The 72,089-nt window shown below is 40.0% G+C and overlaps 3 long non-coding RNA genes across 3 annotated transcripts; 1 reads left to right on the top strand and 2 right to left on the bottom strand.

Moving 5' to 3' along the window:
* Positions 1-141: 141 nt before the first annotated feature.
* LOC131572974 (uncharacterized) lies at positions 142-4,760 on the bottom strand. The gene is made up of 5 exons (XR_009276099.1): positions 4,649-4,760; positions 3,515-3,714; positions 3,216-3,362; positions 2,786-2,835; positions 142-340 (listed from the first exon to the last, which is right to left on the bottom strand). It is a non-coding gene; the product is annotated as an uncharacterized LOC131572974 (long non-coding RNA).
* Positions 4,761-20,841: 16,081 nt separating this feature from the next.
* Positions 20,842-67,945, bottom strand: LOC131572976 (uncharacterized). The gene is made up of 3 exons (XR_009276101.1): positions 67,902-67,945; positions 23,906-24,046; positions 20,842-20,921 (listed from the first exon to the last, which is right to left on the bottom strand). It is a non-coding gene; the product is annotated as an uncharacterized LOC131572976 (long non-coding RNA).
* On the top strand, positions 41,380-51,807 carry LOC131572975 (uncharacterized). Its single transcript, XR_009276100.1, has 3 exons — positions 41,380-41,422; positions 47,182-47,269; positions 50,801-51,807. It is a non-coding gene; the product is annotated as an uncharacterized LOC131572975 (long non-coding RNA).
* Positions 67,946-72,089: the final 4,144 nt, after the last annotated feature.

The raw sequence follows: 72,089 nt of genomic DNA, 5'->3' as shown, positions 1-72,089 counted from the left end.
TGTGGTGATTGCCTCTGCAGAAATAAAAAATAACAGTTTCATGTAGTACTGGCAAAGAGGACAATGACAAGAACGGATTCTATTTTTTTTATTGAATCCTATTGTCACTGAAATTAATTTTAAACCAAGTCCTCCCTTTCCATCATAAATTTGCTAATGCTAATCTTCCTTTGAAGATGAGGTCACGCATATAGTAATGAATACGTCACTCCCAAGCCTTGTTAGGTTTGGGTAGCTCCACATTGCAAGGCACTCTTTGCAACACTCTGGTGGTACAATAGAGTAGCATGATGGCACAACCCTCTGAAAGGTAATGCTGGGTTGTCTTATAGTCTTCTTCCTGTGAGGAGAAATGATGTTGCCAAAGCCTGCATACAAAACATTTACAACAAGCCGAAATTGATGTTGTTGTATTTGAATCACAACAGGTGTTTAATTTATAGGCAAGTACAAAGTTTTGTTGTTTTTGTTTGTTTGGGTTTTTTTTCTGATGAGACTGATCAAAATTATCACATAAAAGACCCACATTTCTTTACCCTTTCCTTGGAGTCTGAATAACAGGTACAAGCATAACTTGTGTGCTTCTTACTGCAGACTTGTAATAATCATCTGTACATACTGTACTCAGAAAACTAGCAGCAATTCCAAATTGGTGTGTGTGACAGACCTCTGGCACCAGCTTAGAGATTATCAGTATCTGCAATGCTAGTATACAGACAATGCCCTTGCACCCAAACAACAATCACACGTTTCCTAAATACACTTGTATCCTGGGTTTTACCAATTCAATTGAAACTCTGCTTCACTCATCCCTGGGCTAAGCCTTTGCCTAAATGTTTTTCTCTCTGGTTTTGCTTAGCCTTTCTTTTGACCTAATCCTGCCTACCCCTTTTTGCCTTTCACCACTTTTGTCCTGTCATAGGTTGCCTCCTTGGCAGCCAGCACCAGCTACTTAAGCAAAATCATTCATCTCCCTTACTCATGCCTCTGTTTTCTTCAAGAGGTCAGGGTGGGATGAAAGGAGATGCAGCCTCCACATGCCAGGGCAACCCTGACCCACATTAAGAGGTCAGCAGATCTAAGGGGTGGAGAGAAAATCCCTGTCAGTACTTCTCTTCCCAAATACACTTGAGCAATATCTTGTCCTGAACAGGGCCTACCCTCAACTCTCCTGTAAGCATTAGTATTTGTTACCGTCCTTTTGTTATCTGAATCCCTTTTTATTTCACCTTGTCAAATGCAGAGTACACTTCCCAGAGTATTGGGAGTAGAAAAAGGGTCTCTCTAAGTGCCTGTCTAACTCAGTTCCTGATAAGAAGACCTCAGGGATTTTGGTTATATTATTCATTATGTAAGAGTGCTTAAAGTCTTGGCCACATAAATTTCATGCAACTCAATTCCAAGCAAACAACTTTAAGGAAATATATTACTACTAAAATAAGAAGTGCTTTGGGGAAGAAAAAAAAAAGAAAAAAGGGGGGTGGGTAGTTTGGGTTTGTTTTTTTTCAATTCAAAAAGATGGTATTTTAGTCTAAACCAAGGATCATTTCTTGGTTTTGAAGGTCAAAAAAATGTTTCTAGAAAATGAAACAACTCACTTGAAACATAGACAGGGTTCTTTTCATTAAGCAGCAGAATACACTGACTGAAAGAAGGATATTCTATTAAAAAAATCTCATCTTCAGTCAAAAAGTTTAAATCTCCTGAATCTCCTGAATAAATGCCCAGCACATATTGGATGCCAAATGGAATCATCTTCATTATATATATAGAGATATATATGAACATAACCACTGAAAAGCAATGTATTCCATATAAAAACAGAGCATTATCAATTCCATATGTGAGGCATTATGTAACTTAAATTATTTTTTCTTTCACCATTATGCTTCAGCTTTCACCAGGAACTTCAAAGACAAATAAAACATTAGTCATTTTACTGGTGATATATAATACTCCCATTTGTCATCTCTGGCAAGGTTCTGCTTTTAAACTTAAGTTAAAGCAATTAATTTGTGTCCTAAGAGACATAAGAACCTAAACTTCATTGCAGCAGATCTCTGATTATGCTGAACATACAGCAAGGTCAGAGTTTGGGAAGGAAAACTGAGTGCAGTGCTGAATGACTGCTATGATTATTTTTTTCTGTAACTCCTGAAATCTTGTATACTGCTCTTCTGACACTTCCTTGGAAATAGCTGCATCATTTTAGCTAAAACATTTCCTGCCTTCTCCCCTCAGCTACCCACAAGAAACACTCAGAGGCCTTTATTAACATTGAAAACATCTGAACAACATATTCACATTTCTGAAAGTATGGTAGAATTGAAAACAGTATAATTTAGTGGAAAAAGCTGGGCCGTTTTTTCCTACCAGCTCTTACCCATGCCCTGCATAATGGATATGTTGCTATTTTTTTTTTAATCTGTAACTCACTGCCTTTTCATGCCACCACTCTCTATAATGGTTAATATATAACTCACCAATGTGTCAGTTTTTCCCTAAAGTGTTACTTCAGGCAGTGCAGGGGAATTCCCTTTGATAGCTGTGCCAGAGCAAAGGTACACTGGCAGCTGCAGTTATACAAAAGGGGGACTTCAGCTGCAAGGACAGCTTGGGAAGGTCTGTCTCCCTTCCCTGCCTTGCCTCTGGCTGCTTCTTCACACTCATGCTTCTCTGCTACTGTTTCTGGGTTTGTGCTCTAAATCGGGTCACTGAGCTGATCCAAATTACAAATAGGCTTTTTATTTACAGAGTTGTTCTTAATACAGGTTGCTTTTCTTACCAGAACGATGCCAGAAATTGCAGTGCTGGTGCAACTGAGGAGCCAGAGTCCTGGAACAGAGAGGAGAGAAAAGCAGTTGGGATAGAGGGCATTGGGGAGGAAGCCCGAGATCATGGAACTGCTGGCTCAGATGGTGTCTCTTCCATTAATAAGGGTAGGATGCAGTCAGGAGGTTGCTGTCATAAACCATTAACAAACAGCAAGTTCACACAAAAGGATCATGCACTTGCTCTAAAGAAAAGACTAAACAGTAAAACAGCTCTCTATGTGACTTTTGCAGGAAAAGTAGTTTTATACGTAGATGTTAGAGAACATGTGTGGGCTATGTACACACACATACACATGCATACACACACAAATGTATATTCACACACATGTACACACACAAAAACCATCTCTAAATTTAAAAGAAAGACAAAACACATCTCACTTCAGCATTTTTGACAGTCTTCAAAAGCATGCAGCTCTGATCTCCTGGATAGCTGGTTTGTGAAAGCAACAACCAGGGAAGCCTATAGAGGGAGCAGGCCGCCTTCTTTTCCTTAGCAAGAGGAGTTTACAACCTTAAGTGATGACCCTGAGAGAAAGGAATGAGAAAGGTAGAGGAGGAAAATGTCATAGGGAGCAGAGCCCTACGCAAGGGCCAGAGCAGTTGCCCTGCAAACAAGGAGAGCAGCACCAGACCTGCCTCTCAGGGGATAGACAAGAGAGCTGCAGATTCACACCTACCGTCCTCCTCTTCATCCCTCTTCTTTGTGCTCACACTTGGTGCCATACAGGAAGTCGGGAATTTCTTAGTGTTTCCCCAGGTCTATCTGTCCCAGCATTTTAGCAGCTTATCTGCACATTGTAGGATGGGGATTTGTTTGCCCGGAAGATGAGCAGAATTTCATCTTCCAACACCTACAGCCAAAGTAATAGAGCAGTGCCTAGAAGAAAAGGAAAGATGCACTCAGAAAAGCCTGGCATTTCCTGTTGAACAAAAAAACTAAAGAAAGGCTAACCATGTCACAGACAACATAAGAGAAGCAGTATTAAGCAGAGCCTATTCAGAAGACAGAATATACAGAAATGTCATAGTTAGTTATTGTCACTAGAGGCTAAGTGACTGAACAGAACATCACATGTATTTGAATTCACATGTGCATACACAAAAATTTTTAAGTCTTTAAGCCATGTATACCTGTAGTGAAGGTCCAGAAAGCTGGTAGTTATTTGTATGGCTGTAAAGCCCAGAAGGCCCATCCTAGACAGATTTGTGTTTGCTGAGCATGACAGAAATCTGTACCAAAAGCCTCTGCATTGCTGTGTTTATTATAGTCCAATAAAACAGAGGATGAGATTTTTTCTTTTTCTAACAGATAGGGAGCTGTGTTATTAAACCAGCCCTGTTTCAGTCTTAGAGACCAAAGGAATAGCAGCTAAAAAACATCTGTTTGACCGAGCGGTATGCACATTCTTGAATTAAAAACAACAATCAGAAATAAAATACAGAGCACAATATGTGGCAAGCACACATGCATTATTTACCATGTTGCACCTGTGAGTTCTTCTCGCAGAAAGACTGGCCACCAGAGTGTGCATCAGATAACTTATATTTTGGTAAAAGTCTAAGGGTGAATATAAAGTATGCAATATTTATACATAAAAAATTATACTAAGAGCTTTTCCTCCCATGCACTTAGATCTAATAATACTTTAGTGTGTTTCTCCAGGGGAGCAAGAGCAGGTCTTAGCACTGCAGCATAAATTGTTAAGCACAAGCCATGCAGCAGTAAAACAGAAAAGGAGTACTCTATGCCCTTCAATTCCAAGACAATGCAGCAAGAGAAATAATAAAATAAAATAAAAGGATACTATTACTTTTCCTCATAATATGGTTCTTCATTTGACTTTTAATGCAGGTTTGTTGCTGCTTTCTTTTTTGCTTATTTTTTTTTCCATTGTTAGAGAAAGGCCATTTGAGGAATGTACTCTGCACAGTGATGTGATTCAGCAACTTTCTGGAAAACAAAAACACAACTCTCTTTTTGGTGCACTAATGAAACACAACTGGCACTAATTTTCATTGAATTGAGCCTAACTGAAAGCAGGCAATGTACCATGTTAGCTAAAGCACAGTGGTCTTGGATCACAATATTATTTTTCAAGGGTTTTTATACATTATGTGCTGAACAAAACCTGCTGCTAAATTAGGCCAATGATAACAAATATATTTTGTTATCAAACAGTACAAGCTGTTGTCTTAACAAGAATGGCTCAGCAAATACATTTGCCTTTTTATCCAAATTCTAGGTAGCTTCTGTCCATATCAACATGTAAGACCATTGTTTCTGAGTATTTCCCAAGGTCATGTCCACAGAGAGGTCGTCCAGCACTTCCACAAAGGCAGAGTGCCCTCTTATGAGCTTGCCATGTCAACGTTTTTTCCATGAGGACCCTGAATGCTGCTCAGACACACAATATAATTTTACTTATTTGGTATTCTTTATCAGGAGTGCTCCAAGTCTGGGAAATTAAATCAGGATCAAAAGGAGGTAGAAAATCTCCCACAGTCATACATGGAGTAGTGAAAAGAATTTAGGAAGCGATATGCTTCATTGGTGTGTTTCCATTAAAAAAATCTTAGTAAAGACATCGTTGTCTATGTAGGCTGATAGAGATGTCCTGCCTCCAGGGAGGCATGATGTGGTAACCAGCCATGGCAAAAAGTGAGTGCCTGAGCTGGGGTGTGCTGCATGTCCTGGTTTAGGGCACATGCTGCTTTTTCTCCAAGCAACATGTGGAGTGACAGGCGACATGTGTCCCACCAGGATCATTCCTGCATCAAGCCACAGAAGAGCTGCCACTGGAGCTCAGCAGCCAAGAGTGAGTGCAGCTGGTGAGAAGCAGGTCCCACACCCTCTGTGAACCCACCTGAAGATAAAAAGTGCTGCATGAGCACCCACCCTTATTGCTCCTGGCAGAGCTGCACGGGGACATTGGCACCCAGGACCCGTGGGCTTGGCTAACCACCAACCAGCACAGAGACTCTACTCTTAGAAGCACCAAGCAATATTCCCCAAACATATTGTCATTTGCAAAAGAAAGAGTAATTTTGACAACAAAGTCATCCAGTGACTAAGCGTTGCTGGTATTAAAGACGCGGCAGAACTTCTACCACAAATATTTCTATCAGGCCATTGTGTATCAGCTGTGAAAACTTGCTCTGGGCCAATATTTGGAAAACAAGACTCAGAAAGAGTCTTTTTTTAACACATTATCATATTTCAGTAATCTACAGGTATGTAAATCAAGAAATCTGCAAGTGTAGGCCCCACTGGCACCTTTGCTGATGCTATGGTCATTAGGGAAAGTGAGCACTGGCCATTTCAAAGTTCTTGATCTGGGACTTTCCTTTTACCTCCAGATGCCCTCAATGGTTCAGATAAAAATGGGGAGACGTAGGGTAAAGCAGACAAGCTGCTGTCAACAAGGAAACATGGAGAAGAGCTCCCCCAGAAGAAAAATCTGTCTCCTGAGAAGGCACATATAGCAAAATATGGATCACCTTTGCACAGAGGTGAGGAAGAGTCACTGTTGGAAAGTTCCTGAATCCTGCCTAGCCATACATGCCTCCTTCCAGATCTGAAGTAAGCCAACTTTTCCAGGTAAGTGAAAGAAAAATTGCACTTATTTCTACCTCAAAGGAAATTTCTGCTGTTGCTTCCAAATTAAACTAGCTTATTGGTCATAATGCCATAACACTGCACTGGTCACACAGCCCTCTTTTTTCAAAAGGTTCCCTATGGATTCTGGCACATCTGACATACACTTTGGTGGAAAACATGTCAACTGGCCCTTCTGAATGGAGATTTCCAGATGTCCACAGAATATGCCCAGGAGAAATAAGTGGCTACATGCACCAGGAATGGAAAACTCAGTACCCAACAAACAATAGCAATTTTCATGTATTAATGATAAAGTATTCAGGATTTATAGTTAGAAATACTCTTTTCATTGATTTCATTATTGGAGGTCTGTTATATCTAAGCATTTTTCTAAATGCTAAATCTCATTTCCAAATACCCTTAGGGAACAACAGCCACAACAACAAAACTAGAAACACTTTACTGAAGACAAAATTATAATAACTAAGCTCAACACTGTACAGGGAAAATGCAGTGTTAAAATGTATGAAATAAAATTGTTTTCTAACTATCCCAATGTTAAACATCATTTTGTCCTTAGAATGAGCAAGGGCAGAAATTTGTGACATGCTCTGACAGTATTATACACAACTGTGGTTTATGCAAGTTATGTGTTAGATCAGTATATTTTCTCAGTACAGTTAAGGCCAAAGAGGTCTATTAAGATATTTTTAATTAATTTTTAATTGATAAGTTCTTTTCTAAAAAAAGCTTTTAACCCTCCCGTCCTTTGAGACCATGATTCCATGAAGTCCTGAGAAAATAGATAGTTTATTTTTCAGCACTTCTTACACGGGAAACCCAGAGGGATACCTCAAGTGAAAGAGATTCTTCAGCAAGCATAAAAAAGTCACTGCTATCACACCTATCACATTGGTGGCAAAAGGAAGAGAAGGTGACAGATAACCACCAATTTGTACTGGGGCAACCCCTCAGATACCTTGTAGTAGAGTTTTCTGAGGTTGGTAGGACAAGTGTTTCAGAGCACACATACTACCATGGCCTGGGCTAGAGATAGGCTTCCCTTATCACTCCTGAACAAATCTTCATGAAACAGACGTTCTCACATCACCTGTGTATAGTGCATGCAAATGTTGTGCAGGCTGGGAAATGACAGTTTCTTCTCACAATGTTGTTGAAAAATATATTCCCTTTCTTTTTTTTTCAGGAGCAAAAATAGAAACCATGTATTTCCAAAACCAGAACCGTGTCATAATAGCCAACACAGGACAAGAGGGAAAGGGGGTTGTTGTGGTCTGCAATATCTTCTCACATTAGTAAACCTCCCTTCCTCCCTCCCTTCCAGCCTCAAACACGTGGCTGTCATAAACTCTTAAAGGCAACATTGTCAAATACATTCACCAAATATTCTGATGAAAAAGAATCATTAAAAAAAAAAACAAATATGGTGATGAAAACACTCTGTTTAGAGCATTGCTTCATACTGGTGAATAGCTCATTTGCTATTCCCGGGTATTAGAGTCGAGCTCAGTGCTTTTGTTATAGATATTTTTAAATAAAGGGTAAAGAACGTGTTTGTCCTATGTTACATACTTGAAATGTCTGTGGAAATAAGCAAGCACACACTTCTTAGGGCACTGCCTATGGTAGTATCTGTAGGTCTTGAAACAAGCAGACAGGCCAAAGGCACGTGGGTTTCACAAATCGCTCCCCAGCAAAAATCTGCATTTATGAGCTGACTCCTTATCTCCACTTCAATCAAATGAGCTTATTGTTAAAGTTTTACAAAGCAACCCAGCAGCAAGGTGAAAGATGAAGAGATTATTGAATAATAGATAAGAATATTTTTAGTCAGCTCAGATGTATTCATGTATCTGAGAAAGCACCAGGAAAAACCCCTCAGAAAGGTGCTGGCTGAATTCCAGCAAAAGCAACCTGACTGTGAGGGCCTTGCAAGGGCTGGGGTCTTCCTATGAGAGGTGGCAAAACAGAAATGCTGGGGAGGTACCAGGAAACCCAAGAGAGTCCTGGGCAGAGGCACTGGGTAACTCTGTGGGGATGGGGACATAGGCCTGTGGTGGTCCCAGCCTGGGGAACTCACAGCTGAGCAGGGCTGGAGAGGGGCTGAAGAGGGCAGCTGGAGAGGGGCTGAAGAATCACTGGGCAGGGACCAACATCCCCAGGGGGCTGATGTGGGATCCTGGGCTGTAGGCAGTGTGGGGGGAGCCCCAGAGGGCTGGGCAAGAGGAGTCAGAAAAGGGGGATGCCCTCAGGGTTCTGGTATAGTTATGCAGAGGTGCAACATTAGCACTAAAACAGCTGTCCGTATTTCTGGTCCTGCAATTGATTAATTTTTACTACTTTTTCAGTCATAGCTTTATAAGCCAACAATCCTGCCCTTATATTTGGAGCAGCTGAAACTGTAAACCTACTCCCAAGGTCATTCTTCCCATCAGGTTTCCTACAATGTAGTTGAACGTGGGGGAAACAAAGCATTTGTAATGATCTGGAAAGCACTTTCCCCATGCACAAAAGAAGAAAACTACCAAATTGTCTAATTTCAGCACTGTTCTGCTTCTTACCCTACATCCATTACCCAGTGAGAGTCATTTTTCCATTATGATGGTCTGAAGAGACAAAGAGTTTTAAAATATCTTTTCACTGCATGAGCCAGCCCTCTCCCTGTTGTCTTTCCCTTTTAATGAAGATCACAGTGCAGTTGACATCTTTGATCCTGGGAGCCTCTGAAGAAGTGAAGGTATAATGATATTATTCACTTAAAAGCTAGGGAGATACTGACTGAACATCTACTGAAATAAAGTAGCAGTGAATAATGAAGTGTCACTTGGATATTCAGAACTTCATTCATTAAAAAACATTTCTGAAAGGAACTGGTTCATGTGTCCCTGGAAACACTAATACAAGACATGCCAGGCTAAATCAGACTTGGCATTTAGTCTAGAATCAAAGTACTTGAACATAGTCCATCCTCCTACAACACTGACTACAGAGCAGAAAGCTCTATTCTTACCTTGTGTACAACTATGAGACTATATGCAATAGTGTCTAGAGAATCTCTTAAAAGGCAGATGTGAACAGGGAATACTTTTCTCAGCAGTATTCAAGAAGCATAGTCCCTCACAATGTAAAGGTATGACAGCCCCCAAAATACTGTACCATGTGAAAAGAACCAAACTTCTCTCTTTTGCACCAGGGACAGTCATAAACCTGCAGCACTATGGAGCTCATTGCTGCCTAATCTACCTTGATTTTTTGACAGGACATTTTTTATTAACTCCTTGCTCCCTTAACTAGACTGCTGTAGGCAACTGAGTTAACATGTTCAAAATTAGCTTGGATTTGTCCTTGGGTCCTGTAGAGAAAGAACAGCTACAAACTGGGAGTTGAAACTGCAGCACTGACACAGTCCAGCACTTTGAACCTCTGTCCAGAAACGCATTTCATAGCACATGTAGCTGTAAGGCTCTGAATAGACTTGGCAACTGCTTTAGCTTAGTAATGGTGAAGCATGTTTTGAACTCCCTTCTGGATTGGAAATTGTCTCTGAGGGGTTTTAAAAAATGTAGTAGAGCCTCAGGAAGCAGGAAACAGCATTCATTCAATTTTTCTCCTCTCAACCTGAATGCACTGGAATTAGGATACTTTGGCATAAAACTCAGACATATTTAAGGAAATGTCAGAGGCCATCAAAGGCCCGGCAAAGTCAGTTTTGGTGGGTATGGGCAGGTACAGAGACAGCCCCTTCCCAAAGCCATGCAAACCCAAGTGCCAAGTGCCAGCAGTGAGGATGAACACCAGCAATATGGAACAAGGAGCCGCGTCATCTTTCTGTGAGGACTTGGAAAGGCTATTGTGCCATTGCAACGTGCAGGGCCCAGAAGAACACTTCAAGTAGCATAGCTTCATAAGAAAATAGCAGTAAATACATCTGTGTGCAATTATCTCCTTCTGGTGACAGAACCCGTTCAAAAGAAACCCACAACAAGTACCTTCAGGAGAAGAATATGCAAGAACCCATCTGTACAAACACACAGAGACACCAGCATATTTATCCAAAACACGCTCACATAGCATCTCACTTCAGATCTTGTGAATCACATGGAGGCACAGGGTCATCTACAGGCAGATCATTGCTTTTCCTGTTTGGATCCACCATCTGCATCTTCTGCTTCCCAGCTTCCTCAAAAGTGAAGTTTCAGACAGATCAAAATACTGAAAAGTCTCTCCGCCTGCAGATTACAACATTTGGAAATGGCTGTGTCAGCTGATATTCATCCCTTGTAACAGCACCATTTGATATTTGAAGCTGTATTTTCATTTCTGGAGGATAATGCATATGCCCTAACTCCCTTCTCAGATGTGTCATTCTACTGCTATTCCTTCCTTCTTTAAGCTACAGTTTGGTATTCTTTTAAGTGAACATGATTACCAATAAAGCAGTCCCCACTTTCTCTCACTCCCACAACTTCTCCCAGATCATCTGTTGTACTGTGCCATCATAAATATTTGTGTGGCTGCATGGTTAACCAGATTAAGGAACTGATCCAGATGAAAAACAGCCCCTGGGAAAAAATATGCAATTTTTGCAATATAGTTCCCCACAAAGTCATACAAATGCTTATGCTGCAATTGTTAAGAAGGTTTCCATAAGAATTGAGATGACTGACTGAGAAAAGGGAAAGGGAACAATCTGGTTTTCTAAGTAGTTTTTCTGGCTTTAATTTAGGTGCCATGGTTTTTCATTTGCTTTCACCAGCATTTGTCCACAGAAAGCACACAGAAACCCCCGCTTCGGGGAGTAAATGTGCAGAGCTACTGAAAATTCCTTCTGAATGTCCAGGGAAAAGTTTTTCGCACAGCAGTATCTAAATCTTGCCAGCATTGGAGCCCATATCCATAAAGCCCAAAATAGTGTTCTTACACTTGAAGAAGAGCATGCTCCTATCAATGAGAAGCTTTGTCATGATCCTTTGGAGTCAACTGCTAGCACTTCAGAGGCAAACAGCCTATTTTTCTTTCTCTTGCTTTCTCTGGATTTAAGGACTGGTGAGACAGAATACTACCTCATTACCTATTCCATGGCCCTGTGGTGTAAATGGGAGAGAAAAGTATGGAAGCATTGGATTGCAATTTATCAAAAAATCTTTTGAAAACAGCTCACTTCCCTATTTAACAGTTTCTAACAAACTAAACCTAAAGCTAGAGACAGAAAGTCCTGTCACCAGTTCCCTCAGTTTCACTTCATCTTGTTTTCTTTCTTCACAATAAAGTGGAAGTTCCGCTGCTGATATTTCTCAGGATATCTGTGATAATCTTTTGGGAGACATTTGAAAATTGCAGTTAAATGCAAACTTGCTGGTGAATAAAGCTGCACAGAAGGCAAAAATGTTGCCTCCTCCACTTAAAAAAAGAGTCAAGTATTACTGTTTTCTCCCCACTGGTTTGTGGTGTGAGATAGCAAGGATACAAAACTAGCTGATACCATGAGTGGGAGGACTAACTACAAAGAGAGCTCTTATTGTTTCCAGTAACTGCACAATTAACTTAAATTGTGGCTATCTTTTCACCAGTGGGCTTAACATATTCAGACTAAGGATAGTGGCTAAGTGAACATTACAATTTCCTGAAGAGATTGCAAACCAGTGATCCTCCCTGAAATTGTACACCATTGCTTACCCTTCACTAACCCAAAACATGAGGTCTGTGTGTTACCATAGGCTAGGGGACTTCCTCCACGCAGTGTCTGTGCCATGGCAAGCCTAGGGACAGAGCTCTGACACAACAGTGGGCATATTTAGCATGAGGCAGGGGAAAATGTGCAGAAAGGTAACAGAAAAAGACTGATCCTCATCATATCTACTATTTGGGTAGCTCTGCTAATTTTGATGAAAGCCAAGAGGGACTCAGCTTTAAAACTGAGAGGTGAGCATTTTTAGACAGTAAAGGTGTTTGATCTCTATGGAGCCCAGAGAATGTAACATCTACTGCTGGGCAGAGACTGTTTAAGGAAGTTAGAGACCTTAGGAAAGCTGGCAAGAAGAATTGCCTTTGAATTTTTCCACCAACTGCCAGTTCCCCGCACATTCTGTCTTTTCTTCTGGTTGTATTCGTGTGGCTTTTGGAGCTGTGATGGCCTGAGAACATGACCAAGGCAGTATCTGTAAGGGCAGGTCTTATTTTTATTAAATTATAGGGATAGGAACCAAGTAGATTTTCAGGCACATAAACTCATCTCCATGCCACTGAAAGTCAGCGTGTTTGGAAGCGTGTCAGAGCTTTTTCTAGCTATACCTGTTGGGCAATATATGACAGTCCCCTTCAACACCCCTCTACTTGATCTGATGCTCAGCTCTCTCCCTCCCCAGTAAAGCCTACTCTAACCCTATCTCCATTCTGACAGCATCCCCAGCCTTGTCTACATGCACTGAGTTATCCTACCCTCTTTTCCACCTATCTTCCCATTCTTCTCACCCTGCCCCACCACCTCTTCAAGGCCTTGCTGAGCCAATCCTCTGGATCCCCCCCTCTTATTACACTGAAGCTCCTTTGACAGGCCCCTGTCAGGCGTGAGCAGCTCCACAAAACTTAGTCTTCTGCAGGGCAAAGACAACAGAGAGGTTCCTATCCAGCCAGAGCCACTTTTTCTGCCAGGCACTGCCTGATAACTGGATGATGGTGCTGTGCTGCTGACTACACTGCTGCAGCCATCAGGAGTATAAATAACCCTCAGAAATTTCCTTCAGTTTTAATCATTTCTGCAATAGGTTTCAATCCATTTCCTGGCACGCAGTTGCAGGGACACAGCCAGCAGGATGGAGCAGGGATGGGAATGAAAGGCTGAGTATAGGGTGAAGGAGGAAAGTCCTGAGGTTAGGTAAACAAATGCTTAGGGTGCATCTGCCCTGTAGAGAGCACCAGGGGCTCAGAAAGGAGCATTCACAGCAGCAAGGAAGCAGCCTGTGTACAGTAGACATTATTTGTCCCTGAAGCTCATAATAACACAGTATTTTGTGAGCTTTGTCCACAACTGCTGTGCAGAAAATACAGGAGCATTTTGCAATGCTTTTAATGTCGTTGTGTCATAATGTTCTTCAGCTCTGCATGAAGTTAAAAGGGACAAGAACAGATTAGGATCCAGTTGAGTGAGCAGAAAAGCAGAAGAAACAAAATTGCCAAATACTTGCCTCAATGGGCCATCAAGAACTGAAGGGGCAGCCCCCTGCAGACACGAACAGGTTGGCAGCACAGCGAGGACCCATCTGACATGAGGGGGAGGCGAGGTGGGGGCAGGAGAAGGAAGAACTTCTAGCAACTCACTGCAGAACACTGAATCTTCCCATAATCAAGCTTGGCTAATGGCAAAGAGTGGTGAAGAGTAGGAATACCTCAGAAAGGAAGAAAGGAGAAAAATAATGTCCCAGAAAAATAATGTAGCACAGACTGTATAGACATTTGAGCTGCTGATGAATCAACATGAATCAGGCCTATTATACTCCAGACCACAGCCATGATGTAAATAGAGGTGATGCAGCAGCTGACTCAGAGGCACCTTGCACATCCTGGGTGAGGTACAGAGTGGGGACAGCAAGCTGTCAGATAAACTCAAATAAACTCATAAAGCCTGGGCAACAGGCCTAAGGTATTTTGCCCTCTCTAGTTCAAATAACCAGTATATATCATGCCAACATGTAATGTGCAATGGCTCTCTGCCTTCCTTTAAAAGGGCAGCTTCTCCTTCAGGATTACTTTGTCTCACCACAGACATCACTGACAAGTAGAGGTGCTGTGACTACAGCCTGGCTCACCCCACTCACAGGACACAGTGACTGGTCAGTACATATGATCTTCTCTCACCATGGACATCTGGCAGCAGACCCACATGAGGCAGCAAACCACACAGCAAAATACTACAGAACACATTATATTTACACTTTAGCATTAGGTGTCCTGTTTTTACTTTCATGCATAAAAAGAATTTTACGGATTTTTTTTAACTGATAATGTGCAGGCTGCTGAAAAAGCATGGTATATCACTTTGAGCCCTGGACAAAGTGCTCCTTTTTTGGCCTTGGATCTCTTTGTGCAATATGTTGTGGTCTTTTTTAATATCATCTCACTGGAAAATAGTAGGGGCTGACAGAGTTGGAATACCGGGGGGACATGCCAGATGGATGGGAACCATGGACTTCAGCACTTTCTTTGATATCTGCATTACAGCAGCTACAGTGGGGCTGCCTTCTCTTTTGCTCCCTCTGCATTTTGCACGAGTCCAGGCACCTGGAACGGAAAAGGGCTCTCAGCAGCAGCTTCATGACAAGGAAGAAGGAAACAGGTATATGTTCAACATCACTATACATACAGCCTACTACCTACTACTGTGGCCCTGATCCTGAGAGATGATACCAGAGCTTTCAAGGATAGTTTCATACCACAGAAGGCACTGCCTGCTTTGTCATTGGCTATGTAAGAACAGGCATGAGTACCACAGAAAATTTGGCATGTGTTTGTACCTAGACATCACCCTTTCATATTTCATAACATTTACGACTAACAAATTTTAACAAGTTGAAATACAGCAGACTACCTAGTGCTGTGTTCACAATTCTTACTTATGATAAGGCAGAAAAGAATAAAGAAAAGTAACAATAGTGTTCTTCTTAATAAATAAAAATTGTATGGATGTGATCTGACTTTTACTATGTTGAACGTACCAAATGTTCAGAGGGCCTCTATCTCTGTTAAACAGTTTTGATATTTGATCTTTGTATTTGTGCTGAATGAAATGTGTGCCAATTCTTGGCAGAGCCAAAGGATGCTTGAAACAGGATTTAAGTCTGAATCATAGAACCACAAAATAATTAAGGTTGGAAAGGACCTCCGGAGCTCACCTAGTCCAACACCCTGCTCCAAGCAGATCCACTGCCAACACCATATCTGGTCACTTGATCATCTTTGCCTTTGCTTTCACAGCACTTTCCTGGGACTGAGGCTTTGGCAGCAATGATGCTTTTGCCAGCTGAAGCCGTTCCTACTCCACCTCCAATCCTGGTTCTCACAGTGTCCTCCCAGCATAAACATTTGTGTAGTCTCCTAAGGAAGTGAATCAGCTGAAATATAATCTGTACCACCAATATCATAATAATTTTTTCTATCCAGAACAGTTCCACAGTCCAACATATTCTGTAGTCATACTCACAACCATCATGGAGGAAGAGCCAGACAAGGACAAGCAGCCAAGAGAATGAGGGGAAATGAGGAGGAAAGAGCAATGAAAATGCCTGCCTGAGCTAGAGCTGCAGATTAATGAATTCTGTGTTCATACCAACCCTCAGATAAGCAAGATTCAATTCCTGTTCAAGCCTCTTCACCACTACAATTTTCTTTCCAGGGGTGGGGCAGGGTGATTAAGTATTGTTTACTGAATATTTTCACACCACTGAACTTGTTGGGAAAACTCTATCAAATGTATAGGAACCAGGTGAGTCTGTACATGCGTCAGAAAGAAGAAACAAGCAGAAAGTTGACCTGAACAGAAGTATAAAATAAATAAAATTTTCCAACAGAAATAGCCAGACTGGCTGAGCTACAGAATCTGGGATGTCTCCACCCAACATTTTGTGGAAAAGCATTTGCTTCAGAGTTAGATCAAGCCTGAACAAAGCTGGAATGAACTAACCTACCTTCACTCTAGCTTTCCCATCTTCACAGTATTTCTGTATTTGCCAAAAGGACTCAAAACGTTATTTAAAATAACTGACAAGAAGATCGATCACTGAACAAAACAATCTAAGGAAATTCCAGAGAAGGACTACTGAAAAGTCAGTGATCCTCATTAGTGCTACTGCCAATATTAAAAAAAAAAAAGTAAAAAGACCTGATTAATTCCATCTAGAAGCAGGTATTTAATGCAGACATCTGAGTCAGAAAGCAGATCACACAAGTCCCTCTGTATAATCCTTGAAGAGTAGCAAGCACCTCCTGAATATAATTCACTGCAACATCTAATATACCATTTCTGTATAAGCTCAGAGGTTGAAATTACCCTCCAAGCAATACTCAAACACTCACCACTGACCAGTGAGAGGCTCAATGCACTGTCCTGTCACTTTTTATTTTTATTTATTTTTATTTCAGTCTTGCTCTATTTCTCAGTCTCTCATTTTCACTGGGCAGAGTTCAAAATGCAATTTGAAAGCCAAATACAGATCGAACTGAAACTTCAGATGAAAAAGAATAACTTACTAAAATCAATCCAAAACTGAAGCTTGAAATAATATTTTAAGCAACATAATGACATTGATTTGTCCAGAGTTAATACTGCTACCCAGAGTATAATATCCCTATACAGATTCAGCAGAAGCTGAAGTCTCCAACTAGTCCTGACTGTCATCATTATCCTGACTTTAACATTAAATGTATCCTTATAAACACTTCCAGTCCAACCAAAAGTGGAAGCAGCAATAAACTCCTGGCTCTTAACTATCAAAAATCCTAACTCATTTACCCACATGTACCACAGAACAGAAGGTACCAAGAAGCCACCTTAAGAGCAAGGAGTGGCTTTAACTAGAACCCTGCACCAAACCTTTAGTCTCTGTCTACAGTTCTATCACTAATCACAGGTCCAAGCTGACGGGTGACTTGAAGAGCCACAGCCCATAGATCAAAGATATCCAAGTACACAATAGACACAATGCACATGTTGTATACACCCTGACATAAACCAAACTGTACTGACAATTCCTCTCACAATTATTATCAAGTGTAGAGCTGCATTCCTTTTTAAATAACATACAGTACCTAAAACCAAGATATTCCCTTCCTGAAGTGTTAAGAATAACTTAACTTTCCAGGATTGATTCTAAGGACAAGACCTGTATAATCAAGGAAAGAGAAAATGTCCTAATTCCACTTCCTGTTAAACCCCATCCCACAAATTACTGCCTTATTCAGAAAGCCAAACTCACCCTGCTAATTATAAATTATTCTCCTCCAATTAGGTAATGGAAATAATAACAAATGACTTAAGTAACTAATCACAGCTAAATAGTACAGCTTGTATTGTGGATACCAAGTATTCCATACCACAAAAATACTCCCAGAATATGAACAAGTAAAGTGCAGTCTGTCTGCATGTTTTCCACAAGTAGAAGAGGTTACTGACCAAAATGTAGATAATTAAAAATTATTTGGGACTGATCTGAAATGCAATTAATTTATCATTCAGAAGCATTCTATTCCAGTGTGTTACTTCATTCAAAGATGTTATATAGGCTATTTTCTGCCTTTGTTCCATGCTACCCAAAGATTTTACAAGTGGCTGGTTAAAGCAAGCTCTGCAAGACCAGTGAGTAGAATATTTCTGTCTGAATATTTTCTAAATGCATGCAAAGAGAAAGCTCAGACTGAAAGCTGATTACACTGCTTTTAAACACGTCCCTGAGTGTCATGTACAGTCTGCACCGTGACTTTTATTATGTAGAAGCAAGATAATCTTTGGTGTCTATTAGCTTGAAGCTTTCAAACAGCATAATATCTTTTTGTGTTACTAGTCCGGAATACAAAGAAAAATTTAATAAAAACTCCAATTAGGAGCACTCCTGGATATGAATATGCTCAACAGGGTTTTGCAGTTTGAAATCCAAGTGCTAGCATATTTATCTTAAAAATCAGAAAATTCTGGCAGCTAACTAGTGAGATCACAAAAGGGCAGCGACAAATGAAAGCAACCTTCATTCTGCCCCCTGGCTAGCAGATTATTTGTAATAGTTCATGGATGAAAGGACAAGAGAAAGATACCAAAACTCTGCCTTTGCAATGCAGTATTAAAATATTCTTGTGTGCTCATAAGCAGAACTACAGTTACCATATAAGAGCAGGAATTATGAGGGAGGATGAAAGATTAGATGCCCCTTCTGCTAAGGAGGAATGGCCAGTGATTCAAACACTCACCTCTAGTCACTCACCTTCAGTTTCTTGCCCTGTCAAGAGACCAGCTAATTGTGCTTTCTCCTGTAAAATGGCAATAGCAGAACATCATTACTTCGCAGAAGGAAGCCTGGAGGCAGAGAGGTGTTGAGATGATATGAGTATAGCCAGATGTGTAACAGAGAGGATTTGTTTGCTTAAAGCAATGGCTGGTTGCTTTAAGATGCAATGGTCCTGCTCCATCACTTTCTTTCTCTCCCTTCCTTGTCTGTTTCCCCTTTCCCAAAGACAGAGGAGCTTCAGCTCCCCCTTTGTATAACTTATTATGCTCTATCTGTAAAATAAAGAAAATTCAACTTACTAAGCAGCAAAAACCCTATACTTTGCTTCTGTTTTGGAATTATTTTATGATTTAGTGCTGCTGAGTTGAATTAGGTCACTGTACAGTTAGATGAGTTCTAGAGACAGTGAAGAGGACAGCTGGAACTATGCAGCCTGATGAGGGAGGAACAGAGCACAAGATAGCAGCAGGATCTTCCCTCTTTAGCATCAGTAATTCACTAGACTGAGCGCTATAGCACATAACTCTCCTTGACTGATGCACCTCAGATGCACAGGTCCAGAGAAAAGGAGCAGCTGTTCTTTGCTAGGAGTGGTGATCAAAGCCTCATCCAGCACAGGCACCAGAGCTCCAAGAGACTCCAAGAGATTGACAAAGAGCTTGCAGAAATATAATAGAGCTGGAGCTTTATATGATACTTTTTAAAGAAGACTGAAACAATAGCAGATCAAAAATGTTGGCAGGAAACTTTACTGCCAGCTAAGAAGAATACCCTCTTTCCCCTACCAGAGAAGTTATTAAGTCTTGATTTCAATTGACTGCACAGTGCTACCCCACCAGATTTGACACTGTTGTTCCATTTGTTTGCAAATAATATCATCTTCCCAATCTATTTTAAGAATAACATGCTTCAAGGACAGCCTGTGCATTTAAATAAGGGTGTACCAAATGGCCATCTTCGGCAAGAGAAAGCTTTGGATCTGTGCAGTAGAACTTAGTAAAGACATTATTGGTTGACTAGATGCCTTTGCATCCAGTGGGGCCCAACAGAACATCCAGTGCCACATTAAGAATTGTTGTTAGTTTTGGAATAAGGTTCCAGAAAATTTAATCACTGTATTAGCGGAGTAACAGCACATACTGCTCTTACATCTTACTTCTGGGAAAGCTAAGGCTGTCTCCCTTTGATGCACAGAAGCTTTCTCAATCTGAAGCACACCATGCACCTTGCTGGGGGACTTGGGAATATTTTCCTGATTACCACTAAATCCATGTGTAAGAGGGCAGTGATATATACCTACAACACATCCATCGTTTCCCTGAGTCCTGGATGACACCTGGGTGAATACAGTTAAAAGCATGCCCAGAAACATGCAGAAGCAGCAAGGACCAGCATGAGGCTGTTGGCACCACACCTGCTCACCTTCCACTTGCTAGCCTGCATGACTAAGCCTTCATTTAAAGCACGATCCCTTGGGAACCACTGTCAGCACACATTTGGAGCACAACCTGTACTCACAACTCTGGCTCTGTGGCCAGGTGTCCTAATTCCTCTGCTGCCAGGCCCCTATGGACTGACACAAATTACATTATTAATGCCTGGCTATAGCTGCTGGAAGCAGATTTATTAAGCAGATAGAATGCACCACCTTGAAGAAGAATATATATTTTACCTCTCACAGTACCTACCCTGCAGTACTTATCCCTATGGTGGTGAATTACACTGAATGAAGAAGGCAATCAGATCATAAAACCTGTATATATTCCTGCACAGTGTGATTAAAAGAGAAAGGAAATTGCAATTGCTCACACTTGCTATTTACATTTTTCCATATGCTTAAAAAGAATGGTGATTACATTTTTTTTTCTCACTTTCAAAAGACAAATATCAAGCTTCAAGACTAGATCAACCAGCTTTCTATTCTCAGGCAAATTCCAAAATAGCAGCATTCAAAGGGCAGAGAGCACACCTAGCAAAATGTGCTGCAAAGCTCCCAGTACACTAGAAATGCAATAAATAAATTATCATAGCAGTAAAGCTGTCTTGCATGTAAATAACAGTTCACCTTGATGTTTAAATTTAGTAAGCAATGTTTCCCACTGCACATAAGTTTTGATGCATCTATAAGGCCAAATCATGAAGTGTTGTTCTGATGATCTTATCATGGGGCAAGAAATGGGACATAAAAACATAGGTAAGGACAACTTAGGAAACTGAAAGAAATAAAAATATACTCCTGGGAAATTAAAACAAAGCAAAGTAAGTGCCTTCATGACAGTTCATAAAAGACTCAGGGTAATCTATTAGCTGTTAAAAAAATTATATAGAAAGGAGAACTGGCATCACCCAATTTTAGGCACTTCACAAGCAAGCAATTCTCACCATATCCAGCACAGAGGGAGAAGTTCCTTCACTGGCCGATCAGGACTCTCTTAACTCAGGTGGTTTTGGTTGCTTTGTCCAGGGTTGCACTCTCTAATAAAGAGAAAATTTGGGCAGGCTGGTTGGTTGATGTTGTGGCTGAAGACACAGGATTCAATAGCTGGACTGCCTCAGACACCATGAATGCTTGCCCTAAACATCTAATGCAGGTAAAAAATGTCTTTTTTTCCCTGATACTGCATTAATCTGATAGTCTATATTCATATATTACATCTCAAATAAAAAGTTTTGAAATTAATTCAGCCGGTTTTGTTTCGTTTGGGTTTTTTTTTGTTTGGTTGGTTTTGTTTATTGGTGTTTGTTGGGGTCTTTTGGGGGGTGTTTTTTTTTTTCTGAAGATCAATGTAATTTAAACATACCCAGTGCAAAAAAGAAGTCTAGTAATATGAAAAGCAGAATGAAATAAATCCCTAAAAGGTAGTTCCATTTTCCCCTGACATAGTAGCCTACAGGGTCCTAGGTGGTCACTGCTTCCCACCAGGCATCTTAAGAAACTTCAGACACTTTCTAGAAAAAAGAAGACAAAATCTGGGGTCTATCTTTTTAATTTTTTAACAGCTAGATAATTTCCAGGTATGTGTTTAACTCATTATTTTTCAGAAACTTTTCATTTAGTTATAGCTCTTCTTACTGAAATTCCATTTTCTGCCTTCTTCCAAAGGTTTGGTTTGGTTGTTTTATCTGGCACATTGAAAAACTGTGATGGAGATAGGACAAGGTAGTTTTATAGAGGTGAAGCTGGCTGGTCTGGAGTGTCCTAGGCTGCCTGCTCCACTGGGGCTGAGCACACAGCTCTAACCTGGTCGTGTCTCCCAGACCATCACAAACATCACTATCTAAAACCCAAATGCACATACCTCTAATCTTTGGAAGTACATGGAACCAAATGCACAGAATAATGTTCAGGTTTTTAGCTTAAACTATACACGCAGAGAAACAAAATGCGATTCCACCAAATAAATGCAGCCAAAGGGGAAAGAGAAGGAAGCTGGAGAGGTCAAGAGGACCAGAGTGGACAGCACATTGCACAGAAGCAGTAACACAGCAATGTCCTTCCTTCCCCTCCTGTTTTACAGCTGGGTTAGGTTACTCCTTTACTTATACAGACTCACTTTAGTCTAGAGTTCTGTACTCCTGCTCATTGGTGGGAATACCAAAATCCAACAAAACAAAACAGATGCTCAGGTAATGGCCTAAGCAGGTAAACATGAATGTTAAGGGTTTCTATGCTCTTCAGAGCAAGGACAGATGGCGATACAGGGCTGACCAGAAACACAAGTCCTGATGCTCCCTTCTGAGCACTACTTAATTTGGCTCATTTGTGGTTTAGTCCTGCCTAAACCAGCTATGTTTTCTGCATAAAAGAATTATCTTCTGCTAGATGTCACCTAAACCTGATTATCCCTATCCCTTTTACTCTTCATGTCCATTCCCTTATCAGTCACACACTCTTCACTTGTTCATAACAGTGTGGTTTAGTAAAAACATTTCTTCTTATTTGTTATTTTTTCAACTCTGTGCCATTCTTATTCTGCTAATACTTGCTCCAAGGCAAAATATTCAGCAGAACATATAATGTATATCCAGCAGGAGCTGCTGTGTAGTGTTCTCTGTTAAAGACAGAACAGCAGCTAAAGACAGAACTGCAGCTAAGACTCTTATTCTTGAACTCAGGTAACGACAACAAGAGTTTTCATCACCAGCTTCATTATTGCAAGGAACACTAATTTCTTATTTAGTTTTCCAGCTAATACCAGTTTGATTGCCTAGTTTTGCATAAAAATGCACACAACGTTAATATTCCATGGTTTTAATCCATCCTCTAGGACATTCTTCTTTCTCTTCCAAGACATCCTATTTTTTTGTCTTTTTACACTGAAAAAAAGAAGAATTAGGAATTATTTTCCTTAATTAGGTATTTTCTATATTGCATCTAGTTTGTTGGGTTTTTTTTTAAAAAAAAGCCCTATAAGCATGAAAATCCACACTGGCACCAAACTGAAGTAGAAAGCTTTTAAAATGCTTTTAAATTTTCTTTCAAGACAGAAGCAAGATTACAGTGTTTTTCCTGGCATGCCTTGTCCCCTTTGAAATATGGAGACTATTCTTGATATGTTCTTGTTTTCCTTGTATTTTATTTTAATGAGATGTGTCCTTTGGGAATGCATCATGAATCCCTTTACTTAGGCTTGCTCTATCATCTTACTGTGGTATCTCTCCAGTGCCAAGCATGCAATGTATATTTTTGTTAAACGTTATTTAAGTGAGGTTCAGAAATTTTCGCAGGCCCACGCAAGTGTCACAGGCTTTGACACCAGATGTAATATCTAGTGATAACCCTAGAAAAAAAAAAAAAAAAAAAAAAAAGTGTTTTTTGCAGGAAAGCCAGGTAAACAAGTGTTGGAGCTGTTGAAATAACATGAAAACCTTCTTAAAACAGACTCATTGAATTCAATACTTCTCAGTTATGAGTTGTTCAGAAATGTCAAAAGTCCCAACACCCTGTCCTAACAGAATGCTGCAAAAAACAGTTTCAAAAACTTGGCTGACAGGAGATAAAGGAACGTGGACACATGGATGGAAGTAAAAAATGTGTTGGTAAAGATGGGTGCATTTGATCAGAAAACAGTAACAGTGTGATTTTAAAAATCTGTCCCCTAAATTTCACAGTATCATGATTTTTAAGCCAATATCAGGATCCTCTAAAGGGCCAAACTGATAACCTTACAGTGATTAGGCTGCCTGTACTGAACACATATCACAGATGGTGAGAAGTCCATGCAATACATTGGTCAAATATAACTGTAATGACTGCTTCAAGGCTTTCTAAAGCTTAGATGTGTTCATGGATACTGGCCAAAAGGAGAAACAAAGAGCTATGTAGGCTGTTTGGAACAAATCGTTACATTAGCCCTCACAGATCCTTTCAGTTGTGGATACAGTTTAGAGGTTAAATTTTTTCTAATGTTTAAAAAAATTCAAAATAAAATTAGTCTGCACTAGCAGAAAATTAAAACCTTGTCAGGGATACTTCAGGATATTCAGTGAATGTGACAGACAAACAGTTCATCCAGCTTGTTGGCAGTTCATGTTCAAATCCATTATTGACACTCTTCTATTTTTCCACAGCACTTGAGGACCTCCTGAACAAAAAAGACCTGAAAAAATACAAAAAAAAAAATTACTTCAGGAACGATAATGATCTCCACTTGTAGTTTCAAACAATTAATTTTGTTGAATTGTACTACAAAGCAAAACTATAATCTCAGCTTCCCTTTGATACAGCTTTCTGGACATCCACAGCATATGTAAATCATGTGAGTTTTCTTGCTTGTCAGTTCCAAGTTCAGACTGTCTTGGAATTTTGAAATATTTATAAGAGAATTGTATCATCCTATTGTATCCCTCCAAAGCTTCATTTTCCTTTTTTCCCTCTTCTTCCCCAAATAAACAAAAATTAATAGTTATTGTTGCTATTCATGAAGAGGATGAATTCCAGGGTTATATGATATGGCAAATAAACAGAAAAACTACCCTTCTTCTTATGCAAGCCATACATACATTATGCTAAATTTGGTGTAGAGAAAGCAAACCTCGCAAATTCTTAGCAACCTAATTCCATCACTGCTTGCAGGTGAAATGAGATGACTGGTAGTGATACAAAGGCTGAGAAGAAGAGGGGGTTTTAAATTACATATACTTGGTAATTCATTGTCGAAATTAAGCCTAATAGGTACAGCTGCTTCATGGCTGTGAAAATGTTTCACATGGACAGCACTGCCCTTGACAGCAGGTGGGGTTTTGGATAAACAGCATCAGGAAGCAGCTAGCAAAAGACAAAAGAAACACTCTTGGAAAAGCTATGTTGGAATTTGATCAGCATGTTTTCCAGACAGCTCAGCTCCTAAGAGAAACACAGATTACTTCAGTTCAAAAACAATATCCAGCTGGGGAAAAATCCCAGAGATTAAAAACTACACAGCAGTAATGCTTGGTCAAAAGGGCTTGAGCCACTCTAATCCTTGTGTGATACATATCAGCCGCTGCTTCAGTTTTAGCAGCTGAAGACCCAGTGTTACTCTTCAATCTGGAAAAGAATGAAAGAAAGGAGAGGGCTATCCCACAGAAATACTGCTTCCTATGTGGGCTCCTCCTGGGAGCACTCTGACCGGGGTCCTGCCATCCCTCTCTGACTTGCAGAGTCAGCAGTGCAAAAGTGCAAGGGCAAGATTCAGCTGCTGTGAGAACCACTCCTGGATGGGTGCAAGTCTAAGACCTCTTTTTAATATGTAGGGATTACTTCCAGTGAACTGCTGTTCCTAAGGGATTCAGAAGTTTGGGACCCCAGACACTTATTTGAAAAGCTGCCTGCAGAGAGAGACAGGATGAGGTAAAACAGACAGTAGCTTCATTCTGCACGTGCGGCATGATTATCCATCTCCAAAGAAAAGCTCTGCAGAAAACAGGGCTTTCTCAGACCAGTTTCAGATTTCTGGATGAGTTTCCACTGGAATTATCCCCAGACAAAGCTCACTGTCTTCTACTCTGAATGTGAGTCACACACATACATACAGAGCCATGTGCAGATAATACAACTATTTTAAAAGAGGCCAAAAATAATGAGAGCACAAAAGCCCTCTTTAGAATGAATGGGAGAGAGAAAACCATATCTAGCAGATGACAATTCCACCAGTTAATGCACTTCTGGAAGACATTCAACTCTGTGATGTGCAGCATATAAGAACCAAAACAAAACTTACATAACATTGCATTACATTGACATAGTTTTCTAGGTAGACGCACTGGCTGGAATTCATATAAACATATCCATGGAAAAATAATATCTCATCCACATGTACAAGATTTACCAAATAAGAAGAAGTATCACAGCACTTGGCAATTATCATAACATGCACTTCATAAAGTGTAGCTATGAAAAACAATATCCAGTGTTTCCTAATAGGAAATAGCTAATATGGGTAAAAGTGGGGTTTATTCCATTGTCTCCTGCCTTGCAAGGAAACAATCTTATTCCATGGATACTACACAACACACCTCACACAAATCTATGCTTGGTAGCACTCCATATTTTGGTTTTGATACAACACCAAGACATATTTCACATTGTCCTAATTTTTACTTTGCTCCATGTAAAGCTATTTCGGAAGTATTTAAATCTCAGCCTCCCAAACAGAAACTTTCATTAACATTTCAGCAGTGAAGACTATTTTTAAAAGAGTTACAGTGCATCTCTTTTCCTGCTAAGCAAAAATTCACAACATTGAAACTGCATATTAAACATTACAAAACAGAAAGTGAAGGTCACTAGCAGTGTCATCTGTAAGCATGTGTAAGTATTTTTGTACTTGGTAAGTAAGAACTAAGCAAAATCTCACCAAGGCATTTGTCAACAAACTTGTATAGTTGCACAACAGCTTGGAAAAAGACATAAATTAACCCAGCCTTTGCTGAAAATTTAGAAACATTGCTTCCATTATATTTCAGGGTCTGCAAAATTTTTAAAAAGATTCTGAATCAGATCTTAGTGACTTCAACATAAACCCTTGATAAAGAGTTGAGCAAAGCAGACTTCTCTTCTTTTCATATTTTTCTTTTGTGGTGAAAAAAAAGGCATGAAATTTTTCCAGACACCTTGATCCAAATAGATTAAAGGAAGAAACTGAAGGAGTGCCTGATATTACAATAGACTCAATGTAAAATGAATTTTAGTTCCCCAGCCTTTGATTGCTCCTATTCAATCCAGATACCTATGCTTCTTCTGGCCCTTTTGCTATCACAGCAATCTGCTCAAAGAATTCTCTCAAGCTGTGTCTATACTGTGGGAACCAGCAGTATAGTGTTTTGTAAACGAGGTTTAGGCTGGTTTCACAAAACCAGTGTTTTGTAACTTCAGGTGTAGGAGTATCTGGTACGTCTTGTCTTGACCAGGGGTGTATCAAGACCTAGGGACACTTGTTGACATCCAGCTTACAAGGAAGGAAAAGTGTACAATTTGCTTTCTCTTCATTTTTCATCCTGCTGTAAGAAGAGAAGGTAGGCAGGCAGAGTGGGAGAGCATCACCACGTGGTCCAGTAGGTGCTGCCATCTAGACCTTGCAAGAAACTGTACAAGAAAGTAAATAATAAAATTAATCCTTAATAGTGGTGCTTATCCATGACTTTGCACATCCTTAAATGACTAATTACTCTACAAAGTTACAAGCAAAAACATAACTAAATTTCTGTCCACATGACCTTTTTATGAGGGGACATAGAGATAGGACAAGGGGCAATGGCTTTAAACTGAAAGATGGTATGTTTAGACTGGATAGTAAGAAGAAATTTTTTACTGTGAGGGTGGTGAGGCAGTGCAATAGGTTGCACAGAGAAGTTGTGGATGCTCATCCCTGGAAGTGTTCTAGGCCAGGTTGGATGGGGCTCTGAGTGACCCAGTCTAATGGAAGGTATCCCTGCCCACAACAGTGGGGTTGGAACTAGATGATCTGTCCCTTCCAACACAAAATATTCTATGACTCCAACATCTTTGCTAGAAATTAAATAATTCCTAAGTTGCAAAATTGCTTAAAAAAATCAAGAGAGACTCACAAATCCAGTTAGCTGAAATAACAGAAATCACAATTTCTACACCTGCAACATCAGGCTGAGCAACTATCAGAAACATATAAGGGCATGATGGTGGCTCTGAGACAACAGCTTTAGTGTCTGGAGCAGCAACAAAACTGCACCAGAAGGAAACATGAGGAACACAGACACACTGATTTTGGAAATCACTGAGACTTATCACAGCAAAATATTATTCAGAACTGCATGATCATAAATTAAGTTTTCATAAGCATTTAGGAAATTACATTCTAGTTAATTCTTAAAATTAGTTAGACCACAACCAAAGGTACTATCCATATTTCAAGACAAGAAAGATGAAGCGGTAGATATGCCACCAAGCACCTTCGTTCTTTGTCAAATCAGGAGCACACTCCACAGAAAAGTGTGTGCTTCACTTTCAGCGAAATGTCTTGATGCATCTTAAGCTGTAAAGGAAGAAATGTAAGTTCCTTATATGTTTGAAATAGGAAAAAAAGATCAGAACTCCCTAAACATACTAGCCAATCTGTCCAAAGCTCTGCAAAAATCAAAATATTTTAGGAATAGAAGGCACTTAACTTTAAGATGGCACCTAATTTATTTCAGTGAAGCCTCTACATCTTACTGTGGGAGGAAAATCATACAAAACATTTACAGTTGGAGATGCCTGAGATGCCAGAGATGAAAAGTTCCCAAGAAAATCCAAAAAGGGCTGGCAAAGCCAGCTCCTCAAAATTGCTAAAGTAATGCTAGCAGCACTTCTGTTATTACATAATGGATTTTACAGGTATTCAGCCATTATTTTTTCAGGAAGAATCAGAACTATTTACTGTCTTATGAAAGTTCCAGCTGTAGAAGAATGTTAATTTAATGAGTTTTCAGCTTTATAGTTCTGATTTCAATCATGACTGACTAATTAGCCAGCTTTATCAGTTGAAAGCCAACTGTTATCTTACAGAAAGTTATTGAAACCATTTTTAAAATATCTCCATTCACTCAGCCAATCTAAATATCAGATTTATTTTTTTTTTAATTTTATTTTATTTTTTCCCAGAATCATAGACGTTGATTTAAATTATTTTCCTGGAACTGAAAATCAATGCTATGTGCAAGCAGGGTATTAAACATGGTTTAACATCAGAGCAAGAATTGTACCACAACCAGCAAAAGGCTCTTGTAACACTGCATCCAAGTCAATTGTGTATTGTCCCTTTCCAAGATCTCCGCTGCTCAGAACCTTTTTAGATTTGCACGACATTCCTGTTTGACATATTTCAAAAACAGTGTTATAATGTATAGCTCTTCAGTATGATTAAATTTATCCTTTTTTAATGAAGAGAGAGATAGAAACTTCTGCTCTAAATTGTGTTTTCTCTAGTTATAAGCATAACTCCACCATTTTTGAGGCATAAAAAGACTCCCAAAGGCCACTTGTGCCCCTCACCCTGGATGGATTCCCTTCTTACATAGTCCTCCCTTAACTTCTCTTCTTGTTCTGCTGTCAATATGAATATTTTTAAAATAACTTTTACAGGGTTTATATTCAAGACAAACTTGGTGATTTTCTGCCATGAAAAACATTAAATACAAAATTCAATCTAGCTTCTGAAAAGAATGTAACTGTCATTACAATATATAACTGTTTCCTTTTTCCCTTCCCCTCCCTTTCCCTTTCCTCTCTCCTCTGCCCTTCTCTCCCCAAACCACTCCTAATCACACTGTTGCTTTACCGTACTACTGTGATGAATGGTGAAGCTCTTAAAAGAGTGACTCACACAGCACATCCACACAAAATTTTGTCATGCTATCTCCTCCATCCAGATGCAGTGCTATTTTTACTACATCTGGAAGTGGGTCGAGATTAGGTCAGCTGGTTAAAGCATAGTGCAAATAATGCCATGGGTTAAGAGTTGGACTTGAGGATCCCTGTGCATCCCTTCCAGCTCTGAATATCCTGTGACATTAGAGTGAATGAACAACTGTTAATGACAATTGACACAAAACTATGTCTGTCTTTATTGTTCATGTTGGTCAGTCTGATAATACTGCTCTGACTATACTAAAACCAACGAAGTCATATTAAATTACTACCTGCTGCCACATCCTAAAACTTACATAATTAAGGTTTATGAGCTGCTACATGGGGAATCTTTGAATTTTGAGGGCTCTTCTCACCAAAAAAACTGCAGAACTTTCTCAGGGATTTCATTTACAGAAAGTAGAGGCAGATGGGATGAGCTGAGTAAATGTACTTGGCAGGATTCATGAAGTAATATATCCAAAGATAAAAAATGTAAATTAGTTTTCTTCTTTTTATATTAGAGTCATATACTTCAGTTCAATACTTTGTTGATAGACTCAGTGTAGTTCTTCGTGGATAGACTTCCTCCACGTGCCCTCTATTTAGGGAGAATACTTATTATCATTCAAAAATAACAACTGATCTTCCTTGTCATAATTTCAGGGATAGATAGCAGTTTTCCTGAACAGGACAGAACCACCAAGCATGTTTGTTGGTGGGTTTTAATAATCTCAAATCATAGTTATTACTTTTCCTGATACTGGTTTTTATTCACACACTGACCCTGCTTCTTGCTTACTGTAGATCTTTGGTCCTACTTTTGTCTGTGGATTTACTGATTCTGCTGGCTCTGACACTTTGGCACTCTGTCCTGCTCCACCTTCTCCCCTGAGTTTCCTTCCTCTCCTCCCTCTAATGATTGCTTTCCCTAAATTCCATTCATTAGAGAGGTCAGGAACAGACAGCATCCCAGCCACATGTGAAAGTGTTTTCTCTGCTTCCCATTTTAGGATAATCTCTGTTCCAGATGTTTACAAGCATTACCTGGTTATGAATTGCTAGTGTGCATTTGCTCTAAAATAAGCAACAGAGTGTAAGAGTATTAAACTGCAAAACACAGAGACAAACATCAGAAATTGCCATGTTGGTTGTTACAGCCGCTTGCCATATCTATATTTAGCATTGTCTGGGAATTGACAATTCCCATTCAATGGTGATTTTTTTTTTTTTTAGTTCTGAATACTTCACCAGATTTCCATCTCTCTAGCTTAAATTTTCCATCTGGACATCTGCTTTGAGGCAGTATCAGTCATAATGGAGCAACAATGTGTAAAAATGAATCCAAATAAAAGTCTGCTTTGCCCACATTTTACTCATGTTAGAGAGTGAAGGTAAACTGTTTCTCTGGGAGTTTTTGTATCCTCATATTTGGAGACAGAAGTTTGAAGCTTAGCAGGGAATAGCCTGATATATGAGAACTTTTTCTCATGTACATGGGAGGAGGGGAGCCATGGAGGAGGGTGGCCTGGGACAGGAATCTTAAGGATTGAGTTTTGGAGGAGTAAAAAAGTCAGAATGAAGAGGAAAAAGCTGTCAATACAAGGCAGAGGGATTGAAGTCCTCTAAGATGTGGCTCCCTTCAGAGGAGGCATCTCACAATTCTGCTGTAGCAAACATGACACAGGCAAACAAACTCCCTACACCCTGGGGAGGGCACACAGGAAGTGTGGGTCCATGTCCAGTTAATCTAATGGCTTCAGATGGCTCACACAGGCTATCCATATAATTGCCATCTTGGTGCAGATGCTTCTTAGTGTTTAAAAATCTCAAAAAGTAGGCCTTGTATTGTGAAATGTTTTCTGTGCCTCTTTTAAGCCCTGTGAAGTGCCACAAAACAAACCTGTCACAGAAAAGAAATCTGAGACTACAGAAAAGAACAAGGAAATCACACCATTGTTTGCATCACCATATCTTCATTTCCCCTGCAATACAATATATTTCCGTTACAATATAGTTTTTCAGGAATTTTCAGTATGTATACTGCAGGAATACATACCATTGGTTTGCAAAGACCTTGTACCTCATTCAATGCACACCAGATCTTACACAGAGATGCCTTCCAGAGAGCACTATTGGCTCTTCAGGCTTGCTTCTTCTCCTGCAGAAGTTGTAAAGCATGTGGTAAAGTAGATTTATATCTTCCAGAACAGAAAGGATCATTCCACAGCTGAACACTTCCAAGAATAAATGGATTCTATATTTGTCTCTGCCACAGACTTCCACAAAAGGTACTTCGCAGACCTGTGTTCTTTCAGAGATATGTACAGCTCCTTAGTACATGTAAAGAGTGAAGTCCTTGTGCTTAATAAATCCTTTGACTGTGCTTGTTTTTCAGCTAGTCTGCTGTCTTGTCCCCAAGTATCTCAACCAGAAGCCTGAATCTCTGCTACTCAGAACACAGGCCAACCAGAAGACTCAGATCTGCTGATGGCTGAACTGGCATGTCCTGACTCCCAAAAATGTGGGAAGGAGTCAGAGTCTGCAAATCCTTCAGCCCCACAGCTAGAAAGAGCAGCCACACTTAGATCCAGATACTTCTTCTGAAGAAAGCAGAATAAGGAATGCATTGTTTACTTTTATCTACCTAACTGCAAAATCTTAAGTAGAGACAAAGTACCCCTTGAATTTCCTGCACCTGAAACCACTTATTTGCTCCTTCTGGTAAACCTGGACAGCCACTGCATGTGAGGCATCCTGTAGCTAAACCACACTTTTTCTCTCTTTGCCAGGGTCCTAGGTGCACCAAGATTCCTTACTAATGTTGATGAAGCTCACCTGGGCCTTCTCCCACCACCCTGCCCAGGGTCTAGGACTCTATTTCAACTCAGTCCAGAGTCATCAGTCCCTGAGCTAGAGATGCCACTGGAGTGCCAGTCCCTAGCCCTGCCTCTTGCCTGGACTTCAGATCCACACTGTAGTCTTGCCTCCAGCCCTGTCTCTGGCCTCATCTCCTTTTGTTCACAGACAGACACCCTGGAGGAATCCTGGATCTGGGTCATTACTCCTCCAGTCTGGAGCTGTTGATGAAGCCTGTTAACAGTACCTTGATATGCCTCTCATGTTTGGGTCTCAATGGAAAGCACCCCATTGGTTAAGGCACAGCCTGAACTGTGGTGACTGTCAGCCCTGAGGTCCCTGTCCCACAAAGGAAAATGCTGCTAAGGAGTAACAGACAGCCTGCACTTGGGTTCATTTGTAACACACTCAAGTCTCCAGCTAAGAAATTGGTCAAGCTGTGACAAGAAATCATTCTCCAGAACACTAGGTTAGACAAGCACTGCCTAAGTTCTGCCTCTCCTGGACATAGGGTATATGCCTAATTAAATTCCCATTTGTTTGTTCTTCCATTTTATAACTACTGGTCACTTACAAGAGCCAGTGCTGACTCTAAATCTATGAGAGCCGATTTTCCTCATTCATCTCCCACATACCTCCCCTTTTTGAAGAGTACAAAGTATCTTTAAAGCACCTTTTACAAAATGTTTTGGCAGTGCATCAGATCCCTCCAACCCCAAGCACCTTTTCCTTTCAGAAACTGTATCTGAGTTGGACACTGACACCTATAAAAAGCACTCTCTTGAGTGCCATCTGTCAATGAGCCTTCAGCAAGGCTATAAAATAAGGGCACTGACAAACACATGCCAAAACACAATGTACGTCAGTTTGAGCATCTACAGAAAATATTCCCCGAGATATAACCAGGGCAGAAATCCTATATGATTCCTCAGCCTCTTTTGCGTCAGCCTCCTATCAGAGTTGGCATTCAGTGTTGGCTTTCCACCTTTTTCCACCCGTCAGCTTTGACAAAGAGAATTTCATCTGCCTCTTTGCCAGTTTTAACACCAGAATCAAGATGCTGAATGGCCACAATGAGTGCAAACCCTGTGATGAAGTTTGACTTAAGTAGAAAAAATGTTTTCCTGGAAAAATGTATTCAAAGCAGATGTAAACCCGCTGAACCCCATGAGCCTACAGGACTGGTGATCGGAAAAAGGCCTGATAATTACGATATAGGATGCTCACCCCAGCTCTGCTACTAACATGCTGTATGACCTTGAGCTATTTCTCTCTCTGCTCACCTCTGCCCTTTTGAGCACCTTGGCTATTCCAATTAGAAAGTTAACGCTTCCCCAGATACCGTATTTGACCAATCCTGTTACCGTTCCCAGCACATTTTACATGGTGCAATCACCTCCAGTGAGATGGGACATTCCTGTGTGGTGAATCCACACCAGGCAAATATGCATAGCTTGGTGGTAATGGCTGGCTCCTGGAAAGGGAGATGTGCATTCCTAGCAGTAGCAGCAGCAGTTTCTGACTCTGTGCTGGCCAAAGGGCAAGTGCAGGAGGAGGTGTATGGGTGTCTGACAACTGCCAAAATATCTTGGCAAAATGCTTCCCATCCTCTCACATACAAAGATGGCAGGCTGGATTTTGTTTTGTGGACCACTTTGACATAACTGCAGCACTGCTATAAGGTTCCAGATGGGGACACCTCCGGTGGCTGACTGAGCCAGTACAAGCCTGAAAAACAGGCCACTGCTGTGGAGGAAGACCAGTCCATCCCTACAACACCTCACTGGACTTGTGAGACAAGGGCAAACTCACCTGGCACTAGACCAGGAACTAAGGCATCCCTTGGCCCTGAAGGGTGATGTCTCATGTTCATCTGTGAAACCCTGAAAAAGACAATTCTCAAGGAGATGCAGAGAGTGTGGGGGGAGCAGGGGAAGGCCCAAGGGTAGCTTCCAGTAACCTCAGCAACAGAGCAGTGTGAGGAGAGGTGGTACTGAAATGGCTGCTAGGGACAGCAGGCAGTAAAGTGACAGAACTAATCAGCACATTTGACTAACGATCTTGATTACCAATTACATTTCAAAAAACCCCATGGCAAGCTCTTAGAAATAACATTCTTACTGAAGATGGTGCCTATTTCTATATCTCTTCTGACTGCAAAGAATGCTTCATTTTATTTGTATTCTTAATACTGAATGAGCAAATAAGGAGTCATGAAGCAGAACAACTGAAAAGTGCCTCTGCAGAGACATTTATTACCCATACTATTTTCTCCACTAGTTTCATGAGGACCCATCACTGGGAAAAGAGGCAAATTACTAGGCTGGCACTTGCAGGTCCCAAGACCTTTCCTCTGTGAAACTAAGAATGTTAGTGAGAGGATATGATATACTGTGACATGTCTCTGGCCATCGTTGCATCAGGAGTTCAGGGTACAGAGAAGGATGAAGATAAGTAAAGAAAACAGTTTATAATCTGAGATTTTAAATTAGAAAAATTATATGGTATAAAATTAACTATTAAAAACAAAACAGGAAAATAATTATAGTACACTCTTCCAGTGTATTATTTTGCTTTATCTCAAAATTTCTCTTTCCTAAAATAGATACTTCAGATATTTGAAGATTTGCGGCTTCTCTTATCATCTGTTTTGCTAATAATAGCATTAAAATAAAGAGTCAAAAAGAAAAGACGAACTGGGAATTCAACCACTAATCCCAAAATAGAAAAGGGAAAGATGTTAATCTTGTTTCCTGATATGAAAGGTCCCAGGAGGAAAGACAGCAGGCTGAAAAAAAGAAAAAGGTCTCTTCCTTCCATGACGTTTTTCATATTTTTTCCATTTTTTTGAGACCAAAATAGTGTCAAAATAAAATCCGTCTCCCCAACACTTTTGCATTAAAATAGCATTTTCTAGTGGAACAGTTCTGTCAAAATGTCATGACCAACTCTATTCAGCAACTTCTGTTGCCGTGGAAATCTTATCAAGGTTACAAATAGAGCATTAGAAATAATATTTTCTCAGCCAAGCTGCTCCTTGCTTATCCAGCAAAGGAGCTTCTCAAATCCTTGCTCCCAAGAGCATTCACCTGCGAGGTGGTAGGGGTAGGACAGCCTGAAGTGGAGATTGCAACACTTTTCAGGAAAGTTGAGTCATTTTGGGATATACCTAGCCTACTTAAAACAGTTATTCCTGGCTTTATTTTTTTAAATTTATCTTCTTTCCTACATAAACATATCTGGGAATCTCTAGGTTCTGCGTAAATGTTTGATAATGTTTTCCTCTAAAGGTAACAAGCCAAACTCTCCATGCCTACATCTGCCATTTAAGTTACACCTTCTTGTTTTTCCCCTGGAAAGAAAAAAATCGATCCTGTCTTTTTATGGTTTCAGTTTATATTGTCTCTATCTCTGTCTATTTTTAGGGATCAGGGAATGGTAGGCAGCAGATAGCTGTTGATACCAGGCAGTGCTGAGTGAGAACCAGGCTCCAAGGATGGAAATTAAACTGTATTTGTCAGTAGTGCTTCCAGTTGAAGTATAAATCACACCCATCTACACACAGTCTAGAACTAATTAGTCTAGAAACTAATTTAAGTTTCTCAGGCAATGATATAGTCATTCCTGTGTTTGTACAAATGGATGTACACAGCTCTTTACTCAAGTAACAGTCACTGGCTACATTGCCCCTGACCTGATAAAACCAAGGAAGTAGGGTGTTTAAAGCAGTGTCCTTTATATCCCTTAGAGAAGTTACTCTGGGACATATCTGTAATATGAGACAGACCCACATTCTGCTTTCATTCATTAAAAAGAGGGCTGTCTTTTTGAATCCAGACATCCTTTGCTCCATATCTTTAATGACAGCATAGTTTTCATGAAGCTCCCTTATTACTAGCTCCAAAATCAGATCCTCTCCACCTATCAGAGAAATGTCCTCAGTATTCCTTGCCCTCAATGCACCCAGTCCCACTTTTTCTGATCTACAAACCTTCAACAATATGGTAAACTCTCCTCTAAAGTAATAGAAAATAGACCCAGAAGTGCCACAGCCATGGGACATTAGACACTCTTACAGTATAAATTCACTCTGCTGTTTCAAATACAATAAGGCAATTTTGTTGGATTAATTTTCACCTGGCAGATTTTATGCCGGATCAAGTACTGCCCATCTTTTCATGGCCTCTCTAAAGTGTGACTAAACACACAAAGCCAATATCTACACCAGAATGCATTCAACAGAAATGGGATCATATGCGCACCCATGACTTGGCTCGGGTTTGTTACCCCTGTGTGATCCTGGAAGGAATATGTTGGGCAGGAACAGTCATGGTACCAAGGCTGGGGGGAATTCACAATCCATACAGAAGTGAAAGATTCTCCCCTGGATTGTGGGATCATGACTGGGTCTGTGGAAACTCCTGTTTAAGCCAGAATCGCCTTTGGTTTGCTCTCCTCATAAGGCTGCAGGAAAGGGCCCACACCCCTGCAATGCAGGCTAACTGGTTGTACCTTGAGAGTTTGACACCAGTCCTCCAAAGCAGGGCAGTTTCCTCATCCTAATGAGATGTGGACTGGACCACTCCTTGGTGACAGTATCTGAACTCTTCAGAGAATATCTATAATGATTAACAGAGTCTGTCATTCCACTTGCAAAGCTATTGATGATAGGCTTATCACTCAAACATGTCTTTAGGTTGCAGAATTTTTAGCCACTTGTGGTTTTACAACTTTCCCAACCTTTGGCCATGCTATGCTTAAGAAATTCAATAAAAATGACTGTTTCAGCAACACCTGAAGATAGGAAGTAGGGAATAACCAATGTGCTTTCAATACCTTAGTGGCCAATAGTGTAATAAAAAACTTTAATCTGCTCACAGTGTGAACCTAGAATGCTCTCACAGAGGCCTTACTGAAAAAAAGATGGTTAAAGAGTAATTGTACAGAGTGTCTTTTATGTAAGCCCAAGGAGGCAGCAAGGAAGCAAGAAATGGTCTCTGCTCTTACTAGGGAAGACGGAAAATTGGAGACCATAGTTTCACAGTAACCAATTTTCAGCAAAAACATCCCATCCTAGTGTTCCATCTTCATCTCCCACTGAAGGCCAAGCAGGTCCTTCACAGCTACATTGTGAAACACCACACCTGCACCACCACTCCTGAAACTCTACTGTGAACTCCACAAAAGAGCCCGCTGGAGTTAAAAACAAAGTAATTTGCACAATGGGTTAGTTCCTTAGTCTGCATTGGCTGACTGAGGGGCTAACTCCTTGCAGTGCAGGGGAAGGAAAGAGTACATAGATGCAAGAAGGAAGAAGAAACCCTGTTGTCTTGTCACTACACAAAATGCCTCATACTGTGGAACCACAGCCAAAGGTCCCAGTCTCTAGGAAGTCTAACCTCTTGAAAAGAATTCTAATCAACATCTAAGAAAATAAATCCAGCCATCTTGTACTGATAGGTTTGAATGGGGCACCCTGATATATGATTGCACACTGCTGTGTATGACTGCCTGGTAAAGAATCCTTCAATTTATAATGATTTTGGCAACTGTCTTTTGACTAAGACTCTTCCTTTGTAAAACAAACAAAAAACTAAAGCCTCTCTCTTCTATGTTACAAATACTTATAGTGACATGGGAAATGCCAAGGAAAATGCTATGAAAAATTAACAGATACTTCTGAGGAGTTTGGACACAAGGGAAAAGTGGACCATAAAAATCCCTAAGATTGTTTCTAGAAGCAACAAGAACAAAAGCCCATAAAGAAACTAGTTGTTTTAGGAAACCAGCAAAGTGATTGACATGTTCTTCAATCTCATCTAGGAAACTCTTCTGCTATCATCTAAATCTAGGAAAAACAAATGGGTAAAATGCATATATAACTCTTCCTTAAGTCACCAAACTAATGGACAGTAGTTCATCATTATTCAGTGTAGTTGTCTAAAGCTTTTAATTCAGCTGTATGACCACAATTAAAAAGCATTGTGAACTGTAACTGCTGTACTCAGCAGATGATAACCTCTGATGTGGGATTTTCTATCCCCAATGTAGGTCATGCTACTAAGGTCAAGGAAAAGAGAAGATTTTTACCAGTAGATCTCTACCACATCTTTATTGAAGAAATAAATCAATCTTCAGTTTCATGCATCTGTACTCAAAAAGAGAGAAAATAAAATTCAGGAAATCAATCTTCAGTGTTTCCCAACAAAAGCTATCTGCTTGCTCAGATCTGCTTGTCAGGTTTTGTAGGCCATTTAAAAATAATCAGTGAGATGAAAATGTAAAAGTGAGAGCTTGGCCTTTTACATGTCCTGTGCATTAAACTCTTTGAACATTCCTTCTTGACCTCCATTTGGAGTAGCCTCATTAGTATAGTTTACAAGTCTTTAATTCACCTTGTCAATATTATCAGAAACTCTCTTCTGTACCTTGTCACCCGTTCAGAGAAAGGAGAAACTTGGCACAGTTATAATAAACCAGTTCAGGGATGTGAGTTGCATTCATACCTATGCTGACCATTGCTCTGCTGTCCTGCAAGCTCTCCTATCACTTGTCCTTACTCTGTTTCTGAGATTTGGAAATTATTGGGTCCACACAAGAATTTAGACCCTTCAGATGGAGGACTGTGTCATGTGGGCAGCCTAGTGTAAAAGGTATGTTCAGTCCTTGAACTGAGGATGAGGAAGTGCCTCCCCAGCAGGGAGTTGTCCCCAGTCATCGCAGGCTATCCATGCTCTAACTTTTGGGCAATCTACCCCATTACTAAAGGGCGCACTTAAGCAAAGAGGATAGATTCTCATTTAGCCTAGGCACACTCCTATGGCCTATGATAAACCAAGAAAAAGAAGTGGGGTTCAGACCTGCTATGTAATTCAGCATTTCATGTATGATATTTTAGGTAGCTGCAGACTGCATTTTATCTTACTGAGACACCTGTTTTTCCTTGGGTTGCCATGGAGCTACAGGGTATAACAGCCGGCTGTGAATTCCACCTGGGGAGCCAGGATCCTGCAAGGTAAAAGCCACTTTGACAATGCTCAAGTTCCTGGCAGATTTAACCGTTGGTGGTACCTTACCAGTGACAAAAATAAATAACTTTTACTTTCATCTGGCAGACCTGCAGTAATTAAATCCACAACTTGTTTTTCTGTTAATTGTGTCAGGTAGTTTTTTTGCTGACGGCTACTCCCTGTGCTCCCTCTGGGCCAGATTTGTCATTTGTCCCCGCTTGATACAAATGCATTTGCAAGTCATATTCTTCACGGTCATAAACTTCCTTAATGATTAAGTTAACAGCATGAAACTCCAACTTGTAGAACAGACAAAACTGGACTTAGGAAAACTACTGTCTTTTTTTTTTTTTTTCCATGAGGAAAAAAGATGCCATAGACATCATGCCATGTGGAGCTGTTTCAGTTTGTTGATATTTTTATCCAGCTTGATATTTTTATCCAGCTGTGATTTTTGGACAAAATAAATAATTATAAAGACAAAAAAACTGTCATTCAAAGCAAGCTCTGAGGTATTTTGGTTAACAATATGAATTTTTCCTATGTCTTATCTTCCACAACTCTGCTAGATAAAAATAAAGTCAAGCTATTTAGTCCAAAAATAAATAATTTTGCAGAAACAAACTATTGTGTTGTTGCACATTTGAAAAATAGAGAAAATATTTTAAGATATAACTCTAGAGATGCATGAGAAAAATATTTATTGTGTTTTATCAATGCTCAAAATGAAAAAACAAATTCCTTTCATTCCAGAAGAAGACCTAGCAATAAGGAGACCAAGCATGCTTACAATACAAGCCAGTGTCAAGCTCTACACCTGTATATGATAAAGACAGCCACATGAAAGGATAAGGGCATCAACTAGCTGATGATAGAGACTTAAGCCTTCTAAATCACATGGCAAAGATAAATTAGAACTATCTGCCACCTACATCAGATGGTGAAGGAGGCAGGAACACAATGCTCTGGATACCAATTAGTGGCATAATGGAGCCAGTATCTCATGTTCTAGTGTGTCAAATTCCAGCAGTGCCAGTGAGATCAGAGCAGAAGTCACAGCAAGGTCACTGCGATCTGTCAGCAGGACAGCTTCAGCCAAGTACTGCATCCTAATCCCCGTCTGCTGAGAATCTAGTGGAGGAGAGATGCCTGCAGTTAAAATATGCCTGCAGCAATATCCTCCAAGGGCATTGGGCTGGAAGCAGAGTAGTCCTATACAAGATCATAAAATGCAGCTGATTTTAACTTAAACCAGCACTTTCTGTTTTAATACATGAATGTGTTGAAGTCTGTCTGCTCACAGAAACACCAAGGCATCAGCAGTGTGACAGGGACACATTACAGTACAAACACCTTCAAATCACTTCTCCTCCACTTCCAGATTGGAAGAGATACTTCTGTATGGAAGGTTAACTTTTCCTGTACTCATCCCTTTGGTAGGTCACCATGAAGAGTCAGTAAGTTCACAGCATAATAACTAAATAAATGATTTATTCTTCCTGCACCAACTGTCAGGCAGAGAAGCAAAGTACCAGGACAGCACACATGTACAGTGCTGTGCAGTGCATGAGGCACAAAGCAAAAACCCTTGTCTTAGCTTTTTTTTCAACGCCAGAGATAATCAGTTATCCACACGTGGTAGCCTGCCCTTCCATGATATGGTCACACTCTCAAATGTAAACACATCTGTCATGCTTCACACCTGCCCATGCTGTACATAGCTCCAGCAAGCCAAAGAGCTGCCAGAGCAAAGATAGTAAGGAATATAATTTTTCTAATACACTCAGAGTGGTTGGAAAGTAAGGCAAAGTCATATGCTTGGGCTGTGGCATGGGGCACTGGGATCACTGCTTTGTCTATAGATACAATAGTTACATGCATGATACAAAAATAAATAGTCTCCTTTTTCTCCATGTGCACTGAAAACTCTTGAGGTAAAATAAGTAACTGCCTAATTTGGTCAAAGTATGTGCAAATATAGAGAGAAGGACCCACTCCTAGGGATTAGAAAACACCTTAGTCCCATCTTTGTTCTTCTTGAGGTCCACCAGCCTATTGTTTACTCGTTCTGCCAATAATCTTCTGTCTTCTGAAAATTATTCTGAGAGGGACTTATCCTCAGGGAAGCAATTTGGAGTTAAAATTAACTTCTGATTATTCAAAACAGTTGTTGGAGTAAAGGAGGTGGGGAGGTCAATTAGTAGAAGACATAGCAGCAGTGGCTACGCTGTGCCCTTCTCAGACTTCTGCAAGCTTCCATTCAGGTAAGGTTTCACTTTGCAGCTGGCCAGATCTAAGAGCCAGATCTTGGTGCTACAAGGAGTGGGCTGCCTCCTCCACCATTCCTTTCTATGCATTCCTGTACCATCTCTTGCATGGCTTGCTTGAGCTGCTCTGGCTCACTAAATCCTGAGAATATTTACTTGCTTGTGTTGGATGAGGGGGGTTGTGTGCTCAGTGAGATGAGCTGGCCTAGCAAGGGCAAGAGGCCAAGAAAGAAAAGTGGAGAATTGTGCAGCTGATGACAGGAGGAAGAGTAGGAAGAGGGGAAGAGAGAGAAATGAAAGAAACTGGCTTTTACATGTGATGGTGACCTTTAGATCTGCTGTACTGTACTATGATATCTGACCCTTACATACCAAAATCAAAGAAAAAAAAAGCAATTTAAGATGTGTGAGGTTCCATTTGTATCACTGAAATCTTTCTCTACCCTGAACTGAAGGAGCTAAGTGACAGGACAGAGATTGCAAACTACATAGGGACACAAGAGATGCTCTTCTTACAGCAGATGTTTACTGTCTGGATATCTAAGCAAGTGAAAAATTCTGTCTTGTTCCTTTCCAGAAAAAAAAATTAAGTCAGCTGGCAATAGCCTGATATGTGAGGACCTACAGGCTGTGAAAATAGGCAAGTGATTTAAACAGGTAGGGAAGCATGCAGGCACCTAACAATTTAAATTTGATTAAGAGGTGGACACAGTTTTAAGTCTGTATATAAATGCTTCCTATTTTGAAAAGGCCAACTAATTCACCTGCTGTGAAGCGCTAGATTTCCTTTTTTTTTTTTTCTTCCATTTGCAAGCTATTGTGAAGTGCATGAAGCAAAGAGGGACCCCAGAAATTTGTTGAGAGAAGTAGCATATACAATCCCAGCAGAGCCACTCTACCAACTGAGAGCTGTAACTGTGGTCACATGGAAAATCTACCCAACAATAAAATTATACTCGCCTTCTTTGATACCTCATAACTTAATCAAACAGTCTGAGCAATATGATCAGGATGAAGGAAGAAGAAAATGGAAGAACCACTGGAAAATGAGCAATATTGCAGTTTCCAAACAGAACACTGAAGGCAAGCTTTCAAGATCATACATACAATCATAAAATATCCTGAGCTGGAAGGGAACTACAAAGATCACTGAAGTGAAGCCAGGCAGCTCCTGGCCCTGCACAGGATATCCCCAAGAGTCACACCAGGCGCCTGAGAGTGCTGTCCGAACACTTTGTGAACTCAGGTTGGTACTGTGACCCCCTCCCTGGGGCGCCTTTTCCAGTGTCCAGTCCAGCCACCCTCTGGGTGAAGAACCTTTTTCTAATATCCAAACTAAACCTCCCCTGACTCAGCTTTATGCTGTTTCCTCAAGTCTTGTCACTGGTCATGAGAGCGAAGAGATCAGTGTCTGCCCCTCCACTGCCCCTTGTGAGGACCCTGTAGACAGCAATGAGGTCTCCCCTCAGTCTCCTCCAGGCTGAACAGACCAAGTGACCTCAGCTGCTCTTCACACAGCCTCCCCTCAAGGGCTTCACCATCTTTGTAGCTCTCCTCTGAACACTCTCCAATAGTTGAATGTCTGTTTTATATTGTGGCACCCAAAACTGCCCCCAGCACTCAAGGTGAGGCTGCCCCAGTGCAGAGCAGAGGGGACAATCCCCTCCCTTGCCTGGGTGGCCATGCTGTGCCTGATGGCCCCAGGACACTCCAGGTTGTCTGGTGCCTCCTGGCTGCCAGGGCACTGTTGGCTCATGTTCAGCCTGCCATAGACCAGGACCCCCAAACCCCTTTCCACAGTGCTGCTCTCCTGCCTCTCACTCCCCAGTCTGTCCATACATTCAGGGATGCCCTGTCCCAGGTGCAGAATCTGGCAAACACCTTATGTTTCAAACTCTCCTTTGAAACAGGAATAAACGCAACTGCCTCCATCTTTTTTTGCCCTGAGAGATCAAGTCCTAATCTGTGCTGCTTATAGTCTTTGTATGATATACATCTGGTATATCAAAGCTGAGGTTTTTTCCAAGGCAGGGGAAGGCTACTTACCTCCCACTCTATTTCTCTGTGTTCCTTTGCTGGCTGCTTGAGTGGACCGGTCTTTGAAGATGTCATGTTCAACATGGATATTTTTACCTTTGCCCTGTGCACCCAGGGGAGACCAGAGAATTCCATTTCATCACTGGATTTCTACCATTGTATTTCCAGCCACTACCTTGCTCAGCCTCTTTATCTCTCTTCTACACTGATCATCAGAATCCCCAGTCCTCTGGTCAAACAGCGTGATGTTCGTTGTTCCTCCTTCATTACTAAAGAGCAGGTTTTGCTCTCTTCTGTTCAGACTGACACCAGGCATCCGATGTGCTCCTGCAATCAAGCAATTTGTATGAAGATATTTGGATTTCTGAGGGCCCACTGCTCTGCTGCTTAAAATGTAGAGATGAATTAAAATTAGGAGACTGAAGGCAGGTTGGGATACTAGATGCCAAGGTTTTATGTCTCCCCTTTCAGGCCAATGATGCAAAGAGACACATCTAAGTAGTGCATTGGAATGAGCACCCAGAGGCTTTTGGGCAGATGTTAAAAGGCTCATTATTGCTTTGTATGAGAACATGCATTCAGTGATGACATCTGGCACTAACAGTTGATAAAAAGCCACCAAGGCAACTCATGACAGCACTTTCATGCATGGCTCTGACAGCTGCTTTAGATTCAGCACTATGTCCCATGTGGAAGTGGAAAACCCAGGTTAAATACAGAATTAGCAGGTAATGAAGATAGGACCTGATGGTAGAATCTCTCCCAGTAACTGTGTTTTCCCTCATCAGCAAAGCTGAGCAGTAATATTCCTGTCACAGTGCAGACCAGTTGGAAAGTGAGGTGATCAGTTGTTAATTTCATAGCCTCTCCAGCTGCTATAAAAGTGCATCTTTGTCATAATCCATTCATAAGACATTTCTCATTGTGCCACCACTACCAACTTCTTATGCCACTGTACCTCCTCATGGAATTAAAATCAGCAGCACAGGAGTCTGAGTAACTGAGCATGAAAAAACATCAGTAGCAGGGATAATGCCATGCTGTCACAAACCATGAATTACCCACCATGAATAGCTCCTACCAGAAGAAAAATCTAATTTATAACTCTTATCAGTCTCAGTTATAAAGACTAACAAATGAAAGAAGACTTCCTTCAATTTTGCTGGAATCTTGCTCTTGATGAAGATTTTGAATTCAATTACTGATCACTTGACAGGCTTTTCTTTAGATCTATTCAGCATTCATTTACTACTTAAAGACTATCTGATACTGACAGAAACAAAGATTTTGGTAAATAATTTAAAACTAAGAATCTCTTCTCTAAATTTAGTGCACACCATGTTCTATTGTTCATTGTGTGGACATTTATTTGATGAGCAAAAATGCCAATATAGTAGGAATTTATTTCAACATAAAATACCTACTATAACATTATTAATATAAGACTATTTTTGAGCACTTAGGCAGATGGAACAGGCAAAGTGTTCTGAAAATAATGATGACTTCAGAGTGTGACACCAACTCTGTGCAGCTCATAGCAGTATATGGTTACACCAGACATCTATTTTGCATGGATAGGTCTCATGCTAGGCAAGAGTGTGTTACATGATGGATCCACATTGAATGGTGTCAGTGGAATGGAAGCTGATTTTGGCTTCTTCACTGTTACAGGAAACTGCTCAGCTGACCAGACATATGAGATATATGACAAATATGCAGTATGTGAAAACCAATCCCCCACAGAGGATGTTCAAAGAAAAATCATTTTCTGGTTAACAAGTGTAAGTACATTGATAAGTGCCCAAACTTGTATCCCTTTGGACAGCAAACATTCCTCATTACTCCCAGCATTCACATTTGGTCATTTTAACCAGCTGCCTCAACAGGTAAGCAAGATAACTCCAAGACAGAGACTAGAAATATGCTTAAAGATGGAGAAGTTTAAATCAAGGTCTGGGGACTTGGTCTCAGCTCTAATTTCTCTTCTACCGCTGAAAGGCAAATGGTCATATGGCAAGTCATTACAGTGCCAACATCAATACTGCCATGGCTCATGGAAACCAAGGGTGGTTCATCCTCCTGAAAAAAACACCACCAGTTGCATTATCTGCTATAGAGAAGCACTTACTGAGAACAGTAATTAGGGCACTATTCTTTTATCTGATCTTTATTCCAATCTATTCCTTCCATTATGCAATCATATGTCCATTACTAGCAATGAGAATTTCACACATGTAAAGAGCCAAATATTATAGCATAAACCTCACTCCCCAAATCATAGTTTTTTTCCAGGTTTTTTCTGGTTTTTTTTTTTCACCCTGTAAGAGAATCCAACAATTCTAGTGCAAGGATGAAACAGAACAGATCATATGCTCCGGTGAATGCAACAAAGTAGAAAAACAAAAAAAAATAGAAAAAATAGACTCATATATGACTATGTAGATAGGCAAGAGAAACACAGCAGCTACAGAAGAAAATTAAAAATAGTAAAGACAAACCCAGTGACTGAAAATCTGAGTTATGAAACAGACTCAGAATATATGAATGAATGCTTGGCTTTTCCTCTGGAAGAAGAGAAACTTATCATTTCAAGAGACAGAATTTTAAGCCAATTAAAAAAAAAAAAAAAAAGAAACAGAGTGTTTTTAGCAACAATAACTGCCCTTCTCATATGAACAATTGCATGTTAACTTCAGTTTGCTGATTCCTGTCTCTAATGCCAATGCCAGCCTAAACAGCACCCACCTTCTTCCCACCACCAGCAGTCTGGTCCTGTTTCCTTCTTCCTGAGGGCAGACATTAAGGAGGTCCCAGGGCAAACAGGTTTCAAACTGACTGAACCCCCAGTCCCCATCTAAACACTGATTTTTTCAGCTGGGTCAGTGCACAGCTGCCCAAGCAGGAGCTGAAAGACTTAGGAATTACAATAACTTGCCCGAAAGATGGGGCTGGTGTCCAGAGGTTATTTAGGACATCTTAAGCAGACTTGCCATCACTTGCCTTAATTCATCATTCAACAAATATTTGTTTTAGGATCAGCTGGCTCAGCCTCTGAGAGAGGTAGTCCCTCATCTCATGAGTCCACTCTCTCCTCCACCCCATGTCTCAATTTCTGTTTGGCAAACACAGATGTTTTTGCAGATTTACAATAAACAGGACTGATGAACTTATGCAGATGAAAAATAGATTTTGCCTTTGTTTTGCTCAATTTAGTTCTCAAGGGATACATCTTCCACCTAATTCACCCCTTGCGTACACACTTGAGAGCATGAGCCAGTACCTGGGGAAAGGGACACAGGACTCACTCTGTCCAAGACTGACTTAGCTCATGTATGTGTTCATGGAGTTACAGTGCAGTGGGCCCCAAAGCTGTCCTCTTTAGCTGTGCACAGGCAGTCACTTGCTTGTTTTAACTGTATATACAACAAGAAAATGATTGAAGTAGCAACTCACAAATAAATAAACCACCTCTCATGTTCCCTCCGGTTGCTTCCACTTTGGGTGATTTCTTAATGCAATTGCCCAATCTGAAAACAGATACCTGTGGAACCTTATTGCTCAGTCACTTGTAATTAACATGATTCCTGTCAGCAGAGACAATCAGAAAATCCAGCTCAAGACAGTTTTTAAAACATCCATGAGTGGACATGGTATGCATGAAGCTAAAGATGATCCACTACTCTTGCCTTTTATTTAATGCTCTAATATTTCTCTTTAAGAACTGCTAAATGTAAAAGCAAGGAAAGCTTCCTAATATGCTGAAAGACAAGACAATTTGAGACATCTTCAATCAATGTGGCATGTCACGTAAGTACATGGGAACTAGAAAGGGCAAAGAGAATGCATTGCTGGAAAACAACATAACTCTTCAAGGCTGACAAGAGAAGTCAATCCAAAAGCAAAGAGAAGAAAGACAGTAAAGGCATTCACTCATCTAGCCTAGGTAATGGGAATTTGAAAAGTATGAAGAACGTAAGTTCCCATGATCTTATGAAAGAAACAATTCCCTTCGTGGTGGGTAAATAGGACAAACAGCACAGCCAGTGCAAGGCAGAAAGCGGTCAAAACACGTAGTACTGGCAAAGATTCTGTTGTCTGACCTAAGTATGGTCCTGAACATGAAGTTTCACATTCAGCCACCATGACAAGCCGTGCATTGTGTCCTCCAAAGGTGGCATCGGCTCCCTCCTTCATGGCTACTCATGCCTTCTTGTCACCTGTAGCACTCACCCAGTCAGGGGCTAATTCAGAACAACTGGATGACTCACATGAAAACTCATCAAAATATTAGCTCAGGGACCAACACACTACAAATAACTCCACAGCACCACTAGAAATAATATATATCTATGATGACCTAGCTAGACTGCATTCAAAAGCCAGGAAGAATGGTACAAGCAAAGGCTCATCCCTCTCCCTCTTTGAAGTGACTTTCCCCATATTTGAAGACTGTCACATTTCCCCAGTCTTTTCTTCTCCAAACTAAATAAACTTTCTTTCATCATGTCTCTTCACAGGTTGTGCTTTTAAGACTTTTGATAGTTTTTATTGTATTCAGGTTAACTGCAGTTCTAAAAATTAGTCTTACTCCAAAGAAATGTGGCAACTGATCTATCACTGTGCTGCAGTAATACAGCAACAGCCTTAAGCAACCTCTAATTTTACTGTCAAACAAGCTTTGCAGAAATCAAAACAGATCTTGCTGGGTTTTGCAAGAGCAACCCCATGATCCTGCACTGCTGTGGTATCAAATCAAGGTCTTCTGGCAAAGAATTTTTAGTGGAAGAGAAAGAGACACGAGGATCTTATGCTCTAAATGTACAGCAAATGAAGACGTTCAAAATGTCTTTTAACTCATGAAAAGTAAAGTCACAAAGAGCTAACTGAATTTATCAGCATGACACCACAGAGATGTTTAAAAAGAAAACAAAAGGGAATAAAGAGGCAAAGTCAGAGTATTTGTGCTGAGGTAGGAACTGAAACAGCTTGTCATCATGAAGAGACTTTGTTTACAATGGACAGCTTTTCACAATTACATTTACTGCTGCCACTAAGCTAAAAGAGAGATCAACATACTCAAGGAGAGAAATAGTAGATATGTCTCCTATTACTGAGGAAAATGTGTTGACACTGACATTTCATGGGTCAATCTGTATTGAAGGTTATATTGAGTTCAATTAAGGTTTTGTATTGAAGTTAGTTATTCCTCATATAGCTACATGACATCAGACATACTGACTATCTACTACTCCTCTAAACTGAAATTTAAAAAAAAAACAACCACAAAGCAGGAAAAATAAAATTTTGGCAGCTGCTATGAACTAACTACATCTTTATTCAAAGATCTTCCAAGATGCCTCTGAAGCAGGGAATTTATGGTTACTTAGTCTTTTCTTGTTACATCCTGTAATCCAGAGACACTCAGTAAAGCTCTAACTTCCTTTCAGTTTCTTAGGAAACAACCAGTATTCTCTTCTTAGAAAACTCAAAATTCAAAGTATCTAATTGCAGGAGAGAGTTCTGGATTTTAAAGCACCACCAGCCTTTAAGGCAGGCTAGGTTGTGCAGAAGAATTTTATTTACCCAATTATTTGACTGCTTCAATGTTTCCTAATTTTTTTGTTTTTATAACACAAAAATGTCTTTCTTTGAAGAAACCCTTTTATTTTGTTCATTCTAGCAAAACCTGCTTCTGTCAACACTTCTATTTTCAATAGATAGCCTGCTGAACTGAAAAACAAGCACATAGGAAATATTTCTTAAGATGGTTAGAAGGCAAAATTGCCTGTGGCTGCAGGAGATACCTTGGTGGATGACACAGTTATTGCATTAATAAGGTTTTTTGATACTGTCTCACACAACATGTTCATAATCAAACTTGTGACTATTGTCAAGGTACAGCTATTGTATGCTGACCACAAAACAAGTTGGAAAACTATTCAAAGAGTAGTTTTCACTAGGTTTCTCTAAGTAATTTCATACATTAAGAGTTCCTGTTAGACAGGTGCATGGATCTTATTCTGTTTCCATTACTCTCTTGGCTGCTAATGGAGCAAAAAACCTTTCAAACGAAAACAAGCTGAGCAGTGTTGCAAGCACCACGGTGGCAGTAAACAGACTTTAAAAAGGCCTTGAAAAAACACAAGATGCAATTCAGAAATAGTAAGTTCAAAGTACTACACTCAGGGAGAACTAATTGCACAAATATATAGTGGGCAAAAATTTTGAAAAACAAAAGCTGGGAGTATAGGAAACCACAAATTGAACATGAAGTAACCCATTGCCATGATACAAAGAAAGCCAGAACTGCTTCAAATTCATACTCAACAGTGTGGATAACCTTAGGCAGCCACTCTTTTTCTTAAAACTGCATGTTAGCTCAGGCTTCTAGATAGACCCATAGTGGTTCTGGTAATTTAAAAGGGAAGAAAAAACTGAAATCCATTTATTCCTTAAAAAAAGTAAATCACAAACACAGGGTGTCATTTCATGGTTAATACAATAAAATTACATCTGCCACCTTTTGCACGAAACATTTTTCTCCCTTTTCAGTTTGTCTGAGATGCCAGTGCATTATATTGAGAAATTCAGAGCATGGGATCCTCACAGAGCAAATGCCAAACCCTTCCAAGAATATGAGACCCACATTTGTACAATAACAGTATGAACAGATGTAGTGGATGCAACTGCAAAGGTATCTTAATGTTAAGTACATGTCCTTGTAAAGTCACTAAAGATCAGCTGTTTAAAAATTACATATGAATGCCTCATTTAATGGACTACAAATAGGAATACAGCTGGGTTACCTGCATAGATATTTTTTCTTAGTCAGTCAAACACAGAGGTGTCTAAAAATGTCCAAGTAAAATAAATCCAGGAGGTTTCGTATGTTAAGTACAAAAGATGAAAAATAATGTTCTTCTGGTACCATATAATCCTTAAGGTTGAAAAGGATGTCTGAGATTACATAGTCCAGCCATGACTTATATCTTATGCCTGGAAAAAGCTGTACTTCAAGGATGATAGTTTTACTTGTGATATCTTAAGTCTACATTTTCCACAAAGATAAGGCTGACATGGGAAAAGAAATTTGAAAAAAAAATTTGTTCAGTTGGATATATTAGTTTCAGAAATGTTCACTTAAAGAAAAAAAGGAAAAATATTATTTAAATCAACTGAAATACTCTTACCTTATCTGATGAGCAATGAATGGAATCAAATTTGAGACAATCTTCCATCTTCTTATTCCATTTATTGTAAGCAACTGAAATGCATCTTCTATCTTTTCCCTTTCTGTAATTTCAAACTCTAATCACATCTTTAAACTCTTATCCACAGACCAGAATGATTAAATATAATTCTGATGTTGGACGATTCCCTATATCTACCCACTTCTTCAGTGCCAATTATGATTATGGAACAAAGAGAAAGCAAGCCTACAGTTTCAAATGTCCTTCAGTGTCAAAATGCTATTAAGCCTTCAGTTCTGCCTAATGTGGAAAAAAAAAAAAAAATAGCAGGACAAGAGAAACCAAGGAATAATGGAGAATATGGCCATTTAGCATGATGTCACTTGCCACAAAATCCAGAAACTGCATCCAAGCAGATTCATCAATATTATCCCACAGACCCTCTACTGCTTCATCACCTGTAGCTGGATTCCACTGCTAAAAGCAAATGCAGGAATCTTGAATTTCTTGGATATCACTTAATCTTTCATTTAAGGGGACTGTGGAAAAAGTCCCCAAGGTTCTTCAGGGGAGCAAGTGAAACGTAATTCTTAAAAACATAAACTAGGATTCTTTTCCCTTTAGTCAACATCAAACAAGACTGAATGCTCTGGGTAAAGGACAGCAAGATATGTCTTTGATCCATCAGATGCAGAGTGCCTAAAACAAGCAGTTCAGGGCAGAGTAGTAACTTCACATGTGTTGTTCACATGGTGTGAACAACTTCTCCATCTTAGTTCCCTCTCTGTTCTGCCAGCCAGAATGTTCAAGCAACCAAGCAATGACCTTGATCAGAGAGCTGATCTCTCTGTAAAGCAACCCAGCAAAATAAATGGTTATTTTCAGGTGGATCCATTCGGAGTCTTACTAAGTGTGGAAGTGCCCAAACATATCTGACAGTGCAATGGAAGAAGCCCTGAATGGACACAAATGGGAAGCCAGGAGCACTGGATTAAGTTGACAGAGACACTTAAGAAATGCAGAAAACGACACTTAAAATACCACGGGGATAAGAAAGCCTGACATAACAACACAAGTACAGGTACTCTGATCCAAATCATACATCTCAGATCCAACACTGAAGCTAACCCAGGAAGTCCCTGTTCCTGCCTGTCAAGTGTGAATATTGGTTCAACAAAAGCAATAGTAAAAACAATGGAGTGAAAACAATGCCTGAAAGAAAAGGAAGACAAAAAGGTATGCAAGACCTCAAGGAAAACTCAGTCTAAGACTGATTCCTATAAACCTTATATCAAAACAACTAAACTATTTGTAATCCTTCTTTTTCAACTGTGTGATGCAATCTGTGCACTGGGACACGTTTTAAATTAAAAGCTCCCAGATATGACTCGGCTCAAGTTCTTTTTCATTATTTTGTATCCATGTAAGAGAAACTAAGGAGCACAGCCAAGAAAAATAAGGCGGCTACAATGTACCATCTTACCATGCCAGGGAAAGGAAAACATGCACTAGTACATGCATCTCCAACACCCAGACATCAAAACAAGTATTTTTCTTTTTCAATTTTGTTTATTTGGACAGGCTTAGGAGGCTACCCATTTCATAAAACAGAGAGGATAACAGGAAAGCAACTTCAGAGGACTTATCCCCAGTTACCCCAGAATACTGTATATGGTTTAGAGCAGATGACATGCATGGTTCCATTAACAACTCACCACCCTTCAGGACCAGCCCATGTGCGAACAATTGCTCTGATTAACACCAGAAAGAGATCATATGAGAAAGGGGGAAAGAAAGCAAAAGTACATAAATTCCACACCCAGGTTTGCAAAAAAAGCACAAAGGGAAGTTATGTTCACAACTTTTTTCTGAAAGTCAATGAGATTTCGACATCTGAATTTTCCATTCTGGAAAATCATTCTTTTGTAGAACCTAAATTACAACATGAGTTGACACCCAGACTGACTTTCTGAAGGACACTGTGGTGGTCTCATAGCTCAGACAGCACACTACCATTGTATACCTGGAGAACTGAAAACTGATTAAGTGCTCATGAGACAGCACTGAGAATTGTGTATGGGAGTTATGTAGTTAAAATAATGAGAAAACTGTGAATTTCCAGAAGAAATTAATCCAAAGAAGCTTCTGGTAAATATGTGATATTACTAACCACTTGAATTCTGTCCTAATGTAAATTTTATTGTAAAAACCTCTTTTGTGAGAAATAACTAACTCTTATTTCTTACATTTAATTTCTGTGAACTAGAAGAGACCTTCTTTAATACCTTCTAGATAATATTCTCATTGCATAAAGGAAGCTTTTCTTAGATGCTGTCTCTTACTAGACACACAGGGTGTATGCATAGCACAAAATGCCTCATAAAGAAACCAGCAAACTTTCAAAAAAACTGCATATAATACCATATTGACTGTGATGTCTAACCAGTAGAGTGTTTAAATATGTGCCTAAACACTGTCCTGAAGCTTCAGCAAAATCAAGTACAGGACACTTACATACAGATTTACTAACTCCCAGATAATGTAATCTGAGATTGATAGATATTATCAAGATTGACATTACAATTGCAGAACTTGATTGCAAACAGTAGCACAAACACTATATGTGTTCCATCCCAGAAATGGAAATTTGGATTAAACTATTTGAAATTAAGGACAAACAGCGCACAAGAAACTTCATCACATTTCACCTGACTGAATTACATTTTCTATCTTGGGATACAGCCTGGACATGCATTTCCAGTAGGTTTGATTTACATGGTAAATTATTTTAAATGTTACTTTCTAAGTCTTATTTCTCCTAGCTTCCAATATAATGGTTTTGGATAGTGTCTCTTTTCTGCTAAGGACATGGATTCCTAGCTGCAGAAGATCTTTTATTTGAGAGGCTTACCATATATTGAAAAAAAAAAGCTGTAACCTGCAAATGACTAAAAAGAATCCTGTAAAATCCTGTGCACAAGACATAACTCCTGTAACATTTGCACCCACGCCAATCTTATATCAACCTTTGCAGATTGTGTGAGTAGTCCATGTAACTCAGTTTTGGTAAATATGACAGATTGAGGCAATGACAGAAAACACATACACCTTAGATTTAAACAACCAAAACCACCTCACTGGAGTTACCAGCACTGGGAAACAGCTGTATGAGCTAAAAGGCAAGCAGGAAACCTGAAGTGAGAAATTCATGCTTAATTTTAGTTCTGGTACACAATTCACTGCTTAACCTTTACCACTGAGCCTCTGTCCCTCAGCTTTCCTACACAGAAAAACAGGGATTTGCACAATTTTTCATGGTGTATCAAATTTGACCTCTTCCCAAGTTTCTGCTAATAATAGCTCTGTGTGAAATGGAAAGTAGCCAGTTTTGAGAGCTGAGTGCAAGTAAAGAGCATCTGTCAGCTACATAAAAAAAAAAATATTCTAAACATCTTAGGCAAGGAAAGCATGACCTAGTACTCTGCTCAACAGTAATTGTCTTCCTGTCTGTATGTGAAGCTGCAACATCCCTTCTGATCCATCCGCAGATTTTAGAGGAAGATTTCATTCTTACTGGCTTGAAAAGGAAATGAGAAAACAGAGGCTACATCCACTGACCTAAGTTTGTTTTTTTCAACCCCTTCCATGTTACCATGAACTTCCAGGGTTCTTCATGGAAGTCATTAATATCCCCTATCCCTCTCAACCTGTCTGGCTATCTCAGCTATGCAAGTCTTGCCCATCCTTGAAGAGACAACTTACACTGCAGGTTGGGAGAAAAGAAAAGAGACAATACTTAAGGAGGTGACAGTGGGAGAGATGCACAGCACCACTGCTGGAGAAGCCAAAGGGGCTGGAGGAGCTCCCAGAGCCACTGGCTGTAGGAGAGGGAATGCAGGACATTGACAGCAGTGTGGGGAAAAGGTGGCCTGTGGCATGGGAGACCGGCAAATGGGATGGAGTGCATGGAAAATAAACACGCAGAAGCCCTGACTTGGAGATGCATATCCATGCAACTCCAACATGGCAAATACAGCCCACAAGCAGATAATGCTCCAATTGTCAGCCTGCACTGATTCATGGAGCAGGAGAAACCTGGCAGCGCTGGGTGAAATGATACCAGATGCAACAGCAAAGGGATGTGAGGAGGGAGGGTTCTGAGGGAGTCCCTGTCAGCAAGTGAGCTTCTTGGGCTCTATACAGCCTGTCTTGTGCTGCCCAGCTTGTCCAGGGCCTGTGTTCTGGTTTCTTACTCGTTTTTGTTACTCTTCATTTAGCAAAATTTCCCTAATGCTGATTTGCCCTCGTCAGCCTCCTTCTCCACCCCTTCAGCTTCTGCCAGAACTTAATAAAGAAGATCTGATGCTCTGTATCCAACTGGCACCTCACTTCCAGGGACACAGCGCTGCCAGGGCCAACCCCATGCCCACCTGAGAGGTGTCTCCAAGCACCCACCATCACTGGCAGGTTACACAACTGCTGTGCTACATTCACCTTGTGCATATTAGTGGTACAAGCGTACTGCAGTTTTAGGCATGCAACCTTGTTTTGCTCAGACTTTAAGATGCTCCAGTATCACTACTCTTTGTATGTTTTTGACATGGTTTGCAGCAGGTTTGCTCTTGATTTTCTTGCTGATAGTCACAGCTGAAAGGTCTTATTTGGAGTGATAAAGATGAGGGTTTTTTCTGTTAATTTTTAAACTTCCCTCTATTCCCCCTTGCACTCCCCTCATATCAACAAACATCTGCTTTCTTTCCTGAAGGCCACCCATGCTAGTGTATTCCAGTAAGATCCTGTTCCAGGTCACAGCACACATCCCAAGCTATGCGCTTGCTTCACCTCTACCCAAAGGGATTTAAAGAATTAAACCTCCAGACAATCTGTAAAATCTAAGTTGAACATTTACTGATATTAACCCCACAAAAGATTACACTGGGTTGATATGCATAAGTATTTGGAAGCACAGACTTCATCAAATGCATATGCCACCCAAGCAAGATGTTTCCTTTCAATTCAAAGTCAGCACACACCGCTTAATCTGTTGTCCTTCTCCCTCATTATCACTCTGCCTTCACACATATATTACTTGGCTTTGTCTTTCTCCCTAGAGAAATAAATGGGTTTGATTCTCACCACTATCAGTGAGACTTAGCTCACTGCATTCAGAGTACCCGGACAGAGCAAGGACAAACCTGCAGGAATTTTCTGAAACTGTTTTGAAAACCAATCAAATAATAATTAAAAAATAAAATAAAAAAGGCTAGAAGCAGGAATCAAGCCAGATCCAATAAGTACTGCAGAAGACCCAGTTCAGTAGCATTGGTGAGCAATATGCTGAGGAAGACTGGCACATGACAAAAAAGATCACCTTTTATCAGTAAAAATCTAGTGTAGATGAAGGAAGATCTTGGCTGTTCAGCACTCTTCTACGTTATGCACACAAACCCTATTAATACAGAGAAGATATGAGATTACCAGAAATTGAAAAGAAGTCACAGTATTAATACCTCATTCTCTGCTGACAGTCAGCCAGGATGACAATGACCCAGAAAAAGATTCGGGTATCAGGACTCACTTTGACAGCCACTGCCTTGCATGAGCACTCACAATTTTTCTGTCCTTCATTTCTTTCTCCTCCATGGTGAGTGGATTCTTCCACCATCAGCTTAACTGATATTTGCTGCTCCATTCTTCTTGAGATTATTTTGATGTGGTAGTCACTGCTGTTTCTGTTCATCTCCCCCCTGAGCCAACTGCCTCAGCAGCAGTGTCCAACACTGTTATTTGCATTCAAGAACTATGGCATGAAGTAAGACAGAGGATGAACAAGAGTCCAGTTGGTATACAGAATGGCAAAAAAAGGTTTTGGCCCCCCAAAAGCAACTGAACTCCCTATTTTGAATGTGACTTGGGCCATTGTGGATAATGGCACAGCCCCTCCACTGCTCTCCTGGACAATTCCAATAAAGGAAGTTGTGCAGACTTCTGCATACATAACAGTCAGGCCAAAAGAGGTAAGTGAAGTGCAGGCAGAAAAGTGGCCACACCTTCCTTGCCTGCTTACCTGTTCCCTGACACCTTTTTCGCCCTGACACTACCTAAGCACAGAGCCTGTTTCCACTGTCTGCAATAACATTGCAATTAGTTGTGCCTCTTATGTCTGATTGCTGTGCTCCTCTTTCCCTTTGAGCTCTCAGAGTTACAGCTCTTGTTCCACTTCCTGTGGGACAGCTTTTCTAAGACTCATCTGCATGTCCCATTCAGCTCTTGTGCTCCTGCTTCTCCACTTTTCCGATGTTATTGACAAACAGTAATGCTTGAGCTACAATGCTTTGTAGTCATTGCAAGTTCATAGTATTTCAGAGCAGTTAGAGGTGGAAAGGAATGCATAAAGGAGCCATTTCTATTTGTAAAGAAGGGAAAAAAAGAAGGATGAATGAAGATAAAAGCCAGTGGGAGGAAAGGTGCAGGAGCAGCCTCGTCTGCTCAGCCAGTACTAACCAGTCCCATCTGGTAACTGGAACAAATTACGTAGTGCATCATGTTGCTTTACTCTCCTGTCAACACAATCAAGCAAACTTAGCCACCTGGCGAGGTGAAGCTAGTGTGTTTTCAAACTATCTGCTTCTACAAATGCTTGGCATTCTTGATAAAGTTGTATCCTCTTTCAGCTACTGGAGAGATGTTGTTAATGTCTATAGTATTTGGGAAAGGCTTATGTGCATCAACTGTACATAGCAGTGTGACACTGAATATGCAAAGAACTTGAAAAATGTTTTGATTCCTCCTCCTAAAACACTGAAAAAAATTAAGGATCTCCACATCCTAACATAACAGTAGATCCATCTGTTTCTAATCTCATTGTTCTGGATATTTCTTCCTGGCCCAAACTCACAGAGGAGAAGTCAGTGATATTTTCCAGAGGTTTGAAATTAATTTGTCAGTGCTAACAGCCAGTTCCACTGCTTTCCTCTAAACGACTCCACAGCTCAGGGCTGTCACCTCAGCCCTCATTATAGTCACAGGCTATAGGGTATCCCACTTCTACAGAAAAAGTTGAACAACTATCTGTGTTAGAGGAGAGGTTAGTATTGATAAAGTTCAACTTGCTAGCTCTTTCTCATACTTGCACGCTACTTTAAATGAGCAAAAATACAAATGAATCACTTATTATCCCATCTTCTATGAAAGTTCAGACAAATTATCAGTTATCAGTAAGCACTGATAGCCATCATGCTAGAGTTAGGGAGAAGCATCCTTACAAGACACAGCCTGACGGTCAGGGCACACTGCAACAGACTCTGTTTCTACAGCATTTCTTGTACTTGTTTCCCAGCAAGGGAGAGCACTGACCACCTACCCTGTAGGGTCAGCCCTCCATCCCCAGATTCAGCTGATACAAGGATTCCTCGCCTTTTACAATGGCAGTTTCCTGAAGCCATCACATAGCAACACCTATCAAGCCCTTCAAACAGATGTTTTAGCAAAGAAGAACATGACTTTTAATCCTTAGTGCTAGTGCTTCCACTGAACAGATACCAGAAGCAATCTTCTACATCAATTCTGCAACGTTATGGAACCCAACTGATTTTCTGGAATGTCAGAAATAAGCTTTATATTTATGGCTTTTAAATAAAAGTCATTAGAAAAATCAAAATCCTCCCATGAATGTTTCCAAAATGTATTTCACCTGAAATCATTTTCTCTGTGAGTTAAACTCAAAGGTGTGTTTAAGGTGAAGTAATTTCCAGCTTCTGGGACTATTACATCACCTTTGTCTGTCTAGAAAAGCTTGGGCTCTGAACGAAGTTAATGCTCCAGTTAAAAGGTTCCTACCACCAACTCTCTATTTCCTATCTGAGGAATCTATTCCCATTCCTTCCTGCCTGCTTAGATGTACATGCTCAGTGTTCACGTTTGTCAAAAGAATCCTGTTTAACTCAGATCCCCTTTTGCATCCTTACAGTACTTTAATGATTTGGGCTAACCCAGACAGTCCTCACAGAAAGAGAGGCCTAAAGGAAAAGTCACATGTGCAGTTAGGCATGTGGCTGTTTTCAGAAGAATCAATGAAAAACACCTTCTCCACATCAACATATAGATCATACTTACACGGCAATTCCCAAGACAAAGCAAGCTGAGTATATCTAATGTCTTACAGCAACCAGAGGAGGGACATCCAAAATTTCTCATAATTTTCAGTCATCTGCTCTTTTTTCTTGCCATGTTTTGCTTTTCAGTGAACTAATTTGTCTTACTGAAGAGGCAGAAAGCTAATCTAAAGAATATAATAGAAAAGCAGATTTTTCTCTGGGGCTTCAGTGAGATGAATCGGCATATAGGCAGCTAAGTCACATAAGGGAAGAAGCAGAATCATGCAGCCAGGAGCAGGAGACTGAAAATCAGCATGCCAGCAGATCTCCACCCCAAGGCTTTCCATTCCAGTAACTAATAATGGACAGCCTAAGAAAACACTTGGCCTTTTGGCCTTTCCACCCAAGCAGAATTTGAAGTCCAGAGAGGTATGCTTTGCAATAAAATAAAAAAGGGAACTTAGTATACAAAGTTTCCTGATATTTTTATTTCATATAAAGCCATCCAAACATTCCTAGGGCTAATCATGTTTAAGCAGGCAGTTCCATGATTTCAAGCACCTTATCCTTATTATAGTTACTGTTACAGTAGACAGAGTCCCAGAGCTCAGCCATCCTCACCCTCTGAATGGACCCACAGTTTGGGAGAAGGGATACCAGTCTGAAGCTTTGCCAGAACTTTCAATCAGCCAGGCACCGTGCTAGTTCCTAGCCAATGCCTGACTCTGGGTGTTATTCAGTTTCCCAGGTGAATCTGTCTGCTGATAGGGTTTTGTGCTGAAGTGTACTAAATAAGTATGCCTTTCCCAGTTTTTGACACATTGTTTTCCAACATAATTCAGATCAAATCAGGAGAGTCCAGCACCTACACATCAGCACAAACTCTGAATGCTTTTCAGGTTTCAATACATTTGTAGCCTTTTTGCATAAGAACAAAGTGACTTTTGGTATTTAGATCAGTAAAAAGCAGGCTTCATATGTATCCAAGCAGAACCCAGGGTAAAAGAAGGAGACAAGGGGACTAGGGAAGTAATAGATATAGTTTAGTTTTCCTGCTCATGGTTGGTCCACCTTTCAGGAAAATCTGAACATAACACTTTGCTGGCCTGACTTCCTTCCTCAGAAGACAGAAGGCAAAAACAAACAGGCATTCCCTTTCCAGTTTCTTGTTTACAAAACAAATTGAATGTGTTACTCCTTCAAAACATCTGTTTGCACTCCTAACATGAGAAAAAATGTTGAGACTATGTGTTTGATAACAAGTCATGACCTTTGCTTTGCAGTTTGGAGTTCAGTTAAATCCAGCTTTTTAAGTTTTCAAAACATAGTTACTTTTGAAACTTCAATTAAATAAAGTCCACTTATTCTAAAATGAAATTATTTCATATTTCTGGTTCAGAGATATCCATGGAGATTATTAAAGAAGTCTCATTGCCTTGCTTTATTTCTTTTACTTTTTAATTACACTAATGGATGAAATTCTAGCTAGTGAGTCAGAGTGATTTTAGTGCAGGGGTGGTGAGCTCATGAGCTGAATACAGCATGCCAAGCAGTTCATCCAGGCAGCAGCTCAGTCTTAACACCTTCTCACACAGTGTCCCTGAAGCACAGAGAGGCACCAAACCACAGATCAAGTGATCACTTGGGCAGCCTGAACGAGACATTTCTTTGTCTGCAGCCTAAAGAAGAACCACACCACAAGGAAAGTGCACGGTGGGACTGTGGAGGCACATCCTCCAAGACAGCTGTGCAACCTCCAGCCATAGGACACACTGCACAGTGGTCACAGGACAGAGCAAACCTGCGTGGCCACACAACAGCCATCAGCCATGACTCATTTCACATGTACCTGTGCATGTGGCAGCTAGGTGACAGGGCAAGTAGATTTTGAGAATGTGACATATATACATGGTCACTTTCCATCGTGGGAAGGGACACACCCTTCTTTATCACACAGTTATCAGAAGCCATGTGAATGCCCAGGCTAAAAGCACAGGCATAGCTGCCTCAGACCAATCCTGGTTATGGCAAATACACTGCTGCTCCTACAAACACATCATTTTTAATTTCTCCTCTTTGCAGATATTGTCCATTACAGGGGAGGGTGGTCTGTAACTCCAAGACAACAAGTCAGTCCATCTTACCACATAATAATGAGGGTCAGTACAAGGTTTCCTCTAATCATTTGACTGATAGTGAACATCCTTCATGTAGGCAGAATGCTCATGGGACATCCAAAGTCCCTGTTCATTCCTACAAGCTGCCTATAAAATTACAATAGAATAAAATTGCCAGTGAAGAAGAAAATACTAAAATAATAGCTAAAGAAATAAGCATCATTGTCCTCCACTGAGTACTTGTTTACTTGCTTACCTGCTTTTCTGAAGTGTAGTCATTGTTCATCATCTTTCTTAAGGAAAAGGTCTTTCTTAAACAATGGAAAGACACAGGAACTGTAGGATCACAGCAGTGGCAGGAAGAGAAATAAAGCAGCAACCAGATTTGTTAAGGATAAAGGTGTTTGTCTTTTACAAATGTAAAGTGACATCTGGCATAACTATATATCAATAGGGTGAATTCCCACCCAAAAGTTCAATGATTGGGAAACAATTACAGACATTACATAATTACACCTTGACAAAACATCAAATTTCTCCCAGTGCAGAGACTTCACTGTAAGACAGCAGAGGTAATTCTACATTTGGTATTGCTTTATTGAAGCACATCTGGCTATAAGTTTTCACATTGCTATGATGAAAAACTATGCCTTGGGAATATGCTTTAGTCTATATGCTTCATATATGCTGTATCCAGACACTGTTCTGAAATGCAGTACCTGAAAGCAGCTGAGGTAAAAGTGAAGGCTAGTGTGTTTTCTTTAGGATCAAATGTTGTTTTGATACCTGGGTTAGGTTTCTCCACACAAAAGCAATGTACTGCTGTTAGTGTTAAACACTTATCCTCTTTATGTGAACCAGTAATTTTCAACATGAGGGTTACAAATGCCAAGAGGTTTATCAACTATTGCTGGAGAGTCTGAGGAAGGTAGCTCAGAAACACCAACCAGAAAAACCACTCCAGAAGAAAAGACAGAGTGTCCATAAATCGATTCTCCTCTTGCTCTCCCTGTTGAGCTTTCTGTACACCACACTCACTCCTACTCCTCTCCTAGGACCTCACGGTCCTGTGGTTCAGCTCCCCATTTCTGATCTATCTCTTTACAATAATTCCCTTTTACATCTGAATCCCTTCCCTTCCTTTAAAAATACAAAACTTTTACCAATTAACAATTAAAAAAAAAAATTCTGTACCCTTCTACCCTGAGCAGACAGTGTTGGTTGTTCTAATATAACAATTCAGCACTTCTTTGCTTTAAATGTGCTGCACATTTGAAAACAAAGCCTGACATTCATCTACATAACTGTAATTTCTTAATGACTTTCCCTCAGGTGTTTCCCTCCTAAAGTACAATTATAGGTACTGAAGTGACTCTATGCATGCAGTGACTCTGGCATGAATACCTGATTACTCTACTTGTCTGCTTCCAGAGTGTTCAGGCGTTATTTCATAGCTTGATTGACATTCATAAAATGTAGCAGTCAGTGGAATGGCAGAGATGAATCAGCTGGAGGAGAGAAAGTTTATTTCTAGTCTTCTGTCTACACTAACATGCCAACTGCCACAACTCTGACCACAGGAGTCCCAGTTCCTGACAGTGGCCAGGCTGTACCTAACCTCCACAGGAACAGGTTAGGAGAGAGGAAAATCCTCCCACTCCATCAAGTTACAAAGCCAACAACAGTTGTCTTGCCACAGGCAGGAGTTTGTTGCCCGCTGAGTAAGGCTTGGGAATGTGCTAAGGAAAAGTAGGCTTTCTTCAGGTGCTGAGCAGAACTGCCATCCCCATTTATGCACCAACCCAGCCACATGAGCCACACCAGGTCAAATGAGTCACAGATAACAAGAGCATGTGGACAATCCAGATTCCCAGAGGAATGTGGGAGCAAATATATAAACATGTCTATTGCACCAGCACTCATCCACTCTTATAAAACCCAGCTTGGAACGGTCCTATAATATTATTGTTTAACTTTGTGTGGTGCAGATTGAATTAGTTGGATAGGAAGGACTGGCAGTAGTCATTAGGCTAGGTAAATTGAACATATTTAACATAAGAATAACAGTTAGAAATATAGAAAACTCTGGTTACAGGTAAAGACATTTCTCTGAGTATATTTGCATTTAAAAATGCACTTGCAAAATAAAATCAGAAACTTATGTAATTACCTTTTATTCCAAGTAGCTTTTATTCCTCCTGTAGCAGTAGCAGCAAAGAGCAGGTTATAGGGCATGGCCTGGTGTTCACAAAGTTCTGAAGCCAAAACTTTAAGCCTGTTTTTCTAAGTATCTGTCAATCTCCAAAAGCACCTGAGTTTATGACATGATGTTGAGTTTAGGATTATCTGTACACTGAGTTAAGTTCTTAAAATACATTATTACATAATAGTTTTTTGGGGCCCTTGCCTTACTCAGTTTACTACATGACTTTCCTCTGGGACAAAATCCAGACAATGTAGTGATGAAGGCTACGCTTTCTGGACACTCTTTTTTCCCCTTATATCATTTGTTGCAAAAACTGGCAAGCGATAAAAGGCAAACTTGAAGAAAACGGAAGGTGTCACAATGAAAGTAAATGAAGATGGCTTTTTGCCATGGGGTTCTGCAGTGCCAGCCAGGCCATTTAAATCACACTTTTGACTATTTTTTAGCAACTGCATGTTCCTCGTCTTCCCATATGTGGTTTGAGATTGTAGGTTGTAATTTGAAGCAGAGCTAAAGAGTCAGCTTGTAGTTGATTTATGTGGATGCTTTACTTTGAGTGTCAGCACTACTAAACACTGAGTACTCTGAAATATCAGCTCCTGGGAACATCAGTCATAAATTAGTGCAGATAACAAAGACAGGATACAAAAAGCCCCATCGTGTCATGGGAGTATTATGGAATAAATGCAGTACAGAGGCACAAGAAAAGAAAGAGCATTAGGAAATCATTCTCTCTGATTTCAGAGCACACTTTTGTCTAAGTAACTTTGAGGCATTTGGTTTTACAGTCTTAGTGTATAATTTCCTAGATTCTTCTCAAATCAAAGCCTGAACAGAACAGAACTCAATCACTACAACTCTGTACTGCCTGTCACAAGTATCTACCATCATCCTCGAGTCAAGGCTCCTGAACACAACGCACAGGCCTCTGAGCCAGATAAACTGCCTTCCTGCCAGTAAACCAGCAGGAGTTGCAAGACATTTGCTTTTTCAGGTGACAAATACTACCATTAGTGGCTGATAGAACAGGTAATTCAGGGATAGCAGAAAGAAGAATGTGTTCTGACAGGTAAAGCTCCCAAACACTCTTTTTGGATTTTGTTGACAATGCCCAGCACTTCCTATCTGTCCTATGCACACATAAGGCTTTCTGTAATAGCAGCTCCTCTTTTTCCAGCAAGCCTCTTATATCAGTTCCATTGTCCTTGCTAAGTCACTCAGCTCTCTTCCTTTGCCTTCCCTCCAAATTCATTGCTCTCCCAACAACTCCCAGGTGGAATATTATCCCAATTTCTTGCTCACGTATGTACAAGTTACTTCATTCCTGCTTTGTCTTCAATGACCCTGCCCAATCTCCCTTCCTCTCAGGGTTTCTCCCAAGCAGCTTCCATCCTTGGCTTCAACATATGAACTCTCTTTTCTCTTCCCTGTGGCCACCTGTCCTCCTTTTTGCCTACTGAAGTCTCAGCTTATAATCACTTCAGTCATCTTTCTCTCCAGACTCAGCTTCTCTCTTTATTCTCTCCCTCTTCTTGGACCATCTCCATGACTCCCTCCCCTCTGTCATAGAGCTGCTTCCTATTCCTTCTCTCATTTTCCTCAGTTTCTAGGCCACACTACAACACAACAGAGACAACTTTCAAGAATATTTTTTAAGGAATAAAGCAACAAATTCTTCCCATAGCTTTCCTTTCAGAAATTACTCAATCACTTAGCTGCTATTTGTCAAAGTTTTATACCTGGAGTTTTCCATCAGCAATGAAAAAGTGCAACCAAAACTGTTAAAGCTTCTCAAAGTTATGAGCAACTGATACACAAATCCATACTAGGACATGCCATGGAGACTTAACACACAGTGCTATCTGCCTCTCCTGGAATTGTACTTATATACACGTTTAGTGGTTTCATTTAGAATAAATAAATTAGCTGCATTAGCTTTAACTTTGCTTCAGCAAAAAATACTGACCTTGGTTAAATAGGAAGGGTGGTCAGCTCCAACTTTAGCAGACTTTGCTAAAAATGCTTGTTAAAAATTCCACACTTATGCACATGGTAGCTATGAGCCACCTCCAAACAAGGAATAGAGCTTGCTTGCCAATGTCATACTGCTGCTCTGCTATCAAATCCTTGTTAAAAAGCACACATTTGGTCATTTGACTCTAGCATGTCTAAAAGTTACATGATCTGACATTTCCAAAATGTGTCTTGGGTTTTCATTTTATCTATACATAATTTCTTTTTATCTTACCAATGAATCTTAGAATAAATGTTAGTAGTTTTAGGCATCCTCAGATAGGCAAGAAAAGGAAGGTGTGTCTATAGACATAAAATTCCCAGGCCTTCATTAAACAAACCCATACATGAAGTGCAAAGATCTTTATACAATGCATAATGATAATGTTTTAAGTACTTCCTTCCAAAATAGTTGCTGAAAACTAAACAGACACATACACCCCCACACAGTGTCCTTAAAAACATGAACATTCTCCTTATATCCTATATGTTCTTCCTTGAAAAAATACACATTACAGACAACTTAAAAATTTCCTTATATTTCTCACTAGTTTTGGTAGGCAAAACCTTTAAATTAAAAAAAAAAAAAAGCAACATAGACAAAACCAAATAGTTGTGACTGTTTTAATTTATTCCTGAAGACTAAAAGACTAAAATAAACTTTGTGTTTAGCTCACTACATTAGCTAAGAGGAAAAAACCTCTCATCTTTCATTTAGTTTTTACTTGCTTGTCTTTGTGAAAGCTTAGAAGTTACTGGTGCTGCTTTCATTTCAGATTTCCACAGAGAAGTCAGAAACAGTGCAAGTAAAATGCCAGGGCCAGTGAACTCATTTTATAAATAAAAGTGTGAGCATGCATAATATATAAGATACATGAGTTCAGATTTGGTCAGATAATGTTCTTACACCTGTTCATTCAGGCTTTGGACCAAAGCACTTGCAGAGCTAGTGAATGATATTTGAACAGAGCTGGGTAAAAATAGATTTGTTCTTGTAACATTATCAAAAGGATCTGACTTAAGAGATGACGACATCTGATGGGCAAATCATCTGAATTGGATGTTTCCTCGTGTTTTAGGATTGGTTAGTATTACTCAGTATGCATAAAATAGCTGACCTCTACTACAGGACATATTGTATTTATGGTCTGTAGCTTACTTCTTCAGTCCTATATCAAGTTTATACCATAGTCCTATTTGTATTATACACCAAAATATTCATTACAATTGTTTCATTTGCAAAGTAATTCATTAGTACAAAATAAGTTACTTTACAAAATTAGTGCAGAACTTGGGCAGACAGCAGCCTCTAAACTGTTTTCTCTTCTCTGAATATCATATATATCTTATGCATGCATCTATAGATGTAGTTAAGAATAGTACTCTTTTCATTTTAGCAGCTTTTGCTTCATTTGATTGATAAAAAAGAATTGATAGAGTATTCACTGCATCTTAGCTCTTTATGTCTGCTTTGTGACCAAGGCTGCTGTCTGTGAGCCCACTTAGCTTTACCTGCATGGCTGAGAACTGTGCTCTCTCTGCAGAAACATCCACCAGTGAGTGACCCTGCCCAGCACCTTGCTGACGTGCTCATTCAGTCCAACAGTGTAGGTCAAACCCACTTTCTGCAGTGACCAAGGAAGATTAGCATTGGAAACAATTTAAAACTGTGCCATGGGAGATAAAAGCTCTGCATGTCTGTAGCAAGCAGGGAGGGGCCTTTGTGCGCTCATGTCCAAATGACAGTGAAAAAAGTACAGGTTGCCCTGCTGAGCCACTTTTAATTCATGCTTGAGCAACTTTCGTAGGCACTGGTGAAGCTTAGTGACACACAGTAATAAGGCAATTGTGGCAACATGCCTCCTTTGCTCAAAACCCATAATGTTTTTTGTTGATTCAGAGTTTGCATTTTGTTCCAGATCACTGCATGTGAAGCTTGGAAACCTTGGCTGAATCCTCCAGTTTTGTCTGTACACAGAGCACAATATCAGTTTAATTTGAACTCTTTATCAAGACAGTAAAAGATTTGGTGGGCCATGGATGACTCAAGAATGACTTCTTTGCATTTGATCCACTCTAGATTTCAATCAGCACAATCTTTGCCAAGCCCAGGGCTTCGGTTCTGAGGCAGTGAGATACGACATATTGCAGAAGAAAGCATTTGTAATTACAAATCAGTGTTTGGGGGGTACTTCTCCAGTTTCATGACGCATTTCCTAATGTCATCATTTCTGTAGTCTTTACTGTCAGCATTTTCCATTTGTTTCTGCTAAATTTTAAAATTTTGGCTATTTATAGGTTGGGCAGTGAAATAAGGCATTGTTTCAATGCTAAATGTTAACGGCTCTTCTGACTCATTTCCCTGCAGTTGGGACTAAAATTAAGCAGTTAATCGCTCTACCCATAGCTTAGAAATACCTCTACAGAAATACATGCTCCCTCCTGAACCTCTACCACAACACCCTAATTAACTAGCTGGCATCGTAGCCACTGTTCCAGCTGCCTATGAGATTGCAGCACAATATGGAGTTTCAAGTAGTCAAAAGAAGTAGAAAACTAATATCACACCAGAGCAAGCATTAGAAATTCCCTCCTTCCCTAGAAACTTCCTTAGAAATTTTCCTCCTTCCCAAGGAGGAAAAAGTTATCTAAGAAGTGAAAAAAATACCAGGTTTGCCAGAGCCATGTAGTTAAAATAAGATGTCTCTTCCAACATGGTGAGGATCATTCCTGTCAACTTCTTACTAAAAATACTGATGTTAAAAGAAATTTTACCTTTTGTGTGTACTGTAAGACAGAAGTGCTGCAAATACATACCCAGGAGTATACATCTGTCAGAAATAACTCAGTTCTGTATCCAGCACAGATACACCTCGAGGCCTTTTTCAGATCCTTGTCCATTTTCACATCTGTAAAATGAAGACAGAACTCAGTCTTCTTTGCCTTACACGGCTACAGAGATTAAGCAGATATCAGAGTGCTTCACCTTCTACTGGTGTAACAAACAGAGCAAACAGGCTCTTCCCCTGGGGTTAGAAAAACTCTTACAAGAGACTGAGGCAAAACAAGGTGGAGCACCTGCAAAAACCTTTCACTCTGCACGTATCACTGGAGGCTCCCCCAGCAATGGGAGGAAGGTAATTACATATTCTCAGGTGCCTCCATTGTGGAGTTAAACTAAGTGTAATGTGCTGTCCTACCCTTACAATAAAAAGTAGGGATAAAACTCATTTTCCTTCTATAAGAACAATAACCCCTGCCAGAGAGATCCCAAAGGTTTGCTTGATATATATATACATACATAATATATATATGTATATATGAAAAATGCATTATTAAAAAAATATTTGGATAATTAAAACTTCTATCCTATGCAGTCAAGAAACAGGGGAGGAAAAAATCTCTTGTATTGCTTTTGTTTTTGCCAGGCTGGTGATGAAAGTCATGTTTTAGATGTTCAGTTCATAGGAAGAGAGCACTCTGTATAGAAGCAGATTCACCTGGTAGATACCTCACAATAGTTTGCAAAAGCAGGTAAATGATAAATATAACAGTTCAACTGAGGAATGGAGTAGCTAAGGAGCTCAATTCCTTTTCTTTTTCTGTAAGTTACTGGCAGACAAGCATAAAGCAAAATTTCCCCAAATTCACTTCCAGACTAAGGTTAAAGCAGCCAGCTGCAGGCATTTGCCATGGTATGCATGAGTATGCATGTAAGTTCATGGAAGTTAGATGACTTGCATATAGCCACTGAGCCGCCTAGTAACAGGACTTCAAAAAAGCACATATTTGCAATTCCATACCCTAATAGACCAAGACTGGTCAACACATCAAGTGTCTACCATGCTGGAGTCTGCTTCTCTTTTAGACAGAAATGTTAGGGAAAGGCTTAGCAGACACTGTCAAATATTTGTCCTTTGGCAAGTGAAAAATAAAGAAATGCCTTTCTTCTTTTCATATAAATTGTGGCAAAGATTTTTTTTTTTTTGTTTTTGTATTGCACTCACACTAAGTTCCATACACAAACCAAAGAGATGAGATTTTTCCTGGGATTTTAGATCCCAATCAATACAAACTAATTGAAACAATGTGTGTTAGGAAATAGGGTGCAATTCTACATCACAATGGGGCCTTTGCTTATTTTTTAGCTCCGTGTGCACAGCAGCACTATCCTTTCCACACATTAACAGGTGCTACCTTTCACATAAAGAGCATTTCCTAAGTTTAATTTCCTAAGTTTAATTTGAACTTTCACTACTCTTTTTAATGATAGAGCGTTTAGAAGATGAGTGACTTGCTCTTTAGGAACTCAAGTGATCTTCTTGTTTCCGTGAATAACTTTAGAAGAAATGTCACTCTATTAGAGGCAATCTGAATGTGTGTAACACTTACTGTACATGAAAGTGTTTGTTGTACAATTGGATGGCCACCATACCAGCCAAACTCATCCATCAGGCTGTCAACACCTTACTCTTTTTCTACAGTGACCTATGTGGAAAATTCTCTTACAAACAGCTGTTCAGATTGTAGGCAGACAACAGGTTGTCTTAAACCCCCTCTCAATTGTGCATAAATGTTTGTGAATTTCTAGTTTCTTCTGCAAGATAAACATGAACACTATGTTCTTTTGATTTACATTTATTATTTGTTTTACATTTTCTATTTTCAGAAACTCTTCTGGACCTCCTAACTTCACTGCCAAAAAAAGACTTTTAGCTCACTGACCTTTTCTATCCAATGTTTTTGTTAGGATGTGAATCCTGCAGATGGAATTGAATTGTCTTTTCTACTTGTGCATTTTTTTCTAAAGGGTTCATCAGCGGATGTGAAAAATGGTTCAGAATCATGTGACAAAGGCTCAGCAATGGGTACTGTGAATGTAATGAAGACTTGAATTTCACAAAACTGAATTACTATTCTGTTATGTAAAGCAGCGTCTTTTCCAAAAGCACTGAAAATAAACATACTGAAAGTGCCAGAGTGACTTAGGACCCTACTCTTTTGGACCTTCAAGAAGAGTTGGACCTTGGGCTACAGGCCAAATTAGTTATACATTCTATAATTCCTTTGCATATAAATTACTTCTGAACAAATCTAGGCCTTGGGAGGTACCAGAAGAAATAACTGATTGACAGCTGTAGGTAGAATTTCCTGAATAAACCCCTAGATGGCCACGTGTAGAATTCATCACACTGGATTACATATGTGAAGAAAAGTCCTAAATTCATCAACAAAGACACTAATGACCTGCTTTTGACATCACCTTCAGGATGAAATGCACACCTAGTTCATTGTGCGTACTCTAAAATGTTACCACTTCTTTTCCCTTAATTCAGAGGGAGCTCATTTCCAGATTATCAACCAATACTTGATGAGATAAATCCCCCTTTCAACTCAGTGTTGGAACTAGGATTTAAGCCTAAAACTTTTTCTAAATCTTTTTGAGAATTCATCTGGTAATTTTTTTGCAAAAAATGTCTATGGTCTCTTAAGACCATATATAGTCAACCTGGCATAGTGGTAATTTTAATAACAGCAACACCTAAACGTCATTCAGCAGTGTGTTCTTAGTTCTCCAAAAGCTTCACCAAAAGTATCATTTCCTCTTTATAAAGGTGAAAGCAGAGATGCAGATATAATTTTCATACTACCTGTCACTAATATTCAGCTATCTAGGTGATAAATAAGAAATCCTCTGGGAGCGATTTACAGCAGTTTCTTAAGTTAGCCATATTTAATCACATTTTGGAAGAATATATTGCTTGTGGAATTAACTGTGCATGCAGGGAGCCTTGAGAGACTACATTCAAGTTTGCAGAGCTCTAGCAGTCCTCTGATTGGATTAGATTGTATCACATACTAACGTTTGACTGATGAGCTGTATTAACTTTTTCCTCCTAATGTGACATTTGCTTTTCTGCCAAGAGACATCCTCTTCATTATTTTATTAATGCACCATGATTATAACACATTCAGTAATTCATACTGCTTACTCTTCCTTACCATTTCAAGTGAGTCCCATGACTCTAGTCCAGTGCACAGAACATTCTTTCACAAAACATGGGGGCTGGTTTTATTTGTTTATCCTTTCCTTCACACATTTCCAGAATGTCAACCCTGACATTCTGTATTTTTTAGTTCTTTGTGGTCTCAAAATTATGGGTTGCAAGCTTAGTCAGAGTTATTATTGAGGGTGAAGTTAATCAAATACAAATGTTTATAAACCAGAGTTTCAAATGCTACAAGCAAAAAAATTTTCCACTTTTCTTCAGAGCTCATTTTTATCCACATAAACACATTTCTATGGCTGGTTCTTGTGCCATCAAAAACTTTCTGACTCTTCTTGGTGCAAAGGTGTAGCAAATGCTAGTGGGAAGAAGATTCAACCCTGGGTGACTTCAAGAAAGTAAAAATCTGTCTAGGTTCTATTCTCTCAGTGACATGAGGGGTATAATAATAATAATCTCCAGGGAATCTCTTTTGTTCTTGTCCATATTGATTGCACAGAAAGCCCCTATCAAAAGGATTAATTTCAGTAGACACAGTTTTGTGAATTCAATTAGAAAAGGTACTGTTTCAGCATGAACTGAAGTTCATATCATTAAAAAAACACAGTCTCATGAGGGGGATGAAGGCAATGCAACCAGAGAGGTCAAACCAGCTACTCATCTTATATGGGAGCCATAGAGATGAAACTAGGGGAATAGTGAAGAAATTCAATAGATACATCAGAATAATAGACACTGCTTGTATCAATTAATAACCACCCTCAATTTTGTCACTGTCCAGTTCAAAAAGTCCTACAGGGTATAAATTCCCCAACATTCTAGTCTAAGGGATACAAAGAACAAGCATACTTCTACCATAAGAAAAGTTAATTTTTGAAAAAGTAAAGGTCTCAATACCTGTTCAAACAAAAGAAGACCAACTTCTAGCTGCTTCTGCAACTGTTTTGCTGCTCAAAGTAGCTGCAAGTGCAATATATGGCTTGGTGTATGTATATAA

This window comes from Poecile atricapillus, chromosome Z (genome assembly GCF_030490865.1).
Source record: "Poecile atricapillus isolate bPoeAtr1 chromosome Z, bPoeAtr1.hap1, whole genome shotgun sequence".
Classification (NCBI taxonomy): domain Eukaryota; kingdom Metazoa; phylum Chordata; class Aves; order Passeriformes; family Paridae; genus Poecile; species Poecile atricapillus.
The sequence above is the reverse complement of the archived record's forward strand: the minus strand, read 5'-3'. Positions and strand labels throughout refer to the sequence as shown.